This window comes from Triticum urartu, chromosome 3A, assembly GCF_056163025.1.
Source record: "Triticum urartu cultivar PI428250 chromosome 3A, HENAU_Tu73, whole genome shotgun sequence".
Lineage (NCBI taxonomy): Eukaryota > Viridiplantae > Streptophyta > Magnoliopsida > Poales > Poaceae > Triticum > Triticum urartu.
In genome coordinates this window covers 664639201-664711289 of record NC_141875.1, presented here as the reverse complement: position 1 = coordinate 664711289, position 72089 = coordinate 664639201, and the positions used below count along the sequence as shown (strand labels likewise).

Genomic DNA, 72089 nt, shown 5'->3' with positions numbered 1-72089 from the left:
AGGGGGTAGGGCGCACCCCCCACCCTCGTGGACGACTTAGAGACCACCCCTGATGTGAGACCGACGCCAAAAATTCCTATAAATACAGAAACCTCCAGAAAATAACCTATATCAGGAGTTCCGTCGCCGCAAGCCTCTGTAGCCACTGAAAACCAATCTAGACCCGTTCCGGCACCTTGCCGGAGGGGGAATCCCTCTCCGGTGGCCATCTTAATCATCCCGGCGCTCTCCATGACGAGGAGGGAGTAGTTCTCCCTCGGGGCTGAGGTTATGTACCCGTAGCTATGTGTTTGATCTCTCTCTCTCTCATGTTCTTGATTTGGCACGATCTTGATGTACCACGAGCTTTGCTATTATAGTTGGATCTTATGATGTTTCTCCCCCTCTACACTCTTGTAATGGGTTGAGTTTTCCCTTTGAAGTTATCTTATCGGGTTGAGTCTTTAAGGATTTGAGAACACTTGATGTATGTCTTGCATGTGCTTATCTGTGGTGACAATGGGATATTCACGTGATCCACTTGATGTATGTTTTGGTGATCAACTTGCGAGTTCCGTGACCTCGTGAACCTATGCATAGGGGTTGGCACACGTTTTCGCCTTGACTCTCCGGCAGAAACAGTGGGGCACTCTTTGAAGTTCTTTGTGTTGGTTGAATAGATGAATATGAGATTGTGTGATGCATATCATATAATCATACCCGCGGATACTTGAGGTGACATTGGAGTATCCAGGTGACATTAGGGTTTTGGTTGATTTATGTCTTAAGGTGTTATTTTACTACGAACTCTAGGGCTGTTTGTGACACTTATAGGAATAGCCCAATGGATTGATCGGAAAGAATAACTTTGAGGTGGTTTTGTACCTTACAATAATATCTTCGTTTGTTCTCCTCTATTAGTGACTTTGAGGTGACTCTTTGTTGCATTTTGAGGGATTGTTATATGATCCAATTATGTTATTATTGTTAAGAGAACTTGCACTAGTGAAAGTATGAACCCTAGGCCTTGTTTCCTAGCATTGCAATACCATTTTCGCTCACTTTTATCATTAGTTACCTTGCTTATATTTGCATATTACAAAAACCTATATATACCATCCATATTGCACTTGTATCACCATCTCTTCGCCGAACTAGTGCACCTATATAATTTACCATTGTATTGGGTGTGTTGGGGACACAAGAGACTCTTTGTTATTTCGTTGCAGGGTTGTTTGAGAGAGACCATCTTCATCCTACGCCTCCCACGGATTGATAAACCTTAGGTCATCCACTTGAGGGAAATTTGCTACTGTCCTACAAACCTCTGCACTTGGAGGTCGAACAATGTCTACAAGAAAAAGGTTGTGTAGTAGACATCAACTGCCGCCATCCATCAAGACTTTAGTCAATCGGGGGTGGCTACGTGCGGTGGGTGGTCGGACTGGTCGAATGTGATGTGAGTCTTTGACCATTTCAGATACGTCGGTGTTGCCAGAGCAACCATGTTTACTTCTCTATTGATGACTTTTAGTTGACTTTTACTTTCAATGTCAACAAAAATCACCAAAGTGGAATTGACATTGGGAAATCCTTCATCATCCTCTTCCTTGTCCTCATCGTTATCATATTCCTTCTCTTTCTCACTGGGTTGTTTTTCTCGGAACTGCTATATAAGGACTCAACACTGTCGAGTGGTATGTTTGGGATAAATCAGATTACCCTCTTCATCCTTCTTGATGTGAATGTGACATGGCAAATCGAACACGTCATTCCCTGCTGAATCTTTCACTTTCTTGGGGATCCAAGGCCCTTTAGGTTTCCTTTAGATTTACCTTGGGTTGCGACAGCAACCTCTCCAGGACCCGCAGGTTCAGCTTTGCGCTTCTGCTTCCGATTGGAATTACCTCCTCAAGTGTCTTGGCTGACTGGTTTGCCCTTGCGACTGCGGAGTCGGTCTTCTTCTTCTCCGGTTGCGTACTGAGTGGCTATCTCCATCATTTGGGTCAGGGTCATGTCTCTTGTCCGACCGAATTTCAGGATGAGCTCCCGATACCGAACACCCCAACACCCTTCTTAAAGGCGCAAACTGCTTGATGCCGAGACACATTCTCCATAGTGTGATGCAAAGTGGTCCACCTCTGGATGTAATCCCTCAAGGTTTGATTCAGTTTTTACACGCAATGTTGCAATTCTGTCTATACTGTTGGTCATTTGCACGTGCCCTCAAACGTTCTGACGAACACTCAGACCAACTCCTCCCAGCTGAATATACTTCCCGGAGCCAACTGATTCAACCAAGCTCTAGCTGACCCTTCAAGCATCAGGGGAAGGTGCTTCATGGCTACCTCATCGTTTCCTCCACCGATCTACACAGCCACTCGGTAGTCCTCAAGCCAGGTGTCAGGCTTCGATTCACCAGTGAACTTACTGACTCCAGTCGCCAACCTAAAGTTCAGAGGGATCTCTGCAGCCCTAATGGCTCTGCTAAAACACTCAGGACCAGAAACATGCACTCTGCTTCCAGTCGGGCGATCTCTATCTTGCCCTTCTCTATGTGCTCGATTCCTGTCCACCAAACCTTGCACCAAAATTGACCTTGCATCAAACCCTGGTTCTCTTGGGTCGACTGGACTCCTCCGCTCTTTGCTGTACGGGTGCCTATCATCATAATGTCGGGGCACATATGATTCGCCCCTCGGAGGGGGCGTAGGCACTCGACGGAGGTCATAACGATCGAGCCGATGATCGTGCTGCTCGTGGTTCCGAACCAAGTACTACCCTTGGCGATGCCCTCGTCCCTCACGCCGCGGAGGCGGTCTTGGGCCGTGAGCCGATTGAACTGTATCAGCCACCATAGATCTGCTATGAATTCTGTTACGTGACTGAGACACTGCAGTGTTCTGCTCTCCTGCTGCCCAGAGCAGCGCTCTGATCTCCATCAAACCTCTACCAGCTTCCGACTGGGACGACTGAATAGATTCTGCTATGCGGGCTGCGGCTCTAAGGTTCTGCATCGGAGTGCAGTATACCTGCGGTCCAGGCGGGAACAGCTGTCGCTGCCGTCGACTGGATTCAAGGATCTGCCACCGAGCGTGTTCGCCGAGTGCGCACTGAAGGTTCTCCAGTCGAGTGCACTCAGCAAGAGTGGCCAAACGCGCCACCTCCACGGCCCGAGACTCAGAGGTCTCTCCGACAACAGGTGTGTGGAGCGCCTCCATATTGTGGCGGTGAAGTTCCTCCCTCTACTGAGAAGAGAGGGTTTCGAGGTGATACTCCTCGTGAACGCGCGACGGATTGCCGCCGCCGTCGTCGCCACTATTGCGACGCATGCCAGGCGGGCTGCGTGGCGTGTCGACCATCAGGACCTCTGTCATGGGGTCGCTGCTGTCGCACTCGGATAGGGTCTCGACGGAGCCAGTCGACAGATCGAAAAGGCCGTAGAGAGATTCATCAGGCTCGATTGCCACGACTTGTCGGGTGGCCGACTGTCGTGCCACCGCACAAGCCGCGACCGACCGGATCAGCCGCGACCCACCGCTGAAGCCGCGACCCACCGGATCGCTTGCAACGGCGAACAGAGGGGAGCGAAGACAGCGCGGGAGCCGACCGATACTGGGTCGACGGCTGCCGCAGAAGGACGCCGCGAACGCATGCGCGAAAGTGCGTCGCCCCGCGGACGGGGAGTGCCTCGACGTCGAGGGGAGCTTCTTGAAGCCAAGCGGAGTCATCGGCGATGAAAACAAGCGCGCCGAGACGGATCTCGCGGCCCTCAGCCAAACCTTCGCCGGAAAACATAATGATAGGACTCGGAGACATAGCAACCTCTCCGAAAAGTCGCTAAGATACCTGCTGAAGGAAATATGCCCTAGAGGCAATAATAAAGTTATTATTTATTTCCTTCTTTCATGATAAATGTTTATTATTCATGCTAGAATTGTATTAACCGGAAACATAATACATGTGTGAATACATATACAAACATAGTGTCACTAGTATGCATATACTAGCTCGTTAATCAAAGATGGCTAAGTTTCCTAACCATAGACATGAGTTGTCATTTTATTAACGGGATCACATCATTAGGAGAATGCTGTGATTGACTTGACTCATTCCGTTAGCTTGGCACTTGATCGTTTAGTATGTTGCTATTGCTTTCTTCATGACTTATACATGTTCCTATGACTATGAGATTATGCAACTCCCGTTTACCGGAGGAACACTTTGTGTGCTACCAAACGTCACAACGTAACTGGGTGATTATAAAGGTGCTCTACAGGTGTCTCCGAAGGTAGTTGTTGAGCTGGCATATTTCGAGATTAGGATTTGTCATTCCGATCATCGGAGAGGTATCTTTGGGCCCACCCGGTAATACACATCACAATAAGCCTTGCAAGCATTGTAACTAATGAGTTAGTTGCGGGATGATGTATTACGGAACGAGTAAAGAGACTTGCCGGTAATAAGATTGAATTAGGTATTGAGATATTCACGATCGAATCTCGGGCAAGTAACATACCGATGACAAAGGGAACAACGTATGTTGTTATGCGGTTTGACCGATAAAGATCTTCGTAGAATATGTAGGAGCCAATATGAGCATCCAGGTTCCGCTATTGGTTATTGACCGGAGACATGTCTCGGTCATGTCTACATAGTTCTCGAACCCGTAGGGTCCGCACGCTTAATGTTCGGTGACGATTTGTATTATGAGTTTATGTGTTTTGATGTACCCAAGGTAGTTCGGAGTCCCGAATGAGATCGGGGACATGACGAGGAGTCTCGAAATGATCTAGATGTAAAGATCGATATATTGGACGACCATATTCGGACATCAGAAAGGTTCCGAGTGATTCGGGTAGTTTTCGGAGTACCGGAGAGTTACGGGAATTTGCCGAGGAGTATATGGGTCTTATTGGGCTTTAGGGGAAAGAGAGAGGAGAGGCTGCGCCCCCCCCCCCCAATGCTTAGTCCGAATTGGACTAGGGGGAGGGGCGGCGCCCCCTCCTTCGTTCTCTTCTTTTTTCCCTTTCCTTCTCTCCTACTCCTATTACTTGGAAGGGCTCCTAGTTCTACTAGGAAAGGGGGAATCCTACTCGCGATGGGAGTAGGACTCCCCTAGGGCGCGCCATAGAGAGGGCCGGCCCTCCCCTCCTCCACTCCTTTATATACGGGGAGGGGGGCACCCCTTGGAGACACAACAATTGATCATTGATCTTTTAGCCGTGTGCGGTGCCCCCCTCCACCATAACCCACCTCAGTCATATCGTAGCAGTGCTTAGGCGAAGCCCTGCGTCGGTAGCATCATCATCACCGTCATCACGCCGTCGTGCTGACGGAACTCTCCCTCGAAGCTCTGTTGGATCGGAGTTCGTGGGACGTCATCAAGCTGAACGTGTGCTGAACTCGGAGGTGCCGTGCGTTCGGTACTTGGATCGGTCGGATCATGAAGACGTATGACTACATCAACCGCGATGTGCTAACGCTTCCGCTTTCGGTCTACGAGGGTACGTGGACACACTCTCCCCTCTCGTTGCTATGCATCACCATGATCCTGTGTGTGCATAGGAATTTTTTTGAAATTACTACGTTCCCCAACAGTGGCATTCGAGCCAGGTTTTATGCGTAGATGTTATATGCACGAGTAGAACACAAGTGAGTTGTGGGCTATACAAGTCATACTGCTTACCAGCATGTCATACTTTGGTTCGGCGGTATTGTTGGCTGAAGCGGCCCGAACCGACATTACGCGTACGCTTACGCGAGACTGGTTCTACCAACGTGCTTTGCACACAGGTGGCTGGCGTGTGTCAGTTTCTCCAACTTTAGTTGAACCGAGTGTGGCTACACCCGGTCCTTGATAAGGTTAAAACATCACTAACTTGACCAACTATCGGTGTGGCTTTGATGCGTAGGTAACAACGGTTCTTGCTCAGCCCGTTGCCGCCACGTAAAACTTGCAACAACAAAGTAGAGGACGTCTAACTTGTTTTTGCAGGGCATGTCGTGATGAAATATAAATTGTTGTATGAGATGATCATGTTTTGTTGAAGTTATCGGCTACTGGCAGGAGCCTTATGGTTGTCTCTTTATTTGCATAAGATGCAAGTGCTATGTAATTGCTTTACTTTATCGCTATGCGATAGCAATAGTTGCAAAAGCAATAGCTCGTGAGACGACCATGTGATGACACGCTGATAAAAGATCAAGATGATGAAGATCATAGTGTCATGCCGGTAACAATGGAGATCATGACAGTACTTTGGAGATGGAGATCAAAAGCACAAGATGATGATGGCAATATCATGTCACATATTATGATTGCATGTGGTGCTTATCTTTTATACATCTTATTTTGCTTAGTTCGGCAATAGCTTTATAAGATGACCCCTTACTAAATTTCAAGGTAAAAGTGTTCTCCCTGAGTATGCACCGTTGCCAAAGTTCGTCGTGCCGAGACACCACGTGATGATCGGGTGTGATAAGCTCAACGTTCATCTACAATGGGTGTAACACAGTTTTACGCATGCAGAATACTCAGGTTAAACTTGACGAGCCTAGCATATGTAGATATGGCCTTGGAACACTGAGACCGAGAGGTCGAGCGTGAATCATATAGTAGATATGATTAACATAGTGATGTTCACCATTGAAAACTACTCCATCTCACATGATGATCGGACATGGTTTAGTTGATTTGGATCACGTGATCACTTAGATGATTAGAGGGATGTCTATCTAAGTGGGAGTTCTTAAGTAATATGATTAATTGAACTTTAATTTATCACAAACTTAGTCCTGGTAGTATTAGCATATCTATGTTGTAGACCAATAGCTCGCGTTTAGCTCCCCTGTTTTATTTTTGATATGTTCCTAGAGAAAAATAAGTTGAAAGATGTTAGTAGCAAAGATGCGGACTAGCTCCGTGATCTGAGGATTATCCTCATTGATGCACAGAAGTATTATGTCCTTGATGCACCGCTAGGTGACAGAACTATTGCAGGAGCAAATGCAGACGTTTTGAACGTTTTGACAAAAGCTCGTTATGATAACTACTTGATACTTTAGTGCACCATGCTTTACGGCTTAGAACCGGGACTTCAAAAATGTTTTGAACACCACGGAGCATATAAGATGTTCCAAGAGTTGAAATTGGTATTTCATACTCATGCCCGTGTCGAGAGGTATGAGACCTCTGACATTACTTTGCCTACAAGATGGAGGAGAATAGCTCAACCAGTAAGCATGTGCTCAGATTGTCTGAGTACTACAATCACTTGAATCAAGTGGGAGTTAATCTTCTAGATAAGATAGTGATTGACAGAGTTCTCTAGTCACTATCACCAAGTTGCTAGAACTTCGTGATGAACTATAATATGCAAGGGATAACGGAAACGATTCCTAAGCTCTTCGTGATGCTGAAATCGACGAAGGTAGAAATCAAGAAAAGCATCAAGTGTTGATGGTTAACAAGACCACTAGTTTCAAGAAAAGGGCAAAGGGAAGAAGGGAAACTTCAAGAAGAACGGCAAACACGTTGCTTCTCAAGTGAAGAATCCCAAGTCTGGACCTAAGCCTGAGACTAAGTGCTTTTACTGCAAAGGGACTAGTCACTGGAAGCGGTACTGCCCCAAGTATTTGGCGGATAAGAAGAATGGCAAAGTGAACAAAGGTATATTGGATATACATGTTATTGATGTGTACTTTACTAGTGTTTATAGCAACCCCTCGGTATTTGATACTAGTTCAGTTGCTAAGAGTAGTAACTTGAAACGGGAGTTGCAGAATGAATAGAGACTAGTTAAGGGTGAAGTAATGATGTGTGTTGGAAGTAGTTCCAAGAATGATATGATCATCATCGCACACTCCCTATACTTTGGGGACTAGTGTTGAACCTAAATAAGTGTTATTTGGTGTTTGTGTTGAGCATGAATATGATTTGATCATGTTTATTGCAATACGGTTATTCATTTAAGTTAGAGAATAATTGTTATTCTGTTTACATGAATAAAACCTTCTATGGTTATACACCCAATGAAAATGGTTTCTTGAATCTCAATCGTAGTGATACACATATTCATAATATTGAAGCCAAAAGATGCAAAATTAATAATGATAGTGCAACTTATTTGTGGCCCTGTCGTTTAAGTCATATTGGTGTAAAGCGCATGAAGAAAGTCCATATTAATGGGCTTTTGGAATCACTTGATTATGAATCAATTGATGTTTGCGAACCATGCCTCATGGGCAAAGATGACTAAGACTCCGTTCTTCAGAACAATGGAGCGAGCAACTGACTTATCGGATATAATACATACTGATGTATGAGGTCCGATGAGTGTTGAGGCTCGCGGCGGGTATCGTTATTTTCTAACCTTCACAGATGATTTGAGCAGATATGGGTATATCTACTTGAAGAAACATAAGTCTGAAACATTTGAAAAGTTCAAAGAATTTCAGAGTGAAGTGGAAAATCATCGTAACAAGAAAATAAAGTTTCTACGATCTGATCGCAGAGGCGAATATTTGAGTTACGAGTTTGGTCTTCAATTAAAACAATGTGGAATAGTTTCACAAACTCATGCCACCTGGAACACCATAGTGTAATGGTGTGTCCGAACGTCATAACCGTACTTTATTTGATATATTGCAATCTATGATGTCTCCTACCGATTTACCACTATCGTTTTGGGGTTATGCATTAGAGACAGCTGGATTCACATTAAAAGGGCACCATCTAAATCCGTTGAGACGACACCGTATGAACTGTGGTTTAGGAAGAAACCTAAGCTGTCATTTCTTAAAGTTTGGGGTTGCGATGCTTATGTGAAAAAGTTTCATATTGATAAGCTCAAACCCAAGTCGGAGAAGTGTGTCTTCATAGGATACCCAAAAGTAACTATTGGTTACACATTCTATCACAGATCCGAAGGCAAGATATTTGTTGCTAAGAATGGATCCTTTCTAGAGAAGGAATTTCTCTCGAAAGAAGTGAGTGGGAGGAAAGTAGAACTTGATGAGGTAACTGTACCTGCTCCCTTATTGGAAAGTAGTTCATCACAGAAATCTGTTTCTGTGACTCCTACACCAATTAGTGAGGAAGCTAATGATGATGATCATGTAACTTCAAATCAAGTTACTACTGAACCTCGTAGGTCAACCAGAGTGAGAGACGCACCAGACTGGTGCGGTAATCCTGTTCTGGAGGTCATGTTAATTGACCATGATGAACCTACGAACTATGAGGAAGCGATGATGAGCCCAGATTCCGCGAAATGGCTTGAGGCCATGAAATCTGAGATGGGATCCATGTATGAGAACAAAGTGTGGACTTTGGTTGACTTGCCCGATGATCGGAAAGCCATAGAAAATAAATGGATCTTCAAGAGGAAGACAGACGCTGATAGTAGTGTTACTATCTACAAAGCTAGACTTGTCAAAAAAAGGTTTTGACAAAGTTCAAGGTGTTGACTACGATGAGATTTTCTCACTCGTAGCGATGCTTAAGTCTGTCTGAATCATGTTAGCAAATTGCCACATTTTATTAAATCTGGCAAATGGATGTCAAAACTACATTCCTTAATGGATTTCTTAAAGAAGAGTTGTATATGATGCAACTAGAAGGTTTTGTCGATCCTAAAGGTGCTAACAAAATGTGCAAGCTCCAGTGATCCATCTATGGACTGGTGCAAGCATCTTAGAGTTGGAATATACGCTTTGATGAGTAGATCAAAGCATATTGTTTTATACAGACTTGTGGTGAAGCTTGTATTTACAAGAAAGTGAGTGGGAGCACTACAACATTTCTGATAAATATATGTGAATGACATATCGTTGATCGGAAATAATGTAGAATTTTCTGGAAAGCGTAAAGGAGTATTTGAAAGGAGTTTTTCAAAATAAAGACCTCGGTGAAGCTACTTACATATTGAGCATCAAGATCTATAGAGATAGATCAAGACGCTTGATAAGTTTTTTTCAATGAGTACATACCTTGACAAGATTTTGAAGTAGTTCAAAATGGAATAGACAAAGAAAGAGTTCTTACCTGTGTTACAAGGTGTGAAATTGAGTAAAACTCAAAGCCCGACCACGACAGAAGATAGAAAGAGAATGAAAGTCATTCCCTATGCCTCAGCCATAGTTTCTATAAAGTATGTCATGCTGTGTACCAGATCTATTGTATACCCTACACTAAGTTTAGCAAGAGAGTACAATAGTGATCTAGGAGTAGATCACTGGACAGTGGTAAAAAAACTTATCCTTAGTGGAATAAGGATATGTTTCTCGATTATGGAGGTGACAAAAGGTTAGTCGTAAAGGGTTACGTCGATGAAAATTTTGACACTGATCCAGATAACTCTAAGTCTCAATCTGGATACATTTTGAAAGTGGGAGGAATTAGCTAGAGTAGCTCCGTGCAGAGCATTGTTGACATAGAAGTTTGCAAAAATACATACGGATCTGAATGTGGCAGACCCGTAGACCAAACTTCTCTCACAAGAAAAACATGATCACACCTTGGTACTCTTTGGGTGTTGATCACATAGCGATGTGAACTAGATTATTGACTCTAGTAAACCTTTTGGGTGTTGGTCACATGACGATGTGAACTATGGGTGTTAATCACATGGTGATGTGAACTATTGGTGTTAAATGACATGGCGATGTGAACTAGATTATTGACTCTAGTGCAAGTGGGAGACTGAAGGAAATATGCCCTAGAGGCAATAATAAAGTTATTATTTATTTCCTTATTTCATGATAAATGTTTATTATTCATGCTAGAATTGTATTAACCGGAAACATAATACATGTGTGAATACATAGACAAACATAGTGTCACTAGTATGCCTCTACTTGACTAGCTCGTTAATCAAAGATGGTTAAGTTTCCTAACCATAGACATGAGTTGTCATTTGATTAACGGGATCACATCATTAGGAGAATGATGTGATTGACTTGACCCATTCCGTTAGCTTAGCACAATGATCATTTAGTTTGTTGCTACTTCTTTATTCATGACTTATACATGTTCCTATGACTATGAGATTATGCAACTCCCGTTTACCGAAGGAACACTTTGTGTGCTACCAAATGTCACAACGTAACTGGATGATTATAAAGGTGCTCTACAAGTGTCTCCGAAGGTACTTGTTGGGTTGGCGTATTTCGATATTAGGATTTGTCACTCCGATTGTCGGAGAGGTATCTCTGGGCCCACTCAGTAATACACATCACTTAAGCCTTGCAAGCATTGCAACTAATGAGTTAGTTGCGGGATGATGTATTACGGAACGAGTAAAGAGACTTGCCGGTAACGAGATTGAACTAGGTATTGAGATACCGATGATCGAATCTCGGGCAAGTAACATACCGATGACAAAGGGAACAACGTATGTTGTTATGCGGTTTGACCGATAAAGATCTTCGTAGAATATGTAGGAGCCAATATGAGCATCCAAGTTCCACTATTGGTTATTGACCGGAGACGTGTCTCGGTCATGTCTACATAGTTCTCGAACCCATAGGGTCCGCACGCTTAACGTTCGGTGACGATTTGTATTATGAGTTTATGTGTTTTGATGTACCAAAGGTAGTTCGGAGTCCCGGATGAGATCGGGGACATGACGAGGAGTCTCGAAATGCTCGAGATGTAAAGATCGATATATTGGACGACTATATTCGGACATCGGAAAGGTTCCGAGTTATTCGGGTATTTTTCGGAGTACCGGAGAGTTACGGGAATTCGCCGGGGAGTATATGGGCCTTATTGGGCTTTAGGGGAAAGAGAGAGGAGAGGCTGCCCCCCCCCCAATGCTTAGTCCGAATTGGACTCGGGGGAGGGGCAGCGCCCCCTCCTTCCTTCTCTTCTTTTTTCCCTTTCCTTCTCTCCTACTCCTATTACTTGGAAGGGCTCCTAGTTCTACTAGGAAAGGGGGAATCCTACTCCCGGTGGGAGTAGGACTCCCCTTGGGCACGCCATAGAGAGGGCCGGCCCTCCCCCTCCTCCACTCCTTTATATACGGGGAGGGGGCACCCCTTGGAGACACAACAATTGATCATTGATCTTTTAGCCGTGTGCGGTGCCCCCCTCCACCATAATCCACCTCGGTCATATCGTAGCAGTGCTTAGGCGAAGCCCTGTGTCGGTAGCATCATCATCACCATCATCATGCCGTCTTGCTGGCGGAACTCTCCCTCGAAGCTCTACTGGATCGGAGTTCGTGGGACGTCATCGAGCTGAACGTGTGCTGAACTCAGAGGTGTCGTGTGTTCGGTACTTGGATCGGTCGGATCGTGAAGACATACGACTACATCAACCGCGTTGTGCTAACGCTTTCGCTTTTGGTCTACGAGGGTACGTGGACACACTCTCCCCTCTCGTTGCTATGCATCACCATGATCCTGTGTGTGCGTAGGATTTTTTTTGAAATTACTATGTTCCCCAACACCTGCCCCAGTGTGGGCGCCAACTGTCGTGGTTCTATGTCTGACAGTAGAATGGGGGTAGGTATGAGGAGGCACGATCCTAGCTACGGTGAAGTTGTGCATGCCAGATTTACGAGTTCAGGCCCTTCACAGAGGAAGTAACAACCCTATGTCTCGGTGCCCGGAGGCTTGTCGATTGGATTATGCGTGAAGTTACAAGGGGTGTGAACCCTTGTCCCAGAGGAGGGGGTGGCTTATATAGAGTGCGCCAGGACCCCAGCCATCCCCCGTTACATAGGGTTCAATGTAAATTGATAGGAGACATTACTGGTAATGTCAGCATTAGAGTGATATAAATGACCCTTAAGACTACAGAGTGAATGCCTGACCGTTGCCATCCATTGTGACCTTAGATCTTCTGTACTCCGAGTGGTTTCTGATGTGGTCGGATGATTATATCCTGGTCGAATGGAATTGGGTTATCCGGGTGGAACTCATGGTCGAGTGGGTTGCATCTTGAGGTGATTCTAGTCGGTAGAATTTGTTGTCCTTTGAATGTCTTCGACTGTAGGGCAGTGTCCTTGGGAAGCATGCTTAGATCAAGTCTATTGCCCTACCCTAGGTACATGTCATCGTCAGTTCCCTCTCATTGTAGCCAGCCACCCATGCCGCCTAGCCACCACCTAGCCCACCGCCCCACCCTCACGGCCTCACCCAGGTTGTGCGTTGTCGCTGCCCTCTAGGGCAGGACCCAACTCCTCTTCCATCTGACGACAAGGGGAGTGGCGGCACCTACCTTGATAGGGGGGAGAGTGAGGAGGAGGTGAAGCTGGAGCCGCAGCAGGAGTTCCCAGAGGAGGAGCAGCAACAGCTGTAGCCGCAGCCGTTGTGGCATGATCATCTCGTGGCGTACAACTAGTTCGTCTCTTGGCGCAACGATGAGACGTACCACCGTGCGAGTGCTACCTCTTGAGCACTGCGCTGGTTTTCCCTTGAAGAGGAAAGGGTGGTACAGTATAGCAGCGTAAGTATTTCCCTCAGTTTTTGAGAACCAAGGTATCAATCCAGTAGGAGACCACGCGCAAGTCACCTCGTACCTACACACACAAATAAGAACCTCGCAACCAACGCGATAAAGGGGTTGTATATCCCTTCATGGCCACTTGCAAGAGTGAGATCTGATAGAGATGATAATAATAAGATAAATATTTTTGGTATTTTTATGATATAGATTGAAAGTAAAGATTTCAAAATAAAGTAGATTGGAAACTTGTATGATGGAGAATAGACCCGGGGGCCATAGGTTTCACTAGTGGCTTCTCTCAAGACAGCATGAGTATTACGATGGGTGAACAAATTACTGTCGAGCAATTGACAGAAAAGCGAATAATTATGAGAATATCTAGGCATGATCATGTATATAGGCATCACGTCCGTGACAAGTAGACCGAAACGATTCTGCATCTACTACAATTACTCCACACATCGACCGCTATCCAGCATGCATCTAGAGTATTAAGTTCATAAGAACAGAGTAACGCCTTAAGCAAGATGACATGATGTAGAGGGATAAACTCATGCAATATGATGTAAACCCCATCTTTTTATCCTCGATGGCAACAACACAATACATGTCGTTTCCCTTTATGTCACTTGGATCGAGCACCGCAAGATTGAACCCAAAGCTAAGCACTTCTCCCATTGCAAGAAAGATCAATCTAGTAGGCCAAACCAAACTGATAATTCGAAGAGACTTGCAAAGATAAACCAATCATACATAAAAGAATTCAGAGAAGATTCAAATATTGTTCATAGATAATCTGGATCATAAACCCACAACTCATCGGATCTCAACAAACACACCGCAAATAGAAGAGTTACATCGAATAGATCTCCAAGAGAATTGAGGAGAACTTTGTATTGAGATCCAAAGAGAGAGAAGAAGCCATCTAGCTACTAGCTATGGACCCGAAGGTCTGAAGTGAACTACTCACACATCATCGGAGAGGCCATGGAGTTGATGTAGAGGCCCTCCGTGATCGATGCCCCCTCCAGCGGAGCTCCGGAAAAGGCCCCAAAATGGGATCTCTTGGGTACAGAAGGTTGCGGTGGTGGAATTAGGTTTTCGTGGTGCTCCTGGATGTTTGCGAGGTATATGGATATATATAGGAGGAAGAAGTAGGTCGGTGGAGCAAGGAGGGGCCCATGAGGGTGGATGGCGCGCCCACCTGCCTCGTGGCCTCCGCGATTGTTTCTTGATGTCCACTCCAAGTCTCCTGGATCACGTTTGTTCCAAAAATAACGCTCCCGAAGGTTTCATTCTGTTTGGACTCCATTTGATATTCCTTTTCGGCGAAACTCTAAAATAGGCAAAAAAACAGCAATTTGGGTTGGGCCTCCGGTTAATAGGTTAGTCCCAAAAATAATATAAAAGTGGAAAAATAAGCCCATTAACATCCAAAATAGATAATATAATAGAATGGAACAATAAAAAATTATAGATACATTGAAGACGTATCAAGCATCCCCAAGCTTAATTCCTGCTCGTCCTCGAGCAGGTAAATGATAAAAACAGAATTTTTGATGTGGAATGCTTCCTAACATATTTCTCAATGTAATTTTTATTTATTGTGGCATGAATGTTCAGATCCGAAAGATTCAAGATAAAAGTTTAATATTGACATAGAAATAATAATACTTCAAGTATACTAACTAAGCAATCATGTCTTCTCAAAATAACATGGCCAAAGAAAGTTATCCCTACAAAATCATATAGTCTAGCTATGCTCTATCTTCATCACACAAAATATTAAATCATGCACAACCCCGATGACAAGCCAAGCAATTGTTTCATACTTTTGATGTTCTCAAACTTTTTCAATCTTCACGCAATATATGAGCGTGAGCCATGGATATTTACACTATCATGGAATAGAATGGTGGTTGTGAAGAAGATAATCTCACATCAACTAGGCGTATCAACGAGCTATGGAGATGCCCATTAATAGATATCAATGTGAGTGAGTAGGGATTTCCATGCAACAGATGCACTAGAACTAAAAGTGGATGAAAGCTCAGCAAAAGAAACTAAGTGGGTGTGCATCCAACCTGCTTGCTCATGAAGACCTAGGGCAATTTGAGGAAGCCCATCATTGGAATATACAAGCCAAGTTCTATGTAAAATTCCCACTAGTTTATGAAAGTGACAACATAAGAGACTCTCTATCATGAAGATCATGGTGCTACTTTGAAGCACAAGTGTGTAAAAAGGATAGTAACATTGCCCCTTCTCTCTTTTTCTCTCATTTTTTCTTTTTTTCTTTTTTTATTTGGGCCTTTTTTTTTCTTTTTCGCCTCTTGTTTTTTTGTCCGAAGTCTCATCCCGACTTGTGGGGGAATCATAGTCTCCATCATCATTTCCTCACTGGGACAATGCTCTAATAATGATGATCATCACACTTCTTTTTACTTACAACTCAATACTTAGAACAAAATATGACTCTATGTGAATGCCTCCGGCGGTGTACTGGAATATGCAATGAATCAAGAGTGACATGTATGAAAAAAAATTATGAACGGTGCCTTTGCCACAAATACGATGTCAACCACATGATCATGCAAAGCAATATGACAATGATGAAGCGTGTCATAGCAAACAGAACGGTGGAAAGTTGCATGGCAATATATCTCGGAATGGCTATGGAAATGCCATAATAGGTAGGTATGGTGGCTGTTTTGAGGAAGGTATATGGTGGGTTTATGGTACCGGTGAAAGTTGCGCGGTACTAGAGAGGCTAGCAATTGTGGAAGGGTGAGGGTGCGTATAATCCATGGACTCAACATTAGTCATAAAGAACTCACATACTTATTGCAAAAATCTATTAGTTATCGAAGCAAAGTACTATGTGCATGCTCCTAGGGGGATAGATTGGTAGGAAAAGACAATCGCTCGTCCCCAACCGCCACTCATAAGGAAGGCAATCAATAAATAAATCATGCTCCGACTTCACCACATAACGGTTCACCATACGTGCATGCTACGGGAATCACAAACTTCAACACAAGTATTTTTCAAATTCACAACTACTCAACTATCAAGACTCTAATATCACCATCTCCATATCTCAAAACAATCATCAAGTATCAAACTTCTCTTAGTATTCAATGCACTTATATGAAAGTTTTTATTACGCCTAAAAGCAAATTGCCATGTTGTTCTAAAGGACTCTCAAAATAATATAAGTGAAGCATGAGAATTCAATTATTTCTATAGAATAGAACCACCGCCGTGCTCTAAAAGATATAAGTGAAGCACTAGAGCAAAAACTATATAGCTCAAAAGATATAAGTGAAACACATAGAGTATTCTAATAAATTCTAATTCATGTGTGTCTCTCTCAGAAGGTGCGTACAGCAAGGATGATTGTGGTAAACTAAAAATCAAAGACTCAAATCATACAAGACGCTCCAAGCAAAACACATATCATGTGGCGAATAAAAATATAGCTCCAAGTAAAGTTACCGATGAACGAAGACAAAAGAGGGGATGCCTTCCAAGGCATCCCCAAGCTTAGGATTTTTGGTGTCCTTGTATTTTACCTTGGGGTGCCATGGTCATCCCCAAGCTTAGGCTCTTGCCACTCCTTGTTCCATAATCCATCAATTCTTTAAACAAACATGAAAACTTCACAACACAAAACTTAGCAAGAGAATCTCGTGAGCTCCGTTAGCGAAAGAAAACAAAACACCACTTCAAGGTACTGTAATGAACTAATTATTTATTTATATTGGTGTTAAACCTACTGTATTCCAACTTCTCTATGGTTTATAAACTCTTTTACTACCCATAGATTCATTAAAATAAGCAAACAACACACGGAAAACAGAATCTGTCTAAAACAGAACAGTCTGTAGTAATCCGTAACTAAAGCAAACTTATGGAACCCCAAAAATTCTAAAATAAATTGCTGGACGTGAGTAATGTATATATTAATCATCTGCAAAAAGAATTAACTAGATAGCACTCTCCAATAAAAAATGGCAGCAATTCTCGTGAGCGCTAAAGTTTCTGTTTTTTACAGCAAGATCAAAAAGACTTTCCCCAAGTCTTCCCAACGGTTCTACTTGGCACAAACACTAATTAAACACAAAAAACACAACCAAAACAGAGGCTAGATAAATTATTTATTACTAAACAGGAGCAAAAATCAAGGAATAAAAATAGAATTGGGTTTCCTCCCAACAAGCGCTATCGTTTAACGCACCTAGCTAGGCATAAAAGCAAAGATAGATCTAGGTATTGCCATCTTTGGTAGGCAATCCATAAGTGGATCTCATAATAGATTCATATGGTAATTTAACTTTCTTTCTAGGGAAGTGTTCCATGCCTTTCCTTAATGGAAATTGGAATTTAATATTCCCTTCCTTCATATCAATAATTGCACCAATCGTTCTAAGGAAAGGTCTACCAAGAATAATAGGACATGAAGGATTGCAATCTATATCAAGAACAATGAAATCTACGGGCACATAATTCCTATTTGCAACAATAAGAACATCATTAATCTTTCCCATAGGTTTCTTAATAGTGGAATCCGCAAGGTCCAAGTTAGGGAACAATCATCAAATTCACGGAAACCTAGCAAATCACACAAAGTTTTTGAAATCGTGGAAACACTAGCACCAAAATCACACAAAGCATAGCACTCATGATCTTTAAATTTAATTTTAATTGTAGATTCCCACTCATCATAAAGTTTTCTAGGGATAGAAACTTCCAACTCAAGTTTTCCTCATAAGATTGCATCAAAGCATGAACGATATGTTTAGTAAAAGCTTTATTTTGACTATAAGCATGAGGAGAATTTAGCACAGATTGCAACAAGGAAATAAAATCTATCAAAGAGAAATTATCATAATTAAATTCCTTGAAATCCAAGATAGTGGGTTCGTTGCTATTTAAAGTTTTAACCTCTTCAATCCCACTTTTGAAAAAATTTGCATCAAGATCTAAAAACTCCAAATTTTTGGGACGCCTTCTAACTAAAGTTGACTCATCTCCAGTACCATCATTATCAAGATTCATATTGCAAAACAAAGATTTAATAGGGGACACATCAATAACTTTTAGATCTTCATCTTTATTATCATGAAAACTAGAAGAACACGCTTTTACAAAATAATCTTTCTTAGCATGCATCCTAGCGGTTCTTTCTTTGCACTCATCAATGGAAATTCTCATGGCTTTGAGAGACTCATTGATATCATGCTTAGGTGGAATAGATCTAAGTTTCAAAGAATCAACATCAAGAGAAATTCTATCCATGTTCCTAGCCAACTCATCAATCTTAAGCAATTTTTCTTCAATCAAAGCATTGAAACTCTTTTGCGAAGTAATAAATTCTTTAATACTAGATTCAAAATCAGAGGGCATCTTATTATAATTTCCATAGGAATTGTTGTAGGAGTTACCATAATTATTAGAGGAATTACTAGGAAACGGCCTAGAATTAAAATTACCTCTATACGCGTTATTACCAAAATTGTTCCTACCAACAAAATTCACATACATATATTCATTATTATTCTCAGTCAAAGTAGACAAAGGCATATCATTAGGATCGGTAGGAGCACTCTTATTAGCAAACAATTTCATAAGTTCATCCATCTTTCCACTCAAAACATTAATCTCTTCAATTGCATGCACCTTTTTACTAGTAGATCTTTCAGTGTGCCATTGAGAATAATTAACCATAATATTATCTAGGAGTTTGGTAGCTTCTCCTAAAGTGATTTCCATAAAAGTGCCTTCCGCAGCTGAATCTAAAATATTTCTAGAAGCAAAATCCAATCCGGCATAATTTTTTTGTATAATCATCCATAAATTCAATCCATGTGTAGGGCAATTACGTATCATTAATTTCATCCTCTCCCAAGCTTGTGCAACATGTTCATGATCAAGTTGCTTAAAATTCATAATATCGTTTCTAAGAGAGATGATCTTAGCGGGAGGAAAATACTTAGAGATAAAAGCATCTTTGCATTTATTCCATGAATCAATACTATTTTTAGGCAAAGACGAAAACCAAGCTTTAGCATGATCTCTAAGCGAAAACAGAAATAGCTTAAGTTTAACAATATTGTTGTTCACATCTTTCTTCTTTTGCATATCACACAAATCAACAAAGTTGTTTAGATGGGTAGCGGCATCTTCACTAGGAAGGCTAGAAAACGGATCTTTCATGACAAGATTCAGCAAAGCAGTATTAATTTTACAAGATTCAGCATCGGTAAGAGGAGCAATCAGAGTGCTAATAAAATCATTATTCTTGGTATTGGCAAAGTCACACATTTAGTATTATCTTGAGCCATCGTGACAAGCAAGCAATCCAACACACAAGCAAACAAGAAGCAAGCGAAAAAGAGGCGAACGGAAAAAGAGGGCGAAAGGAAAAGAGGGCGAATAAAACGGCAAGGGTGAAGTGGGGGAGAGGAAAACGAGAGGCAAATGGCAAATAATGTAATGCGAAGGGTAAGAGTTGTGATGGGTACTTGGTATGTCTTGACTTAGCGTAGATCTCCCCGGCAACGGCGCCAGAAATGGCTTGTTGACGGGAGAAAAAATCTTGACTTGACTTTGCGTAAGCCTCCCCGGCAACGGCGCCAGAAATCCTTCTTGATACCTCTTGAGCATTGCGTTGGTTTTCCCTTGAAGAGAAAAGGGTGGTGCAGTAAAGCAGCGTAAGTATTTTCCTCAGTTTTTGAGAACCAAGGTATCAATCCAGTAGGAGACCACGCGCGAGTCACCTCGTACCTACACACACAAATAAGAACGTCGCAACCAACGCGATAAAGGGGTTGTCAATCCCTTCACGGCCACTTGCAAGAGTGAGATCTGATAGAGATGATGATAATAAGGTAAATATTTTTGGTATTTTTATGATATAGATTGAAATTAAAGATTGCAAAATAAAGTAGATTGGAAACTTGTATGATGGAGAATAGACCCGGGGGCCATAGGTTTCACTAGTGGCTTCTTTCAAGATAGCATAAGTATTATGGTGGGTGAACAAATTACTATCGAGCAACTGATAGAAAAGCGAATAATTATGAGAATATCTAGGCATGATCATGTATATAGGCATCACGTCCGTGACAAGTAGACCGAAACGATTATGCATCTACTACTATTACTCCACACATCGACCGCTATCCAGCATGTATCTAGAGTATTAAGTTCATAAGAACAGAGTAACACCTTAAGCAAGATGACATGATGTAGAGGGATAAACTCATGCAATATGATGTAAACCCCATCTTTTCATCCTCGATGGCAACAATACAATACGTGTCGTTTCCCTTTATGTCACTGGGATCGAGCACCGCAAGATTGAACCCAAAGCTAAGCACTTCTCCCATTGCAAGAAAGATCAATCTAGTAGGCCAAACCAAACTAATAATTCGAAGAGTGTTGCAAAGATAGACCAATCATACATAAAAGAATTCAGAGAAGATTCAAATATTGTTCATAGATAATCTGGATCATAAACCCACAATTCATCGGATCTCGACAAACACACCGCAAAAACAAGAGTTACATTGAATAGATCTCCAAGAGAATCGAGGAGAACTTTGTATTGAGATCCAAAGAGAGAGAAGAAGCCATCTGGCTACTAGCTATGGACCCGAAGGTCTGAAGTAAACTACTCACACATCATCGGAGAGGCCATGGAGTTGATGTAGAGGCCCTCCGTGATCGATGCCCCCTCCGGCGGAGCTCCAGAAAAGGCTCAAAGATGGGATCTCTTGGGTACAGAAGGTTGCGGTGGTGGAATTAGGTTTTCGTGGTGCTCCTGGATGTTTGCGGGGTATATGGATATATATAGGAGGAAGAAGTAGGTCGGTGGAGCAACGAGGGGACCACGAGGGTGGAGGGCGCACCCAGGGGGGTGGGCGCGCCCCCCTGCCTCGTGACCTCCTCGATTGTTTCTTGACGTCCACTCCAAGTCTCCTGGATCACGTTTGTTCCAAAAGTAACGCTCCCGAAGGTTTCATTCCGTTTGGACTCCGTTTGATATTCCTTTTTCGGCGAAACTCTAAAATAGGCAAAAAAACAACAATTTGGGTTGGGCCTTCGGTTAATAGGTTAGTCCCAAAAATAATATAGAAGTGTAAAAATAAGCCCATTAACATCCAAAATAGATAATATAATAGCATGGAACAATCAAAGATTATAGATACGTTGGAGGCGTATTAGCGAGGCCGACTTTCAAGGAGGTGAACGCGGACATGGAGGTTGCCGTCAGTGTGTGTTCGCTCGAGAGCGCAGAGAGGGATGAGCATGCCCGCTCCCTCATGGCCGCAGAGCGAGCGGTCTACAAGCAACTCAACGCCTAGACGGCGTCGGCCGAGCCGCAATAGATGATTTCCAAAGGGAGGAGGATGTCACCTCCTTCATGACCCAGATGATCGCCCATCGGGAGGAGGATAACGCCGCCTCCTTCATGGCTCTCTAGTGTGCGGCCCACGAGTAGCTGAACGCGGCAAGGTCTGCAGCCTCTGCTGGTCCTCGCGAGGATGCTGGAGCGACATGGCAAACGCTCACCGCATCCAGGTAGAGCAAGCCTTTAGCCGGGCTCGCGAAGCAGCGGAGCTGGAGGTGGAGACGCAATGACAGACGTATGCGCATGCGCTCACGCCTGGTGGTGGTGGAGCAAGAATGGGCAGTGAGGAGCTCGCTTGCCTAGGTGGAAGGGCCTAATGAGCCTCTCCCCCGTCGTACTTCGTCGAGATGGTGACAAACGGCGACGAGGCTGGCCCCTCTAACGTTGACATGGCGACGAACGACGACGAGATTGGCCCTAGTGGCGTCTAGATTAGTTTATTTAAGGTTAAGTTCTAGCCTTCCGTCATTTAGATTAAATTTTAGTGTAAATTTCGTAGTATTTTTTATCAAATTTCAATGAAAATCAAGTCTTATTTCAATATTTGGTCAAACTTAACATTTGATTTGAGGCCATTGCAAACATTGTATAGGCGGGCCGGCCTGTAAATGTGTTTCAAGGCGCAACAAATCTATCACCCCAGCCTATACTTTAACCGCGCGGAACCCTGGATACAGGTCACAACCCGTAACCTTCGTCGCTGCCCACCGCGAAATCCCCCACATATTGCTCGGCGCTGGCGACCAAATCTGTCGCCTCCCACCATAGATCATCCACCGCGGTACCACTATGAGGCACAGCAGAGGGCCAATCGGATGTGGCGGCGGCAGTAGCTCTGATGAGGAGCGCAAGCGCCGCGTCACCGCTGACGCTGCGAGGAAGCGAGCCGCGCACCGGTGGACGAACAGGGGCCTATCGCCGCCCCTGTCACTCCTCCGCCGTGAGGTCGACGAGTTTGACCGCCGCCACGCGCACCGCTACGAGGCGGGGATCTCCACCAGCGTGTGCACGCTGCTGCTGCCACCAAAGACGGAGGGCGAGGTCGAGGGGACGACCCGACGTGATTCGCCAATGCCATCGATACCGCCACCGCCATGCTCCTGGCGTGCTGCGAGCGGGAGGAAGAATAGGAGCGGAAGCACCGCCGGCTCGCCGAGGAGCTCGAAGACCTCCTATTAGAACAGGGGGAGGGGGTCGCCGACGAGCGCACATGGCGGGAGAAGGAGGAGGAATAGGTGCGCATGGCCGACGAGGAGACACGCGTCTTCGTCGACCTTTGCTCCGACGAGGAGACCCGCGTCTTCGTCAACCCTTGCTCCGGTGAGGAGTGAGCTGTGACGATGTCGCCGCCGCACCCTAGGGCTCCGGTGAGCCGATTTGGACTTAGTTAGGGCTAGGGCGGTGCCATGTTAGATTTTGCTAGTTAAATTATCGAAAAATGCCATTTATGGTTTGCTGATCCGAGATGAATTCGCAAAACTAGTGTGTAAGTTCATCTCTAGTGAATTCCCGCAAATGGAAAACTTAAATTTCAGTTCTATTTTTTGAGGGTTAAAGGCAGGCGCTCTGCCATTCAATTAGATAGAAAGAAAGGCCTCCTTTGGTTTGGAGGATTTTTATAGGAATTCCATAGGATAGGATTTTTGCAAGAAAAAATCCTTTAGAGCCCTTTGGTTTGTAGGAATGGAATCCTATTCCTGCGGAGGAATTCTTCCTATCCTCCACATTTCATAGGAAAATAAACATTAGCCTAGACTCAATGGAAAAATCCTATGAAGTGAATCAAAGGACATCTTCTTTTCTATTCCTACTCATAGGATTTGAGATGCATGTCATCTCATTTCCTATGATTTTTCTATTCCTATGATTTCCCTACCCTGTGAACCAAAGGAGGACAAAATCTTTTTGCAGGGGGCCCTCGGGAGAGGGAGTGAAAATGGCCAAAAAGGCCGAAAAAACAGGTGAAAGTAAAGAACTATGCGCCATGGTCTTTGGGGTCATCCGTGAAGGCATATGCCCGCGCCTCAATCTCGCCTCGCACAAGGCGCACCACATCGGCCACAGGCAATGCCGTGCTCGTGAAGACCCTGCTGTCGCGCTCCTTGCACAACCCCCAAATGATGGAATTTTTTTTGAAACTATGACGATTTTTATAGCAAATTCGGAAACTATACACCCTAATGCAGAAAAATCAAAATTATCACCCTGTCGGCCTCCTGTTGGCCGAAGAGGGACTTTTCGGCCTACCATTGGCCGAAGAGGGACATTTTGGCCAACTGCTGGCCAAAAAGGACTTTTCGGCCAACAGTTGGCCAAAGAGTCCCTCTTCGGCCAACACCGGCTCTACTGTTTTAGAAAATTTATATCAATTCGGATTTTTAGTATTTTAATTTGATTCTTTTTGCATTATATTAGAAATTTTACGAAGTTTCTGTAGATATCAAGTTTGTCTAGATTTGAAAGTTTGAATTTGAATTTTTATGAATTTGCTCAAATCACTAGATTGCCTATAATTTGAGCTAGGAGTATTCTTTTTAGATGGTTCTTTTTGCTACTGGTTCTTTGTGACGTTGTTTATCAGTAGTAATTAATTGGTGAATTTTAGGATTATTTAAAATTAGATTTTCATGAAAACAGTTCTGTTTTAGTGTTTTATAGGTTTTGTGCTATTTCTTTTAATTTTAATTGCTTTAAATTGTTTTCTTTACTACCGCTGGAGGAGCGGTACTACCGCTTAGCATGGTTAAAACACCCCAACGAGAGAGAAAACATGAGCTAAAAACTGCCAGAGAGGTAGAGCAGTATGAGCGGCACTACCGCTGTAGCCAGCGGTACTACCGTTGGCCACAGCGGTACTGCCGCTTGGCCCAGTGGTACTACCACACAAGAGTGGTACTACCGCTCCTACTGCCGCTCCTACTACCGCTGAATCCGACACGAGAAGAGCAGGACCCAAAATCAAGGCGGTAGAAGAGCGGCACTGCAGCGGTACTATGGCTGAGAGCTCCAAGTGGTACTACCGCTTGGGCTCGCGGTACTATCGCTGGGACCAGACAAAAGCCACTCTCAAGAAAACAAGAACTGCCATAACTTCTGCATATGAGCTCCGAATTGAGCAAACTCAAGCTTGTTGGAAACAAGACGACGAGTAGCATCAAAACAGCGACTGGTTATAGTAAGAAGAGGCAGGGGAGGAATGCCTAACAAAAAGAGGAGTGAAACCTCCAACCGAGAAGAACCGGCAAAACCTCCAACATCGAAAACATCATAGAAGATGCATGTGAACTTCGTTTTCGATGAACTCAAGCTTGTCATCAAGATGACCATAAGCTCTAAGACTCACAAAGAGAACCAAACAAGAACCAAGAAAGATGATGCAAGGATGCAATGGTTTGAGCTCTCTACGAATGATACGGTCAAGCTACTCATCGAGAGCCCCCCTTGATAGTATGACAACCGATCCTATAACCCGGTCTCCCAACTACCATCATGAGACCGGTAAAATAGAAAACCTATCAAGGGAAAACCTTTGGCTTGCACATGGTCCACTTGAGCTAGATGATGACAATCTTGACTCCCTCAAGTTGGACCACCTTTCTTGATTGCGTTGGCTTGATGAAGACTAGTTGATTGCTCCCCCATACTCCACTATGGGTGAGCCACTCTTCCGCACATCTTCACAAGTCTATTGTCACCAGAATGGACGGCAAGCTACAAGCATTTGATCTCTTCGCGATGCTTCACTTGAATTTGCACACCGCAACCTAACCCCACAAAGAACTCTCACAAAGATCATGGGTTAGTACACAAAGCGTAATTGACAATGCTTACCATACCATGGGATCGCTTGATCCCTCTCGGTACATCTTCTACGCTTTGTGGGTTGATCAACTTGATTCACTCTTTGACTTAGTCTTGATCAACCTCTCACAAGACCAATCTTTAGGTAATTCCTTGAATAGCACCTTGGTCAACACAAACTCTCCTTGAAACCAATACATGTACTCCAAGAAAAGCCTATGGACAAAATCTTCAAATATAACTCAAGGCAACCATTAGTCCATAGAGATTGTCATCAATTACCAAAACCAAACATGGGGGCACCGCATGTTCTTACACTCGGGAATTGTCTTCCCCATCCCTTGCATATTATAGTTCATCACGAAGCCTTTGTGGCTTGGTGGCAGTGATTGGAGAACTGTGTCAATAACACTATCATGTGAAATATTAAGTCCCAACTGAGTCAAGTGATTATGATACCCATACATTTTGAGTATGTGTTCACTGACAGAACTGTTCTCCTTCATTTTTGCAGTTATAAAACATGTTGGAGACTTCATATCTCTCAACCCAGGCATTTGCTTGAAATATTAACTTCAACTCCTGGAACATCTCATATGCTCCATGACGTTCAAAACGTCTTTGAAGACCCGATTCTAAGCCGTAAAGCATGGCACACTGAACTATCGAGTAGTCACTAGATCGAGCTTGCCAGACGTTCAAAACATCAGCATCTGCTCCTGCAGCAGGCCTTTCACCTAGCAGTCCATCAAGGACATAGTTCTTCTATGCAGCAATGAGGAAAATCCTCAAGCTACGGACCCAGTCCGTGTAGTTGCTAACATCATCTTTCAACTTAGCTTTCTCTAGGAACGCATTAAAATTTAGGGGAACGGTGGCACGGGCCATTGATCTACAACATAGATATGCAAATACTATCGGGACTAAGTTCATGATAAATTAAGTTCAATTAATCAAATTACTTAAGAACTCTCACTTAAATAGACATCCCTCGAGTCATCTAAGTGATACGTGATCCAAATCAACTAATCCATGTTTGATCATCATGTGAGATGGAGTAGTCATCAATGGTGAACATCTCTATGTTGATCATATATACTATATGATTCACGTTCTACCTTTCGGTCTCTAGTGTTCCGAGGCCATGTCTGTACAAACTAGGCTCATCAAGTTTAACCCAAGTATTCCGCATGTGCAAAACTGTCTTGCACCCGTTGTATGTGAACGTAGAGTCTACCACACCCGATCATCATGTGTTGTCTCAACACGACGAACTGTAGCAACGGTGCATACTCAGGGAGAACACTTTTACCTTGAAATTTAGTGAAGGGGTCATCGTATAATGCTACTGCCGTACTAAGAAAAATAAGATGCATAAAAGATAAACATCACATGCAACCAAAATATGTGACATGATATGGCCATCATCATCTTGTGCTTTTGATCTCCATCTCCAAAGCATCGTCATGATCTCCATCGTCACCGGCTTGACACCTGGATCTCCATCATTGCGTCATGGTCGTCTCGCCAACTATTGCTTCTACAACTATCGCTAACGCATAGTGATAAAGTATAGCAATTACATGGCGTTTGCATTTCATACAATAAAGAGACAACCATAAGGCTCCTGCCGGTTGTCGATAACTTACAAAACATGATCATCTCATACAATAACGTATATCACATCATGTCTTGACCATATCACGTCACAACATGCCTTGCAAAAACAAGTTAGGTGTCCTCTAGTTTGTTGTTGTAAGTTTTACGTGGCTGCTACGGGCTTCTAGCAAGAACCGTTCTTACCTACGCATAAAACCACAACAGTGTTTCGTCAAGTTTGTTGTTTTAACATTCTTCAAGGACCGGACGTAGTCAAATTCGATTCAACTAAAACAGGAGAAACAGACACCCGACAGACACCTTTATGCAAAACTAGTTGCATGTCCGTCGGTGGAACCGGTCTCATCATGTGCATGGACATCTAAGGTTGGCTGGGCCGCTCCATCCCACAATACCGTCGAATCAAAATAAGACGTTCGTGGTAAGCAATATGACTATCACTGCCCACAACTCTTTGTGTTTTACTCCTGCATATCATCTACGCATAGACCAGACTCATGATGCCACTGTTGGAAATCGTTGCATGGAAAACAAAAAAATTCTATGCACGCGCAATAATCTATCCATGGAGATGCATAGCAACGAGGGGGAGAGTGTGTCTATGTACCCTCATAGACCGTAAGCGGAAGCATTTCTCAACGCGGTCGATGTAGTCGAACTTCTTCGCGCTTCAACCGGTAAAGTACCGAACGCACGGCACCTCCGCATTTTGCGTAGGTTCAGCTCGGTGACGTCCCTCACCTTGTTGATCCAGCAAGATTTCGAGGTAATAGATGAGTTCTGTTAGTATGACAGCGTGGTGATGGTGATGGTGACATAAGCACTACGAAAATATGACCGGGGGTGTAAACGATGGAGGGAGCGCCGCACACGGCTAGGCAATTGTCTGTCGTGTGCTAGACCCCCCCCCATATATAGGTGCGAGGGGGGAGGGAGCAGCCAGGAGGGCGCCCCAAGTAGGTCGAATCCTACTTGGGGTCCTCCCCAAGTGGCGCCCCCTTTCCTTAATTGTCGGAGAAGAAAGGAAAGGGGGAAGAGAGAAGGAAGGGGAGCACAATCCTTTCCTTAATTATGGCAGTTCCGAATCCTCCCGCCTTTCCTTCCCCACTTGGTCGGCTGCCATGGGGGGCGCGCCAGCCCCTTTTGGGCTGGTGTGCTCCCCTCTTGTGGCCCAATAGGCCCAATACTCTCCTGGGGTTGACCGGTACCCCCTCCGGTACTCCGATGACTATCTGGTTTTTCTCGGAAACACTTCCGGTGTTCGAATACCATCGTACTATATATCAATCTTTACCTCTCGACCATTTCGAGACACCTCATCATGTCCGTGATCTCATCCGGGACTCCGAACAAGATTCGGTCACCAAATCACATAACTCATATAATACTATATCGTCAATGAGCGTTAATCATGCGGACCCTACGGGTTCGAGAACTATGTAGACATGACCGAGACACATCTCCGGTTAATAACCAATAATGGAACCTGGATGCCCATATTGGCTCCTACATATTCTACGAAGATCTTCATCGGTCGAACCCCGATACCCGAGATTCAATCGTCGGTATCTTCATACCTAGTTCAATCTCGTTACCGGCAAGTCTCTTTACTCGTTTCGTAATACATCACCTCGCGACTAACTCCTTAGTCGTTTTGCTTGCAAGCTTATGATGTGTATTACTGAGAGGGCCTACAGATACCTCTCCGATACTCGAAGTGACAAATCCTAATCTCGATCTATGCCAACTCAACAAACACCTTCGGAGATACCTGTAGAGCATCTTTATATCACTCAGTTACGTTGTGACCTTTGATAGCACACAAGGCATTCCTCCGATATCCGGGAGTTGCATAATCTCATAGTCGAAGGATGTATTTGACATGAAGAAAGCAATAGCAATAAAACTGAACGATCATAATGCTAAGCTAACGGATGGGTCTTGTCCATGACATCATTCTCCTAATGATGTAATCTTGTTATCAAATGACAACTCATGTCCATGGTTAAGAAACCTTAACAATCTTTGGTCAACAAGCTAGTAAAGTAGAGGCTCACTAGGGACACGGTGTTTATTTATGTATTCACACATGTATTTAGGTTTTGATCAATAATTCTAGCATGAATAATAAACCTTTAACATGAATAAAGAAATATAAAATAACAACTTTATTATTGTCTCTAGGGCATATTTCCTTCAATTCACCGGCCGAAAAAGCCAACAAGTCCATGGTTGTGGTCTTTATTCCAAGAAGGATTCTTCCAGACCTTCCACAATCAAGTAGACTATGCCATGTGTAGTCGAAACCATCTTATAGGTGATCAAGGACATGCGAGCGGAAGTCACATTTACCAACCTAAGAAATTGCCACAAAATCCAAACCATGTTCACGCACATAATCACCGACGTGTTTATGTTTACCAAGTCTGAGAGACCTCTTCTATTCCAAGACATGCCTCTCATGTGGAAACTCGGGTCGGTGTGGAACATTTCGCCTTCTTGGGCGGTTTTTGTTTCTTCTTAGAGGAATGCGATCTGGATTTCCATGACGACACTGTGAAATCACAGAACATGAACCCAGGTTTTCGTTCATCCAAACCAACCTCGTAACCTCACCAGCCAAGTGGGAGACAAGCGGACTATCATAGGCACTGGCGAGCCACTGGATGACGGTGGCCCCGGGCGTCAAACTGTGGTCCACCCATCATGGACCTCCTAGCATGGTCGCCCGAGTTCGAGACGAGTGCCCCCCAGAGGCCCCCGCGGCACACCACCATGAGACTTTCGACTCTGAGGCTGCCACATGCGGCTAGCGCCGCCGACCACCCCGATGTTGGTGGCCCCGTGCGCCCAACCGCGGTCCACCCGTCGTGGACCTTCGAGGTTGGTCGCCCAGGTCTGAGCCGTCCGGCGATCAGACGGCTCGGGGCACCCCTTAGAGGCTCCCATGGCACGCCACCGCGAGATGTTTGACTCGAAGGCCGCCAGATGATGCCGGTTAGGCTCTCGCGCGTGGGTGCGACCTCGCCGGATTTCATCCAATGACGATGGTGCCGGGCGTGCGAGGTGGTCCACCCGTCATGGACCTTCCAGCCAACTCACCTGGGCGCGAGCCATCCAGGCAGATTAGACGGCTCGCCTCGGTCCCGAAAGGCTTCGGCAGCAAGCCAACCCAAAACAGAAGGCCATGAAGAGCTCTCGCCCTCGATGAGCCCAGGAAAGCGGGTACTCCAACATGCTTTATATGAGTAATACGGGGCAGAGGCACTACTACCCTCTGACATTGGGTATGACTACCCGCGGGTGCGTGATTATGAAGAGGAGGCCGCAAAGACGACATAGTTGCTAAGGAAGAAGCTCGCCTTCTCGCCCTGGTACACACCACCATCTATCAGCATAAACTTTGCCAGTACCATGGAAGGCACGTCTGGTCTCACGAGTCCAATATCGGCGACCTCGCCCTCCACCTCCAGCAAAAGCAAAAGAAGAACAAACTCTCTTCACCTTGGGAGGGACCTTATTTGATCCACGAGATCCTCGACGACGGGGCATACTACCTCTACAACACAAAAACAAGACGGATCACGAACCCACCACAAAATGCAACTCAACTATGTATTTTTCGCGCATAAATTCATGCTCTTTCTTAGCATAAACTACTTCAAATTTTTAGCATTTTTTTCTTAGCTCAATCCAGAACAAATTGGGTAATAAGGATATTCTTTCCAATTTGCGATTTGCTATATCCTCAAATGCAAAATTTTAACTTCTCTAAAAAAATGCAAAATTTTAAATGAACACCCTATGATAGACAAGGAAGTGAAACAAACAAACCTCTTTGCTTGACCGACTCAAGGGGCTGCATCGCACATAGTGGACCACCTCCCCGCTTACTCCACACAAAGGGTGCATCGTGCATTTCTTCGATTGATTTCGACCTAGGGGCCGCTTCATCCTTACCGACCTCTCAAGGCCATGAAGCAGGGGCTGCATCGACATAAGCAAAACTTAAGCTGTGGCCCTTGCAACAAAGGAATAGCCAAACGAGAAGTCAGAGGCTGAACAATTTCTGGTTGCCGCTGTGCCCCGCCATAATAAGAACCAACTTGACGCGACCTTAGACCTCCCACGTGCGTGGCGACTATTTATCGCCTTCAGCAAGGTGGAAGAGATCCTGCGCTCCAATAACCACTCTGCCCAAGGACCCTTCGCTGTTAGAACAATGGGACGCATCCTACTTGAGCAATTGAAGCTAGTTTTCACTAGTTTTTATTAGTTTCTTTTCTTTTTCCTTCTTCATTTTTTCTTTTTTTCTTATCTTTGTTTTTGTTTTCACTCTACATTTTCATATATATCACAAACATTTTTAATAAGTAATCAACAATTTTTTTATACACGTTTAACATTGTCCAAACTATTATTTAATATTTTTCAAATACTTGTTCAACATTTTAATACTTACCCACACAAAAAAACATTTTAATACTTATTCAACAATTTTCAAATACATGTTTTGCATTTTTCAAATACTCGTTCAATATATTTAATATTTATTCAACATTTTCAAATACTTTTTCAACATTTTTAGTATTTATTCAAAATTTTAAATACTTTTGCAACACTTTTTTCAAATACTCAATAAACAATTTTTAATACTTATTCAACATTTCAAATACTTGCTCAACACTTTTAACACTTATTCAACATTTTCAAATATTTGTTCAATATCTTTTAAATTCTTGTTCAACATTTTTAAATACTTATTCTACATTTTTCATATACTTTTTCAACATTTTTCAAATGTGTTTTTGAAGAGTGTTTATATATATATAAAGATAAAGATAAAGCAAAATACAAGGACAGAAGAAAAAAAAACATGCCGTAGCCTCCCGCGCGGCTGGGCTGGCCCATCTGGGGCTCCTCCACACGTGAGGCTTCGCCTGTGCTCACTTAAAGCGAGAAATAGGGATGCCCTCATGCGCTTGGTCAGTCAAAACTTTGCCCAAAGGAATCAAACAAGAATTCAAACTACAAAAGTTGAAACATAAAAATTGTAACAAAGTTGACATTGCCTAACGCCACACAGGCCAACAAATGTTCCTACTCTTTCAGGCTCACATCAAGCTCACATCCAGTCGCCACCACCATCAAGAAATTCGTCAGGAATGGAGGTCGCAACAACACGAGTGGAGACCTCAGGATAGCGCGACCTCAAGCGTGCAAGCACGGGTCATGCTCCTTCCTTGGCGGCAGCTTCTTGGAGGTCGGCCAAGCGATCCAGCACGTTCGATCAATGGACCCAGGTGGACATCAGCATCCTGCGAGATCCACATCAAACCTGCCACACGGGTCAGCGCCTAGGACATCTGTTGAAGAACAATAGTGACAACACCAAGGCTGTCTTGATCCGGCACAATATACATTTACGAAAGAATACCTGCAACAATTAACCACAATTAGCAAACATGGCGAGACGCCAGACAAAAAGCACGTCACAAAGGGACAAAGAAAGGGCATCCACCTCGGGCGGCCTCCTGGAGCTTGGCTATTTGGCCGTATTGATCTGACAGTTCCACCGACATGCGTTGATCGACCTCTCAGCAGGGCGGTCTCCTCGGCAATCGAAGTGCCCTCACCCTTCCCTGAAGCTTCAATCTCATCCCGGACGGACTGGATTTGTTGCCCCAGGTCAATCTCTCTCTCTCTCTGATTTTGCACCATTGCCCAGAAACCGGAGGTAATGTTTTGGTTTGAATCCCCAGCGTCTCGCGTTTTCAACAATAATTCCTGGCAGGAACGGGCCTCCAAAGCACCCAACTCGGCGATGCTCCGATAATTGCTGGCCTCCTTCCAAACCAAGCTAAGACGACGACACATCTCGTAATATTGCTCCTCGGCTGCTTCACGGCAATAACAGGCTATATCAGCAAAAAAACAAGTCTAAACCAATTAAATGCAAGTAAGCAGAAGGTACTCACAGATGCAATCGGATACGGAGGCCGGCCTCCAACGCAGCAGTTCGGGCCTTCTCGCTCTCTAGCAATTGCCCCCCCCCCCCCCCCTCTCAATCTTCTTGGTCAGCAAAGCACCGCACTCCTGCAGATCAAAAATCAATACATTTACAGGCCGGGGTCTACAACACAAGCAATTACGAAAACAAGTGCACGTATCCTGTCCACAGGCAATTACGAAATATAAGCAGCACGACGCGAAATATAACACGACACGTCGGCCTAATCCAGAATGTAAAATCATCACTTAACTAACAAGCATCACAAGAGTATAATGAAAACAAAGCTAATGCATTAAAAGAAGGGAGCAAACCTTGATGAACCGAACAAAGAAAAAGCAGACTGGATAGATGGATTCCAGGCGAAACATTACGAAACTATACCCCAAATATCGTTCTTCTATTACAGAAGATGCATAAACAATGGGGTTCCCTTGCCCGAAATCATAGTAAGCTTGGTGCAGATTATTGTATCATGAATAGGATATTTAAGACCAGAACACAAAAGAGTTGCTGTTACATGCATATGCAAAAAACTAAGCTCTAAAATTTATACAGAGATGCTATTCTGTTACTAAGCTCTTAAATTTCTTCTCCCGGAACAGAGATGCTATTCTCTTGCTAAGCTCTTAAATTTATACACAATTTTGATAGAAACATGTGAGGTGTCCCTTGCTTATTGCTGATACTGCAACTGTAGTTTATATGAGTCTACTTTTGTGCTTCCATACACCTGTTGTGAAGCATTCATCCTGACAAAAAAAACAAAGGATGACATAGGACTCTACTACCAATTCTAGAACTTGTTCCTTTCTGAACCAAGCATCAACCAAAAAGTCATGTCAAATTTGAACCAAAACACATATCAAACATCATACAGAGAGAGAGGTCAGAGGGGAGGGGAAGAAGGATTGGGAGCAGGTCACCTAAGCAAAGTAGATCACGAGCACAAAAATCCTACATGAGGCAGCATGGTGCAGAACAAATTATCGGGATGGATGCCATACAACTTAGAAATTATGCCTGAAATGGAAAGGTTGCACAAGGCACTCAAGAATCATCTAAAGCACTTATAAATCTAAAATAATGGAATATAGACAGAAGGGAGATGAGAATGTATTCTTAAATTCATAAACCAGGAACACTAACTGGGCTTTCACATGATGCCTACACTTGAAAACCCGATGATTATTTTCTGCAGAAAAATCACAATGGAATGGTATCAATGCATCATAAGGGGAAATTGCAAATCATGGTGTGGAAGTGGAGAAACCATCATATACTTTGGCATTGACAAACTCGGTTATCCCAAAAGTTTGTAAGCATGGAGCTCTTCTATCTGAACCCAAACCTGCAAAGCAATCAACAACACGAGTCAATTCATAAGCAAATCCAGAGAGAGAGAGAGAGAGAGAACTGGAACAGGGGCTCCAAGAGGAGGAAGCAAGCGAGGGGGGGAGGTGGCTGCGCCAGTTGCTCTGCTCGCTTCTCTGCACTTACGCAGCTGCCTGGCTTCTGGTCCAAGCCAGAGAGGAGCAGCCGCCATTTGAGAAGCCCTGGCTTCCCTTCATCTTCTTCAGTGGCCCGTGCTGGACAATGGGAGATATAGCCCTACCATTCCCCACCTGCTGCTCCTCGCGCCCCACGCCAGCCTCTCCTCCACCCCGCGATGTGTGCAACGCCTAGAGCTCGGGCCTCGCTGCTTCATCCCCTGCCGCTAGCTTAATGACCACCCCTGCTCCTCCACCCCCACAGTGAAGACCCTGTCGCCCTGGTCTTCCACGATGACAACCTGCGCCCGATCCAGGCAAAGGGCAAGCAATGGGGAGGCAAGGATGAGGAAAACAGGAGGTACAAGAGGAGGCCGGATAGGAGATGGAGATGGACATCGATAGACGAGGGATGGAGGAGGGACATATACATGATTGGTAGGGTTCATATGGGGTTGCACGCAAAAGCGGAGACGCCAAATACGGGCGGCACAACATGCAGCGTGTGAGGATAGGGTCGCTCCCACCCACGAAGGGCTCACCCGACCATTAGGGAGGAAGAACGAACCCATCGGTCAGGGATATTGAAAATTAACCGCGTGGTGAAAACTAGCATAACAAATCTCCGAGACGAACCAGTTGGCCAAAAGCAACTCAATCGAACGGCCAACGAAGCTTCAATCTGGGGAGCCCTGGGAGGCTGAGTTGGCCAGCCTCATTATAGGTTAGAATGTTGATGGCATGATCATGAATGGCGACGACCCTGAGTATATTGCCTTTGTGAAGGCACGTCTTAGTGAGCAGTTTCTTATATCTAATCTTGGCCCCCTTCGCTACTTTCTTCAGATAAAGGTCTCTTCTACTTCTGGTGGATATATTTTTCTCATCGTTGTCTATACCTGGCCATCTGTCGGGCCGGGCCTACCAAAGCCCGATGCAAAAAACCTAGGCCCAAGCCCGGCCCGGCTATCAGGCCTAAAAATCGAGCCCGAGCCCGGCCCATGACGCTAAAAGCCCACCGGGCCTCAAGCCAGGCCTCTTCGTTAATGCGCGAATATGAAGGGCCCGGGCCTGGCCCGGCCGTCGGGCTTGAAATCTAGGCCCGAGCACGCCCGTGGACAAGGTCGGGCCGGGTCGGGCCGACCGGGCTGCCCATGGCCAGGTCTATCGTTGCCAGCCTCTTCTTTTGGATATATTTTTCTAATCGTGGTCAAACTCTTCTTCTTTTCTATATGTTGATGACATGATCATCAATTGGGACGACCCTGAGTATATTGCCTTTGAGAAGGCACTTCTTGGTGAGCAGTTTCTTTTTCGATGTCGTATTGGGACGCCCGGGCCTGGCCCGGCCGTCGGGCTTGAAATCTAGGCCCGAGCACGCCCGTGGACAAGGTCGGGCCGGGTCAGGCCGACCGGGCTGCCCATGGCCAGGTCTATCGTTGCCAGCCTCTTCTTTTGGATATATTTTTCTAATCGTGGTCAAACTCTTCTTCTTTTCTATATGTTGATGACATGATCATCAATTGGGACGACCCTGAGTATATTGCCTTTGAGAAGGCACTTCTTAGTGAGCAGTTTCTTTTTCGTATGTCTGATCTTGGCCATCTTCCATACTTTCTTGGGATAGAGGTCTGTTCTACCGCTAATGGCTTTACTCCCTCCGTCGGGAAATACTTGTTGGAGAAAATTTAGGGAGTATTTCCCAAGACAAATATATCCAGAATATTCTTGCTCGTGCTACTCTTACTGATGAGTGCACTATTGAGACTCCCATGGTGCTCAATGTTCACCTTTGTGCTACTGATGGTGACCATGTCTGATCTGACACATTATCGTCATCTTGATGGGAGTCTTGTCTATCAAGATGTCACTCGTCCAGGTATCTCCAATCATGTCCATATTTTCAGCCAGTTTGTCTCTGCGGCCACATTGGTTCACTATAGTCACCTCCTTCGTGATCTTCGTGGCATGATCTCTCACTATCTATTCTTTCACTGCTCCAGTTCATTACAACTTCAAGCCTATTCAAATGCTACGTGGGCTAGTGATCCCTGGGATTGTTCACTTTCTGTTTACTGTGTTTTTTTGGTGGTTCTCTCATTGCCTCTAAGACAAAGAAACATACTGTTATTTCACGTTCGAGTGTAGAGGCTGAGTCGCGAGCTATGGCTCCTTTGACGGCGGAGGTGACTTGGTTAAGGTGCTTACTTCAGATGTTTGGTGTTTCTGTCACTACACTCTGCTCTTGTCTGACATTACATGTGCTCTTAGTATTGTGAGCGACTCTATGAAGAATGAGCTCACCAAGCATATTGATGCTTCCTTTGTGTATGTTGTTGTGCAAGATTCAGGTTATTGCTCCTCAATATGTGCCTTCCGAGTTATAGTTGGCGGATTTCTTTAGATAGGCCCAGACTAGAGCACAACACGACTTCTATCTCTCCAAACTTGGTGTTGATCCATTATGAGTTTGGGGGGAGGGGGGGCTTAAGAGTTATATATTTAGCCGTATACCCTTTGTATTTTGCCCGTTCTATCATGTTTTTTTTTGCATATTGTAACACACTTGCACATTTGTGTGTAACGGCATATGGCCACCTAGAAATACAAGTTGCATATTTCCTAACAGGTAATCCCTCTAGGTTAATGACCAAGGACTTCTTAGCATTTCGTCTTTTCATGTCCCTCGATTTACCATGCAACTCATTTCTGGTGGTCAAATTGTTGACTCTGGTTGTCGAGTAATTCTCGACTTTGACTCATGCTTTGTTCCAGAACGTCACACTAGTGCTCTCCTAGGTGTTGGCCCCCGGTGCCTTGACTCTTAGGGCCTCTAGGAGCTTGACTAGCTTCACCTTCCCTCCATTGCCACCATCACAAGTCTCTCCACCTTTGTTTCCTTGTCTACCAACTCTTTTCAGCATTGCGAATCGCCTTGGTCACTTGTGTGACTCTCGTCTCTTGTCCTTCGTTCGGCGTGGTCTTCTTGAAATGTGCGGGGCCTTAATGTACTGACGCGAACCGTTGCCCTCTGTGTTCGTCTCAGGCACCCCTTGGTGATTGTCAACCGTATATGGTCCTTTTGCTGATGCAGATCACTTCGCTTTGCTCCAAGAGCTATGAGTTCCGCTCCTTGCACCATGGTCCTTGGGTCGTTACCGGTGACTACTTTATCTAGTAGGCAAGGGATAAGATTAACGCTAACCTAAAAAAAGATAGATGGTCAAATTTCACCGTTTCCTTGATGACCTTGAGGTTCGCGAGATCAACCTCGTTGGTCGGAACTACAATTGGAGCAACGAGCTCCTTCATGCTCACCGACAAGGGCTTGCACGCCAGATCGCAACCCTCATGCTCAAGGTTGACACTGCGAAGGCATTCGGTTCAGTCTCATGGCCCTTCCACCTATGATCGCGTGGCACGCTAACATTGGCGGCAGATTCACCAAGCGGGTCTGAATGATTCTACCATGGACATCCTCAAAAGTCATCATCAACAAGGTGCACGGAAGGCATATTCTTCACTATCGCGGCATGTGGCAACATGACCACCTTTTGTCGTTGTTGTTTCTTCTTTTGTGCTGGTGATGCTCGACGCCTTGTTGGTCCATGTAAAGAGCGTTGTCATGTCGGAGCCATCGTGCTGGCATCACGTGAAGCACCTCATGTCATTGTACGATGCCGACATGGTCGTCCTCCTGTCTTCGACGTGCAGCAACCTGATCTTGGTGGCATGTCAAACTTATGAACCAACTTTGACAAGTGCTCCTTTGCGCCAAACTGCTACAACATCGTCCAGATTTAGGTGATCAAGTTAAGCTTCGTATGTGCTTTCTCATTGCTCCTGTGCACCTACCTCAGCCTCCCCTTGTCGTGCAAGAAGATTCAAACGGTCCACCTGCAGCCTCTTCCAGACAAAGTTCTCAACTTCCTCCCCACTTGGATTGAGAATCTACTCAACATGAGAGGCTTCTCAAATTAGTGCTCTCCATCCCAGATTATCAAGCCATCGCCATAAAACTACCTCTATGGTTACTTGCGAAGATTGAGAAGTGCATTCGCGCTTTCCTTGAGAGCAGGACCGACATAGCCAACGATGGGCAATGCATGGTTGCTGGAGCAAGGTGTGCTCCATGTGGAACTCAGCGGCTTCGAAATCCTTGTGTATCTCTCATTTGCTGGGCAGATTCCTTGTTGAGCAGGGCACACTTCCTCAGTTCTCTTGTCCTGGTGCTCATGCTCAGAATGGTGTTGCTGAGCGCAAGCATCGTCACCTTGAGGTGGCTCGTGCGTTGATGATTGTCACCTCTCTTCTACCTCACTTTTGGGTTGAGGTAGTTTCTACTTCCACCTATGTCATCAACATTCATCCTTCCTCTGCTCTACAAGGTGACATTCCTCTAGAGCTTTTTTTTGTCGTTCTCCTAACAACTCAATGATTCCTTTGTTTGCTTACATTTGCTACATTCTTCTTGCCCACCCCACCCCCACCCCCGCCGCCGAATGCAGCAAACTAACTGCTCAGTCTGTTGAATGCGTCTTCTTAGGTTACAGTGATTAGCAAGGGTATTGGGTTGGGATTCTGTCAGCGTCAGATGCACATTTCTTAGGGTGTGACTTTTGATGAGTCTCACCCTTTATATGCCAGTGCTACATATCGACGTGCCATGACTAAGATCTTTGATGAGATAACACATAAGATTGTCGAGTGTTATGTAGATGATCTCATTGTAAAGGTGGTATCCTATGAAGAAAATCTTCAACATCTCAAAATCGTACTCGACCGCCTAAGGCAACATGTGTTAAACCTATTGAAGTGTGCCTTCATGGTCTCGTAAGGCATTCCTAGGGTTTGTCATTCGACATCGGGCAATAGAAATGCCTCGTCCTCAAAACCTTAAGGACCTACGTTCACTCGTCCATCCTCTCCTTTGGCCTCTCCCATTGAGGATATTTGTTTCCTCACTTTTTCCAATACACCTATCACTAAAGTATTTTCCCTCGTCCACCAATCCCACCCCGTTCATTACCTGAGGCTACCTCCCGTAGCTCATCCCCTAAGGCCTCCCTATTGATTCCCCCTCATCTTCTTTACTTCATTGGTCGTCCGCGTGTTCTGGGTTCTTCTGATGAGCCATCTCCATAGACTACTATCTTCTCCTGTTGGCAACGCACCGCATCTAGCTCAGCCTACTTATGGCTTCCAAGCTCACCCACTTCCTCTTATTGACACTTATGGTTAGGCTGGGGCCGCACTTCTTGAGAAGCTCGCCCACTTCCTCTTATTGACGCTTATGGTTAGGCTGGGGCCACACTTCTTGAGACGACTTCTTATCTTGACATCGTTGTTCGTGCCGAATGGCAGCATGCGACGACAGCGAAGATTGATGCTCCTGCGCGCATCGGCACGAGGGATCTCATTTCCCTTCGTCCCCATGCTCATCTCATCACTTATAAGTGGGTCTACAAGATTAAGCCTCTTATGGTTCTCTTCAGCATTACAAAGCTCGTCTGGTGGTGAGAACACGGTCATTCTTCGCACACTTTTTGATGTGGCTTCTGTTCGCCACTAGTCTCTCGCTCCCTCCCTCCCTCTCTCTCTCAGCTTCATGTCAAGAATGCCTACATGTAGCCACCACCCGGGTATTCTCTTCGTAATGGCATGGTCTGTCGTCTTCGTCACTGTATATGGCCTTAAGCAAACCCCTCGTGCCTGGTTTGAGCGCTTTGTCTCAGTAGTGACTATGCCTGGTTTTTCGGCCAGCGCTCATGATCCTTCAAGTTCTGTCCACCATTCAACTCGTGGTCGAACACTTGTTCTATATGCCAATCATCATTGGCGACAACTCTAACTACATTGCATTTGTGAAGGCTCATCATAGTGAGTTTCTTATGTCTGATATTGGTCTTCTTCACTACTTCCTTGAGACTGAGATTTGTTCTACCTCTAATGGCTTCTTTGTTTCCTAAGAGGATCTTCTTGCTCATGTTGCTCTTACTGATGAGCGCACTATTGAGACTCCTATGGTTCTCTTGGAAACATTGTTCTCTTAAAGTTTGGGGACCATCTCCCTTTGCGTCGAAAGGAGGTCATCACTACTATACTATCTTCATAGACGACTTCTCTCAACACACCTGGATATACTTTATTTCTTCTCGTAGTGATGTCTTATCCATATAAGTGTTTTGATGCCATGGTTCACACTAAGTTCTCTATGCCTAGTCTTGTATTCTGTGATGACTCTGGTGGAGAATATATCTCCAAGCTGTTGCGTGGAATCCTTGCTGAGTAGGGCTGCTCGGTTCTCTTATCCTGGTGCTCATGCTCAGAATGGCGTGGTTGAGCGCAAGCATCATCACCTTCTTGAGAAGGCTCATCAGTTGATGGTCACTGCCTCTCTCCCGACACACTTTTGGGCCAAGTCTGTCTCCACTTCATCTATCTCATCGACCTTCGGCAATCCAATCCACTGCTCTGTAGAGTGGGGGTCTCCTTTTGAGCGTCTATTTGATCGTTTCCTGATTGTTCGACGCTTCAATTGTTTGGTTGTGTTTGTTGTGTCCTTGCCCCTCGTGAACGCACCAAACTTACAACAATGAGCATAAGGGATATCGTTGTTAGGATCATGTTGGTCATCGAATGACTATTTCTCGGGATATGGCTTTTGATGAGTCTCATCCCTTCTACCGCGTCCATCTTCCCCAGCCTTTTCAGTTGACGATGTTCGTTTCCTCACTTTTCCCGACACTCCTATCACTCTCGTTGAGCCCTAATCCATTCCTCATACTACTCCAGCTTCTATAATTATTCCAGATTCAGCAGCATCATCACCTATGATTTCCTCACATCGCTTGTCACAGGATTCTACACCTTCATCACCGGTGGCTTGCTTGTCTTCATCAGTAGAGTTTATCTCGATGATTCTTGCTCGTATTCTTCCATATTTGCCTCGCTTTTATACACGTCATTGGCGTGTTGTGGATGCGTCTACTGATTGCCATCTTCCCCGTCTCATCCTACTTATGGCATGCGTCCTCGTCCGCTTTTGCCTGTTGACCGCCTTAGTCTTTCAAGCGTTGGCGCTGTTGTTCTTGGGACGACTTCTTATCTTGATGTTGTTCATACCAAATGGCACCCTATCATGGTAGAGGATATTGCTACTATTGAGCGCATCGGCACGTGGGATATTGTTTCTCTTCCTCCTGGTCTGTCTCTCAGCTTGATGTCAAGAATGGCTACATGTAGCCACCACCTGGGTCTCTTCCTAAGGGCATTGTTTTGTCATCTTCGTCTCTCTCTCTATATATATGGACCTAAGCAAACCCCTCATGCCTAATTTGAGCGATTCGCCTTAGTGGTGAATGTGGCTAGTTTTTCGATGAGAGCTCATGATCCTGCAGATTCTATCCACCATTCAACTCATGGCCAAAAACTTATGTCGATCATCACTGGTGACGACTAAGTACATTGCCTATGTGAAGGCTCGTCATAGTGAGTTTCTTATGTATGATCTTAGTCCTCTTCGCTACTTAAGATTGAGGTTTCTTCTACCTCTAATGGCTTCTTTATTTCCTATATGAGAAGTATATCCAGGATCTTGCTCGTGTTGCTCTTACTGATGGCGCACTGTTGAGACTCCAATGGAGTCAACGTCCATCATTGTGTCCACATCCGCTCCCTGTCAATCTGGATGGGCATCCTTTGCTTTGCTGTGGAGTAGCACCAATGGCGAGAAGGGGCTCGGACAGTCGGAGCAGAGGACACAACGCAACCAAAAGTTAGGGCCAATGGCGCATAGTAGTAGATGTGTGGTGCTTAATTAAGTGTGTGGCACAAAACTCGCAAACAAGAGAAGAATACCAAGCCGGATCAACGGTGAACAGAGAGTGCACAGGCACATGGGATGCTGGATCAAGTTCCACTTCCACCGCCACCAGTCTCTCCGCCTTTGTTGTATTACCTACGAGTTATTTTCAGTAGTGACATCATCACCTTGGGTCACTTGTGTGGCTCTCATCTCTCATCATTAGTTCGACTGGTCTTCTTGGATACGTCTCCAACAACGTATTTAAACCATCGAGTTGTCTCCTTGATACACAGATCTAGTTTCCTTATACTCATATTGAGACAGTGTTTCAGCGTCCTTTTGACCTTGTTCACTCTGATGTGTGGGGTCCATCTCCCTTTGCCTGAATATTATCTTTATAGATGACTTCTCTCGACAAACCTGGATATACTTTATTTATTCTCGTAGTGAGGTCTTATCTATATATGTGCGTTTTGCTGCCATAGTTCACACTCACTTCTCTACGCCTATTCGTGTGTTCTATGACGACTCTAGTCGAGAGTATATCTGCCATAGTTCACACTCACTTCTCTATGTGCGTTTTGCATGGAGTCCTTGTTGAGAGGTACTCATGCTCAGTTATCTTGTCCTGGTGCTCATGCTCAGATGGCGTGGCTAAGCGCAAAGCATCATAAGCTTCTTGAAGACGGCTCGTGCTTTGATGGTCACTACCGCTCATCCACCGCACTTTTGGGTCGAGTCTGTCTCCACTGCCATCTATCTCATCAAACTCCATCCACTACTTTGTCAGGTGGCGCTGCTTTCGAGCGTCTCTTCGATCGTTTCCTGATTATTCAACACTTCAATTGTTTGATTGTGTTACTATGTCCTTCTTGCCCCTCGTGAACACACCAAACTGACTGCGAAGTCCCTTAAGTGTGTCTTCTCAGGATACAACGATAAGCATAAGGGATATCATTGTTGGGATCATGTTGGTCGTCAGATGCCTATTTCTCAGGATATGGCTTTTGATGAGTCTCGTCCCTTCTAGCCGCGTCCACTTCGACCTTTTTTTAGTGGAGGATATATCTTTCCACAATTTTCCCAACACTCCTATCACTCCAGTTGAGCTCTTATCCACTCGCCGTACTGCTCCCGCTTCTCCGATTATTGCAGATACAACGGCATCATCCCCGATGATTTCCTCACCTCGTTTATCATAGGATTCTACACATTCATCGCCGGTGACTTCCTAGTTCCATCACCTGAGTTTATTCCAACGATTCCTACTCATATTCTTCCATCTTTTCCTCACTTCGATACACGCCATCTATGAGTTGTGCCATCTTCCCCATCTCAGCCTACTTATGGCTTGCATATTCCTACGCTTCCGCGTGTTGACTGCCTTGGTCGTGGGCGCTACTTTTCTTGAGTCAGCTTCTCATTGTCATGTTGCTCATACCAAATGGAACCTTGCGATGGTAGAGGAGATTGCTGCTCTTGAGCGCATCGACACGTTGGATATTATTTATGTTCCTCCTTGTGTTCGTCCCGTCACCTGGTGGGTCTACAAGATTAAGACTCGCTATGATGGTTCTCTTGAGGGTTACAAAGCTCGTACTGTGGCTCGTGGCTTTCAGCAAAAGCATGGTGCTGATTACGATGAGACTTTTTGCTCCTGCAAACCATATGATCTCTGTTCGCCACTAGTTTGTGTCCCGACTTGATGTTATGAATGCCTTCCTTAATGGTGAGCTCCGTAAGGAGGTTTACATGCACCCACGACCTGGTTATTCTGCTCCTGGTGACTTGCTTTGTCGTCTTCATCGCTCTCTCTATGGCTTTAAGCAAGCCCCTCATGCCCGATTTGAGTGTTCTGCCTCTGCGGTGGCTGCCGCTGAGTGAGTGCTCATGATCCTACGCTGTTTGTCCACCTTTTTGCTCTTGGTAGGAATCTTCTGCCATATGTCGATGACATGATCATCACTGGCAACCCTGAGTATATTGCCTTTGTGAAGGCACGTCTTAGTAAGAAGTTTCTTATGTCTGATCTTTGCCCTCTTTCAAGAAATATAATCCACGATCTTCTTGGTTGTGCCGCTCTTACTGATGAGCGCACTGTTGAGACTCCCATGGAGCTCAATGTTCGCCTCTGTGCTACTGAGGATGAATCTTTGTCGGGCGTCATCTTGTTGGGAGTCTTGTCAATCTGGCTGCCACTTGCCAAGAAGAAGAAATAGACTTCATTGCCCTTGTTCGAGTGCAACTCCTCCCAAAGCGTCGTTGCTCCACCATCCTACACCCTCTACTATATGCTCTGCGGCATTGCCGTCGTGTCCAGGATGGTGGCAAACTTGCTAGCGGCGATGCCTCTCGCACGATGTCGCAAGAGCCTTCATCCTCTCAAGTGCCATGAACGGACGGAGGGGATAATGCCGCCATGGCTCTCTCGGATCGTGAAGTGTTTTTTTTTTGAATTGCTTACCACATGTGGCACATGGTGATCATGAAGTGTTTTGGAGTGAGACTAAGAGAAATATGGGAAATGAGATAATGGCTAGCGTATTAAGGGAATGAGGCCTAAACATAATTGTTGAGATGAGTCATAGCTACCAAAATGAGTGGTGCATTCTTCTCCAAAGTAGGCCAGGCTTTTGATGCAAACAGGATAGCGTGGGATTTAGTCATACCCTATCCAGTCCGAATGATAATCTTCTTTTATTTGGCAAACTTTAACCCTTGCTTTCAAAAAATAATTTGACCCAGACACTAAATATATCATTGACCATAATTCTTTATACATCACACCATATCCTTAGTGTTAAGCTTCATGAACCAGCCAATGCAAACCAAAAGTCCAAAATAATGGAAAAGGCTAGACAATTCACTCAACCAAAAGTCCAAACTAATGAAAAGGGCTAGGCAATCCACATATACATTTCAACACTTAGAATATAATAACATATAAGGCGAATTTGACAAAAGAGTTAGAAATGCAATAAATGTTCACAAATTCAAAATATATGTTTGCGAATACATAAAACGTTCACCAATTCCAAAAAAGATTGTGGATGCAAAGAATGTTCACTAATTCAAAAATATTCACGAATTCCAAAAAACTTGTGAATTCCAAAATTGTTCACATATTCAAAAAATTCACGCATTCAAAACAAGTTCGTGAATTCAAAAAATGCACTACACAAAACCATTCACATATACAAGAATACGTGAACTCATCAAATGTTCGCGTCAAATTCAAAATATGTTCGCGGATTCTAGAACAATGTTCACAAATTTCAAAAATGTTGTCATTCTTCGCATGGGCCATCTCCCTTGACTACTACATCTTCTTTTGTTGGCAACGCACCACCTCTAACTCAGCCTACTTATGGCTTCCGAGCTCGCCCGCTTCTACCTATTGACCGCTATGGTTATTGCACCGCTCTTTCCGAGATGACTTATCCCGTATGGCAATATGTGATGGCATCGAGGAATGATGCTCTTGCCCGCATCGGCACGTGGAATCTCATTTCCCTTCCTCATCGTGCTCGTCTCATCACTTGTAAGTGGGTCTACAACGGTAAGACTAATGGTTCTCTTGAGCATTACAAAGCAACTGGAGAACATGGTCATGACTAGGATGAGACATTTGCTCCTATATGGCCCAGATGACCACTCTTCACACACTTTTCGATGTGGCTTATGTTTGCCACTAGTCTCTCACCTTGATGTCAAGAATGCCCACATGTAGCCACCGCCTAGGTATTCTCTTTTTGATGGCATGGTCTATCGTCTTTGTCGCTCTCTATATGGTCTTAAGCAAACCCCTCATGTCTGGTTTGAGCGCTTCGTCTCGATGGTGACTATGGCTGGTTTTTTGGATGCTCATGACCCTTCACATTTTGTCCACCATTCAACTCATGGTCGAACATTTGTTCTATATGTCGATCATCAATGGCAACAACTGTACATTGCCTTTGTAAAGGCTCGTCATATTGAGCTTCTTATGTCTGATCTTGGTCCTCGTCGCTACTTCCTTGAGACTGAGGTTTCGTCTACCTCTATTGGCTTCTTTATTTCCTAAGAGAAGTATATCCAGGATCTTCTTGTGCGTGCTGCTCTTATTGACGAGCGCATTGCCGAGACTCCTATGGTGTCAACATCCACCTTTGTGTCCACCTTCGCTCCCTACCAGTCTACATGGGCATCCTTCGCCTTGCTGCTGGTTGCTATGTGAACTGTCTCAATCCCAAATCTCGTGTTCCCTTGTTGGGCGACACCAAGACCGGACACTCGAGCAACACTAATGGCGAGCACGAGCACGGACAGTCGGTGCATACCTGGATTATACACGGTAAGCCGAGGACACAGCGCTACCTAAAGTCGGGGCCGAGGGCGCACAATAGGAAAACGTGGGGTGCTTAATCAAGTGTGTGCCACACAACCTGCAAACAGGAGAAGTACACCAAGCTAGACCAGCGGGAACAAAGAGTGCACAGGCAGATGGGATGCTATCAAGTCCCTCTGCTGCCTTCGCAGCCAGTCTCTTCGCCTCTGTTGCCTTGTCTACCAGTTATTTTCAGAATTGGCCTCATTGCCTTAGGACACTTCTGTGGGTCTCATCTCTCATCATTAGTTCAATGTGGTCTTCTTGGGTCCATCTCCGACGATGTCTCTAAACCACGAGGGTTGTCGGCTTGGTGAGCAGGTAGAGTTACCTCATACTCATAGCAAAACAATGTCTCAGCGTCCTTTAGACCTTGTTCTCATTGATGTATGGGGTCCATCTGCCTTTGCCTCAAAAGGTCATTGCTAGTATACTATCTTTATAGATGACTTCTCTAGACAGCTGGATATCTTTTATTTCTTCTAGTAGTGATAGTGAGGTCTTATCTATAGAAGTGTTTTGTCGCCTTGGTTCCACTCAGTTCTCTACGCCAATTCATGTGTTTTGTGTTGACTCCGATGGAGTGTATATCTCTAAGTTGTTGCATGGAGTCCTTACTGAGCAGGGTGCTCTTACTCAGTTCTCTTATCCTGGTGCTCATGCTCAGAATGGCGTGGCTAAGCGCAAGCATCATCACTTTCTTAAGGCTCATCTATTGATGGACACTACCTCTCTTCTGCCACACTTTTAGGCCGAGTCTATCTCCACTTCCATCTAACTCATCAACCTTCGACAATCCAATCCACTGCTCTGTAGGGTGGTCTCCTTTCGAGCGTCTATTTGATCTTTTCCTGATTGTTCAGCGCTTCAATTGTTTGGTTGTGTTTGTTGTGTCCTTCATGCCCCTCATGAACGCACCAAACTTATTGCTCGGTCCGTTGAGTGTGTATTAGGATACAACAATGGGCATAAGGGATATCATTGCTAGGATCATGTTGGCCGCCGGATGACTATTTCTCGGGATATCACCTTTTATGAGTCTCGGCCCTTCTACCCACGTCCATCTTCTCCGACCTTTTCAGTGGAGGACATCTGTTTCGACACTTTTCCCGACACTCCTATCACTTTTGTTGAGCCCTAATCCATTCCTTGTACTGCTCTTGCTTCTCCGATTATTCAAGATTCAACACCATCATCTCCTATGATTTCCTCACCTGCTTATCACACGATTCAACACATTTATCACCGGTGGCTTCCTTGTCTTCTTCACCTAAGTTTATCTCGATGATTCTTGCTCGTATTTTTTCATATTTGCCTCTTGCCTCAGTTTTATACACATCATTCGTGTGTTGTGGATGCGTCTACTGATGCGCTATCTTCCCTGTCTCAGCCAACTTATGGCATGCGTCCTCGTCCTCTTTCGCATGCTGATCGCCTTAGTCTTTCAAACACTGGCGCTGTTGTCTTGAGCAGACTTCTTATCTTGATGTTGTTCATACCAAATGGCACCTTGCCATGATAGATAGAGGATATTGCTATCGTTGAGCGCATCAACACGTGGGATATTGTTTCTCTTCCTCGTGTTCTTCCCATTACTTGGTGGGTCTACAAGGTTAAGACTCGCTCTAATGGTTCTCTTGAGCATTACAAAGCTCATCTTGTGACTCGTGGCTTTCAGCGATAGCATGGCCTTGATTACAATGAGACTTTTTGCTCCTATGGGCCATATGACCATTGTTCACGCACTTCTTATTGTGGCCTCTATTCGTCACGGGTCTGTGTCTCGGCTTGATGTTACGAATGTCTTTCTTAATGGTGAGTTGTGTGAGGAGGTTTACGTCCAGCCGCCACTTGGGTATTCCACATCTAGATTTCCCTACTCATGTTTTTACTGTCAAATGGAACTACCTACCAGTTGTTAGTCGAGTCACTCTTGGCACTTCGTCTTTTCATCTTCCTTCTTTTGCTCATCTTCCTTGACTTCACTACAATAATTGTCCGCGTGTTCTTCTGTTGGCAACACATCGCCTCCAGATCAACCTACAGCCTACTAATGGCTGGCTTCTGAGCTCGTTAACTTCTTCCTATTAACTGCTATGCTTATTGCGCTACTCTTCCTAAGAAGACTTCTTATCGTGACATTTTTGTTCATCCAGAATGGCAGCATATAATGGCATTGAATGCTCTTCCCCACGTCGGCTAGTGAAATCTCATTTCCCTTCCTCTTGCTCGTCACATCACTTGTAAGTGGACCTACAAGGGTAAGACTGATGTTTCTCTTGAGCTTTACGAAGCTCTTCTAGTGGTGAGAACAAAGTCATGACTACAATTAGAAACTTGCTCCTGTATGGCTCAGATGACCACTCTTCGCACACTTTCCGTTGTGGCTTCCGTTCGCCACTAGGCTATCTCTCAACTTGATGTCAATAATGCTTACATGTAGCCACCACCTGGGTATTCTCTTCCGGATGGCATGGTTTCTCGTCTTCGTCGCTCCCTATATGGTCTTAAGCAAACCCCTCGCGTGCCTGGTTTGAGCGCTTCATCTCAGCAATGAATGCGGCTGGTTTTTAGTGATTGCTCATGATCCTGCATATTCTGTCCACCAACCAACTTGTGTCTGACACTTGCTCCATATGTCGATCATCACTAGGACAACTCTTACATTGCCTTCGTGAAGGCTCGTCATAGTGACTTTCTCATGTATGATCTTGGTCCTCTTCGCTACTTCCTTGAGAATGAGGTTTCTTCTCTGATGGCTTCTTTGTTTTCTAAGAGAAGTATATCCAGGATCTTCTTGCTCGTGCTGCTCTTACTGACGAGCGCATTGTTGAGACTCAACGTCCACCTTTATGTCCACCTCCGCTCCCTGCCAGTCTGGATGGGCATCCTTTGCCTTGCTGTGGGTTGCTATGTGAACTGTCTCAATCCCACATCCCATGCTCCCTTGCTGGGCGACACCATAACCGCACGCTCAAGCAACACCAATGGTGAGCAAGAGCTTGGACAGTCGACGCGTACCTGGATTATGCACGGCAGGCCGAGAACAGGCGCTACCTAAAGCCAGGGCCAAGGACGCACAGTAGGAGAACGTGGGGTGCTTAATCAAGTGCGTGCCACACAACCCGCAAATAGGAGAAGCACACCAAGCCGGATTGGCAGGTAACGAAGAGTGCACAGGCACGTGGGATGCTGCACCAAGTAACTCTGCTGCCACTGCCGCCAGTCTCTCCACCTCTGTTGCCTTGTCTAACATCTATTTTCAGCGGTTGCATCATCGCTAGGAGTCACTTGTGTGGCTCTCATCTCTCATCCTTAGTTTGACGTGGTCTTCTTCGATCCGTCTCCAACGGTGTCTCTAAACCACCAGAGTTGTCAGCTTGGTAAAGAGGTACAGTTACCTTATGCTCATAGCGAGACAGTGTCTCAGCATCCTTTCGACATTGTTCTCTTTTATGTCTGGGGTCCATCTCCCTTTGCCTCGAAAGGAGGTCATCGCTAGTATACGATCTTTATAGATGACTTCTCTCAACACACCTGGATATACTTTATTTCTTCTCGTAGTGATGTCTTATATTCTGTGATGACTCTGGTGGAGAATACATCTCCAAGTTGTTGCTTTGAGTCCTTGCTGAGCAGGGTACTCTTGCTCAATTCTCTTATCCTAGTGCTCATGCTCAGAATGGAGTGGTTGAGCAGAATGGCGTGGTTGAGCGCAAGCATCGTCGCCTTCTTGAGACGGCACGTTAGTTGATGGTCACTGCTCTATCTTCCGCCGCACTTCTCAGTCAAGTCTGTCCCCACTTCCATCTATGTCATCAACCTTCAACAATCCATATTCCCTATAGGGTGGCGCTTCTTTGGAGCGCCACTTTGAGTGTTTTCCAATTATTTAGCGCTTCAATTGTTTGGTTGTGTATGCTATGTTCTTCTTTCCCCTCATGAACGCACCAAACTAACTGCTCGGTTTTTTAAGGGTCTTCTTAGGATATTGCAATGAGCATAAGGGATATCGTTGTTGAGATCACGCCAATCGACGAATGCCTATTTCTCGGTATACGACTTTCGACTAGTCTCGTCCCTTCTACACGCATTCATCTTCCTCGACCTTTTCAGTGAAGGATATCTCTTTCTACAATTTTCTCAACCCTCCTATCATTCCTATTGATCCCTTATCCATTCACTTCTCTGATTATAACAGATCCAACATCATTACCTCCTATGATTTCCTGACCTCGCTTATCACAGGATTCTACACCATCACCGTCTCCAGCACCTGAGTTTACCCCGATGATTCCTCCTCATGGTCATCCATCTTTTCCTCACTTTTATACTCGTTGACCGCGTGTTGTGCATGTGTCAACTGATGTGCCATCTTCCCTGTCTCACCCTACTTACGGCTTGCTTTCTCATCGGTTTCTGCCAATTGACCGCCCTGATTTTTCAAGCACTCACACTGTTGTTCTTGAGCCGATTTCTTGTCGTAATGTTGCTGCTTATACGAAATGGCAATTTGCGATGGCAAAGGAGATTGTTGCTCTTGAGCGCAGCGACACGTGGGATCTTGTTTCTCTTCCTCTTCTTGTTCGTCCTGTCACTTGTAAGGGGTCTACAAGGTTAAGTAAGACTCGCTCTGATGGCTCGATGGTTCCGTTGAGCATTACAAAACTCGTCTTGTGGCTTTTAGGAGGACCGTGGTCTTGATTACAAAAAGACTTTTTGCTCATGTGAACCATATGACCACTATTCGCACATTCGCCACTTATCTGTATCTCAACTTGATGTCAAGAATGTATTTCTTAATGATGAGCTACGCGAGGAGGTTTACATGCAGCCACCACCACTAGTTTGTTCCTTACGACATGCTTTGTCGTCTTCGTCGCTCTCCATGGCCTGAACCAAGCCCACGTCGCTCTCCATGGCTTGAACCAAGCCCACGAGACTGGTTTGAGTGTTTTGCCTCTACGATGGCTGCAACCAGCGAGTGCTCATGATCCTGCGTTGTTTGTCCACCTTTCTGCTCTTGGCGGGACTCTTCTTCTATAAGTTGATGACATGTTCACCACTAGCAAAGACGCAGAGTATATTGCCTTTGTGAAGGCACGTCTTAATGAGCACATTCTTATGTCTGATTTTGGCCCACTTTGCTACTTTCTTAGGAGTAAGGTCTTTTCTTGGTCAAGAAAAGTAATCCAGGATCTTGCTCATGTTGCTCTTACTGATGAGCACACCGTTGACTCCCATGTAGCTCAATGTTCACCTCCGTGCTATTGATGGTGACCCTTTGTCAGCTTCGACACTTTATCGTCATCTTGTTGGGAGTCTTCTAACTATCACTCGCCCGGATATCTCCTATCATGTCCATATTTTGAGTCAGTTCGTCTCTGCCCCCACCTTGGTTCACTATAGTTATCTTCTTCGTGTTTTTTGATTATTCATGGCACGATCCCTCATTGTATAGTCTTTCCCCGTTCCTCTTCATTACAGCTCCCAGGCATATTGAGATGCTATGTGGGCTAGTGATCCCTTGGACCGTTGTTCATTTTCTGCTTACTGTGCATTTCTAGTGGTTCTCTGATTGCTTGGAAGAAGAACCAGACTGCAGTGCCCGTACGAGTGCACCTCCTCCTGCAACGTCGGCACGCCACCATCCAGCTCTACCCTCCACTATATGCCCTATGGCGTTGCTGCCACGGCTCAGATGGTGGCAAACTAGCTAGCGCTAATGCCTCTCGGACAATGCCGCAAGAGCCTTCATCCTCTCAAGTGGCATGAATGGCCGGGGGTACAATGGTGCCATGGCCGCTGGCATTCCCTCTCTCGAATCGTGAAGTGAATAAGTGAAATAGTCTAGCGTATTAGGGGAATGAGGCCAAAATAGTTGAGATGAGTTAGGCTCACTACCAAAATGGTTGGTGTATTCTTCTCCAAAGTGGGCCATGTTGAGATGAGTTAGGCTCACTACCAAAATGGTTGGTGTATTCTTCTCCAAAGTGGGCCACGACAACCAAGTGGGATATAGTCATATACTCTATCAAACCCAAACGATAATCTTCTTTTCTCAATAAACTTTAACCCGACTTTCAGATAATAATTTGACCCAAACACTAGACATGCATTGACCATATTTTTTTATACATCACACCATATTTTTATAATCTACTAACATGTAAGTCGTATAAAAACGGAATAAATCTAGGCATGTAATTACATGTAACCATTATATTATATTGTTTTAGAAATCCTAGGTAGGTCTCACTAGATTCTAGACCCATGTCTATACTCTACAACCCTGTACATTTGTAAACAGAAGGGTGTGGTTTAATTTATCACCATCGTCTAGACGGTAATCTCTATTTGTGCATTACATGATGGAAAATACAATAATCTCTGAACTTTGTCAAAAACTTACGGAAGTAAATGTAACTCAATAAACAATTGTGTTTGAGATTTCAAAAGATATAATGATAAGGTGTTTAACAAATATGCATGCATGATGTATCATGCTTATCGAGTGAACAAAACAAATATTAGGATAGATACTACGAAATAGAATGCATACCAATACGAATACAACCACCACTTGCTCCATCATGGAATGTTGCGTGATAAAAGCCCGCCATGCTAAGTCAGTAGCTTCCTCAACTAACACGTTGAATTTGTAACTGAAATGTAAAACACAAACATAAGGGATGCAACTTCAAGATAATATGAACAGTGAGAAAGCAACATATAGAGGTATAAAAGAACATACCCCTCGTCCAAGATACCATAAGCATACAGAGAGTTAGAGAACTGGCTTCCCTTGAGCCTTGCACCCTCGCTTATCAACATAGTATCAAGTCTGGACCCTAGAAAAAGGGCAGAATTGTTAAGCATATACCAAGTACAATCTTAACGACACTAAAATATGTCAAAGGGCCACTCACGGTTCCATCAAATCCAACAATCATTGTACCAATTGGAAGTACCATCCCACCATATATAAAAATAAAGGATATTAGCCAACGTCTTCAAAGAACCAGCAATAGAGATTCTTCGCTTGTTCACGAGCTCATGGAGCTCATGAACCTCTGAAGGAAGAAACTACTGTTATGCTTACTATCTTTTACTATCAAAGGGGAGTACGGTTGTGATGGTAGGTCATGGTACGTCTATTCGCATGTTCATGTGTCGCTTCCTCCTCTCTCAACCAAATTCTCGCCGACAAGTGGACCTGCCCACTCTCTTCCCAGCCTCATCGACTCGCTCGACCCAATCTGATTTATTCTTCCTCTCGTGAAGAGCGAGCGCGACCAGCTAGGGTTACTATCTCGTTCAGTCATCGCCGCCTCGCATCACTGCCCTGGTCGCTATCGGACACACCAACCAAGAACTGCATTGTCGAACACAAGCCTAGGTCGCCCTCGTTTGTACATGCAAGATGTAGCTCGCCATCTTCTATGTCATGTACGACCTTCATTTATACCTGCTTCCTAGCGCATCGAACAGTGGCACCGCAGCAGGACTCCGAGTGCAGCAGCTACTCCAGTTGTACATGGGCCATGGGGTCAAGATTCTTGGAGTTCTCATGGTCTGTGCTTGGGCGGCCGCCGAAAGGGTGGAAGAGTAGATCTGTTAAGGCTTCCATGGTGTTTGTCTTCAATACCAACGTATTCTTTCTCATCACTAAGCTTTTCTCTCGCTCACTAATTGTTTCTTGCACTATATGGCCAGATCTAACTTCTTCATTTATCCATGATTTTTCTTTAAAGTCCGTCGACTAAATGTACAAGAGCTTGGCGGCTCTTTTCTAGCTGCAGCTAAAACTTTATTAAAGTAAGCTTTAGTTTTGTTGGTTTCTTGTTCATAGAAACCAGCGGCAAGAAATAAGGCTAGAGCCACGGCAACATCAACCAAGTTTATGAGCATGTACCTGTACCCTCCTGTATGGCAGTTGATCCACCTTACATGAAGATTAAAGTCATCTACATCAATATATTAAATTTGCTCCTTGTATGCATTTCTTGGAGAAATCTTAGGGCAAATATTTTCTTATTTTTGCTGTCTTCAGAAACCTTGGAGAAACTTGGTGTAGGCACCTTCAGTTCTATTACGTCCATCCCAAAAAGTATGTCTTAGATTTATGTAGATACGGATGAATCTAATCTAACACTAAAACATGTCTAGATACATTTGTATTTAAACAAATCTAAGACAAGCTTTTTGGGACGGGGGGAGTATAACATAGTTGAATCTAAAATTTACGACAATTAGCATTGTAATCACAGCGGTGGGCTAATTCTGTAAAGAAATGCAATGATGTAATGTTCTTGGTTAAACTTCAGTTCTGTATATACTCCCTCCGTCCCAAAGTAAGTGCCACTGATTTAGTACAAAGTTAATGACAATTATTTTGGGATGGAGGGAGTACTTAGTAATGCAAATTCAAGAATGTTGCAGGCATGTCGTCATTGAAGTTTTGATAGATATTTTGCTTATGCGTATTTAACATTAACAGAGTTACTAACATTGTTTCGGTATTTCATCAGTAGAAGACTGGATTATGTCTACAACCATTGCGCATCAATGCGATCCAAAAATAGGTAATTCGAGGTGGATTTCACTTGTGGTAGCACACAGTTCAGATAGCAACACGGGACTTATAGTCACAGATAGATTGTCGTGGAAAACTCAATTGATGGGATATAGGATTCACATCGGTGCAGATTGCCGAGTACCACGCAAATGAAATGTTGGTTGCAAAATTAATGATCTGCCTCTTTGTCAAGGTAAAACTGATAAGAGTTCAACTCGAGAAATATTTTTTCCATCGATCTTTTAGTCTAGCAAGTAAAAAAAAAGTCATTCTTTTAGCTTGATGTAAACAATATAATTGTTTGTGCAGCCACAAGTATGCTACCTTCCCTTTCGTAAACAGATGTCCAACTACCAAACATGCAGTAAAAAAGATGTAAGTTTGACTATTACAATATAAAAGATGTTCACATTTGTAAGATAAATGTTATTTTAGATTTATCATGTCCTGTAAATTATTCCTTCAGTCCCATAATATAAGATCATTTTGCAAGCTAAAACACCTTGCAAAATGATCTTTTATATTATGGGCCGGAGGGAGTACAAAACTATTTCTAACCAAGAGAGAGATATGTGAAACTCATGATTTAGCTCACTTAATATCACAAAATTATTTTAGGAGAGACCATCTAGCGTACTTCTCAATTGTGGTATTGTTCGTGCTATTATTTCGTGAGTTTATTTTGATGTCTAATTATTTCTTTTAAAATTAAAATCAATATTATGGGTAGCAGCACATTCACTGATGATGCAAGAACATTCCAGCTTGCCTGAAGAACAAAAAGTTCCATTATTTTGTGAGTCTATACAACTTTTACTTGCATTATATTAAACTTCATGTGAATTTGCATCATTTGCAACCCAATCCTTACAGAATATATACCTATACTAACTGCCCACCCCAAGAAAATTCACACGCTAATTATAAAATAAAAATATCTGAATAATGTTTTTTTCCCATACAAGATAGTTCAAGTGTAATCAACTATACATAGACCGTACATTATCAATCTATGCAGATGAAGAAGACAAGGCATGCACTCAGTCCTGCTTGGTCCCTTTTGTTTGTGCCACATCTGTTGGGGATATACCCCGCGGTATGACCCGGCCAGAGTTATAACCCGGCTGGGACTTGGTAAACCGGCAGAGAGTTAAGGCAGATGGTTAAGGCAGATAGTTAAGACAGATGGTTAACCGGCAGGTGGTAAACCGCAGGAAGTCATAACCCGGCAGACAATCATAACCCGGCAGACAGTCATAACCCGGCAGACAGAGTTGACTGGGGTTAATAAGCCCGAGACGTTATGAAGCCCGAGACGTTATAAAGCCCAAGACGTTAAGAAGCCCATGAAGAGAAATCAGAATAGTTGAAGTCTTAATCCGAGTTGAACTCTACATGTAACCGCCCCTTCAACTTATATAAGGAGGGGCAAGGCACCCCAGGAGGGAGGAAGAAAAAAGAATCCTAGGACTAGACATAACTAGGAGATCCGGTTTACGGCGACTCCCTCGTGATGATAATGGGACCACAAACAGCATGTAGGGTTATTACCGGATAATGTTTCCCGAGGCCCGAAGCTGTCTAAACCCTTGTCTTGTGTTGCGTTTCTCGATTCCGCTCAACCCCTCTCAAGCTACCACATATATGTGTTGGCCTCACGACCAAGTCCTCACACTAGGACATCTGTCGTGACAATTCCACGACAACATCCATTGGAAGTGAGTTTTTAGCTGTCTTTCTTTGTGATAAAATGTGAAAGATTCAAATCCGATGTTGATATCTTTTCTTTCCGGAATGATACTTTACTTTGCTGGTCTTTTTCACCTATTGTCTCACATGATGAATATCTAGAGCATACTTAGATTTGCTAATTGTGTATTTTGCTTTTGTAGACTTAGTAAGAGCACAGAGAAATAATACTTAAATAGTGTAGGTTGAAATATAATTGACAAAAGGTCTTATATTAGTAGTTAAAATCATTTTGTGGTAGTTGCAACTTGGTAATTATGATATTCAATAAACTTTCACTACAAGAAGTTTATGGTTACAGTTAAAATTTTGCAACAAAGTGAGTGATGGCAGAGGCGGGTAATGGAGAAGGAAAATGGTGTTTTGTATAGTTACAATCCTGAGAACTTATTTTCTATATACATAAATTTCTTGTTCCGTATCAAGTGACAACACCCATGAGCAATGGTGAGCAAAGTGGAAACACATAAAAGATGGAGCTGTGATAAAATTCATGGACATGCAAGAGTAAAAAAAGGAGGGAGAATGAAGCTTGTATTCCTATGGGACGTGGATAGACAGACGGATAACATAGTAGACGCTGAAGAAGATAAATATAATATGCCGTTGCAACACACGGCACTCAACTAGTACTATGCAAAATATGAGATGCAAGTACACAAGCAGGTGATATTTTACCTTAACCCAAGTTTCTATGCCAAAATTGGGAATCAGCAGCCCCACAAGCCATGGTTCCGCATGTAGGGATTAAAGCTGCAGAACAGAAAACACAGAATCATGCAAGGACAGAAATACATTCTGATGAATGTTTAAGTGATGATCCTTTGCATCAAGCAAGAGCCTTCTACAACGACTAACAAACATGCAAGGGCAATTTTACAGAAGGATCAGCACTTGTGGAAAAATAGACATTATACAATAACGGCAGCTTTCTATTGGATTCTCCGAACCACACAGACACAAATCAATATGCATAAATGTTGGACCTTCAGATAAGCAGACTTGAATTCAATAGTAAGTATTAGCAAAACTATCTTTTTTGTGTGTGTGATATCAGTATCACATCAATTCACAACTCTCTATCATTACCAATCCCACTACAGATTACCTCCCTTCTCAGTTCCTACAGATAATTAGCATCCAAACTCAATCAGTGTCTTTGTATTCACCACGTAATCCAAATGAACCGCCACATCCAAGCACGGTCACCACAACTGGTGTGAGATAATGGCACTGCAATTGGTGGCTCAGCTATTGTGAGGTTGTGGTATGTTTTTCTCTGTTGTACACTAGAACCTAAGCACAAGTTCTTCACACCCAAATCAAGTTGCTTTGAGATTTCATAGAAGTATGAATCACTGCCCTGAATTACTATATATGAAAATGTACATGCCCTGGTACGCAAGAGTAAAGAAACACACCCCTGACCACCAAATTGCCCTCCCAGAGATAATCAACGGACAAAGGAGCCAGATTTCGCTAGGAGATATAAACATCCCGACCCTAAATCACGCATCAAAGCCAGCAAATCGAATCCCCGCGGCACCAAACCCTAGCACTGGAATGCGAGGCCAAGTGACAGGGGACTCACATCCATGCTGGCCCGGGAGTCGGCGGAGACGATGACGCCTTGTCGGAGATGAAGGAGAAGCGTGGTCGTCCCCTTCTTGTTCTTCACCATCTCCTTGGTCGCCTTCTGGAACCCATGGAACTGCCACCGGGAAACGAAAAAGGGGCGCAAACGGATCAGAGGCCGGCGGAGAGAAAAGGGGATTGAGGGAGGGGAAGGCTCACGCACGTGGTTGCAGGTGGGGAACTCGAGGGCGAGCTGGTCGGCGGAGAAGAGGCCGCCGAAGTCGTCGCTGCCGGCCGCGGCGGCGCCGAAGTGGTTCTTTAGGGCAGAGAGGTTGGGAATTCGAGGTCGAGCTGGTCGGCGGTGTCGGCGGAGAAGAGGCCGCCGAAGTCTTCGCTGACGACCGCGGCGGTGCCGAAGTGGTTCTCGACGGCGTGGATGTGTAGCGGCGGCGGAGGCGATAGATTTCTTCTCTTTTCCTCCTCGCGTCGGTCTCCCCCTTCCTTCCTTTCTTGCGGCAGGCCTTGTCTCGCACGAGAGGCCCTGCTTATGGAGAGATTGGGCCGGGCTGTGCGCCCCGACTTTGGATACCGTCTCAACCATAGGCCGCGGCCCATAAGCGGGAGGGGGTGGTTAGCTCCCAGCAGAGCATTAAAATTCTCAAAAAAAAAATTCTTCTAAAAAAAGCAGATCATTAAAAAAAGGGGAAACAATTACAATCAGCTGGCCAATCAGGCGTTAAGTTCCGCCACACGGGCAGCCGTCAGATCCGAGTTTGATCAGCAACACACAACCTCTAATCATCTGGCAGGACGTTCACCACTTGACGCGTGCCTCTGCCACCTTGACACTTTTTCTGCTTGAAAAAGTCAACTTTTTTTAAAAGATTACTGGTAAATGTGACGTTGTCTCAAAAAATACTAATAAGCGTGATGTGCAACATATTAAAAAATTATCCTCAGAAGGCCAATCGAGTCACACATGAAATTGCCAAGCATAGCTATGAGAACAATTATTTACGAGATCAATCGAAGATTTCTGGAGCTGGCACTTCGATACGCATAGAGTTTTCTTAGTGAAATCAAGTAAGTACAAATGTTTTTATGAAGGCTCTCTAAACATTCGTTACCTACAGACGATGTGAGAGCTCATAGGCACATGTCTGATTCTTCTTCTTGTGGATTGTGTGGCTCACTGGATTCCTGGAGACACTTCTTGATCAATTGCACAACGGCGAGATGCATCTGGGCTATAGTTGACGAGGAAATGGCTCGGGCCTTGGTTTCTACAGCTGAACCAAGTGCCAAACTATGCCTTTTTATTGTGCTGGAATCATTATCGCGTGAGAAATTTGTACTTCTTATAGTAACTCTTTGGGCAATTTGGTCAGCTCGGTGCAGGGCCATCCATGAGGGGATTTTTCAGTCTTCCCAGGCGACATCATCCTTCATCACGGGATTCATAGGAAGAGCATGATGTCCTTAAGGTAACACCCTCACCTGGCATATAGAGAACAACACCGAATATCCAGCAACAATGACCGAAGGCTCCACCGGCGGGTTCCGCAACAATTCACGTAGGCGCAGGCGTTCGCTAGGGAAGAGGGGGATCGGCTGCAGCGGTGTGCCAAAATAGTAATGGACGGTACCTGGGCACTTCGGCTCTTGTCATTGATGGGTTAGAGGATCCATCGGCCCTTGAAGCTATAGCACGTAGAGAAGGACTTGCACTGGCTGAAGATCTAAACATCAAGAACTGCGCTATTGCATGTGACCCGAAGCAAGTGGTTTCAGAGATTGGCAGGGGAAGTAGAGGTAGTTATGCTGCTATAGTTAGTGAGATTAATCTTGAGGTAGCTCAATTTCAATGTAATTTTACTTTTGAGAGTCGTGTGGCCAATGTGGAAGCACATAGTCTAGCCAAGTTTGTTCTTTCGAGGGTCCGAGACACCACGTCTGGTTTGGCCAACCCCACGACCTAAGACGTATCTCACAATTTGTGGACTTTGATGAATAAACTTGGCTTTTACCCCTAAAAAAATCTAAGAGAATCATTTATCTTGTAGTTGAGTAGATGATCCTCTGTCTTTTATTAATGTGTCTCTTGTGAACGATGTAAGTGTTATTATTTGATCAATAAAGTAAACCATGTGGCATTCCCTTAAAAACATATTAAAAATCGCTAATATTTGTATTCAACATATTCAAAAATCACTAATAATGGTATGGGGCGAATCGATGTCAATCGTATTTGGGGTGAGATTTGAAAATCATCTTGTTCAGCGAAGCTAATTTTTTTTATTTGGCGAATGTTACATGGAACACTCCAGTGTTGTGTTACTTTTGCTAATAGACACATGAAAGTTTCGTCCACTTGCCCATCGTGTTCAAATGGCCCAGAAGATAAAGAGCATGTATTTTTTTGTCAGAAAACAAAGGAGGTTTGGAACAAGTTAGGTTTGCATGAGGTGATTAACAAAGCTTCTGTCGTTGATCATGCGCGCGAGGTAGTCCTCGAATTCTTACTCATTATGCGAGATACCTCGAATTCTTACTCATTATGCCAGATCAAGATTTGCCTAGTTTGGGTATCCAGAATGTTCGTGAATTGATTGCCATAACCACTTGGTATTTGTGGTGGGATAGACGTAAGTTGGTTCATGAAGGAAAGTCCTAAGATACAATCCAGACGTCTATGGGGGTTTGTGCTATAACAACAAATTTTGTCAACGCTCAGTCCCCTAATGTTATCAATAAAAATTAGGGTGGAGCAGACCTCCTATGGGTTTTGTAAGTTAAATGTAAACACTTCTCTCGATCATGATCTGCTTAGGGTAACAACGTGTGTTGTACTTAGAGATGACAAAGGAAAACTCATCGCTGGTGGAAATTGGAAGATTAATTGGTGTGCTGACGTTCTGACAACTGAAGCGTTGGCTCTAAGATTTGGCTTATCTCTTGCATAAAAAACTGGTTGCAATCGACTTGTTATTAATCGGATACTATGGAAGTCATTGATACAATGAAGAATGGAGGACGCCCTATGAAAGCAGTGGCGGCAGTTTTCGACGACTGCTACTTTTTGACTTGTGTTTTTTCTCTTAATAGTTTCGAACATTGTAATAGGGAAGCGGATAAGGTCGCCCATGAAATTGCTAGGTCGGCAAAATTTTCATCGACAAGGGGACTGGTTTGAGGAGCCCCTGGATCAGATTGTACCTCTCTTTATGGAAGATTTAACCGTTATTTGCAATTAATAAAATTTTGTTATTGTTAAAAAATAAATATAAACACCTATCTTTATCTTTACCTAATATTAAAGGGAGGAGTGTTTCTTCACTTTTTTTCGTCTAATAACTGTTTCATATGTGTCATCTTACAAATTTTGTATATCGTCTGTCTTAGAAAAAGACTGTCTGTCTTAAAAAAAGTCAAAAAAATTCATGCAAAGACAGACTTGAAACCGTGATCTACTAGAGACAACCAAACCTGCACAACCATCAGGCCAAGCTAATGTCTTTGCTGAGAAAGCAGAAGTTTCCCTATTATTGAGGCCGGCGGTAGCTTGCCTCGCTGCAGCCAGCAGTTTCATGGGCCGGCCCATTCGAAAGGATGGCGTCTCACATATTTTTATTCTTTTGTTTGTAATTTCTATTTCTATTTTTTTATCTTATGTTTTTTCTCATCTTCCTTTTTCCTATTTAGGTTTGTAAAGTATTCATCGAACTTTAAAAAAATTAAATCGTGTATTGAAAAAATGTTAAACATGTATAAAAAATATTTTTGATGTACAAGAAAATGTACAGTGTGTATGAAAAAATAGTGATCAAAACATGTATTTGAAGAAAATGTTAATCATGTATTTAAATATTGTTAAACATACATAAAAATGTTTCGGATGTATATGAAAATTGTACAATATGTATGGAAAAAGGGGGACATCAAAATATATATTTCATGACACCTTAACCATGTATTTTTTTAGAAAAATAACATGTATAATCAATATTTCATATGTACGCAAAAGATGTACAATATGTAGAAAAAACTAGACATTAAAACGCATATATGAAATGATGTTAATCATATATTATGAAAATGTTAAACATGTATAAAAGTATGTACAATGTGTATTACAAAATGTAGACATGTGTTGTAAAAAGTAGACATCAAACATTTATTTCAAAAAAATATAATTAATTATTAAAAAAATATTAAACATGCATAAAGAAATATTCCTTATATATACAAACAAATGTATAATGTGTAAGTAAAAACATAGACTGTAAAACCTATATTAAAATAATGTTAACCATGTATTTAAAAAATGTTAAACGTATGGAATAAAAAATATAAATTATGCGTGCAAAAAGTAGACAAGTGTTGAAAAAATAAACATGAAAAAAATGATGAAACCAACTCTACGCCTAAGAGTTCATGGAGCACATGTCGGAACCCCATCATCCATATCTAATTTCTCCTTGCCTCCATGAATCGCAGCGTCGCGGACATCTCATATACGTGTGATATAATTAGACACCAGTCATATCGGATTGATTGCTAATTAGTATTGCGTTCGAAGACATCTTCTAATGTAGGCCTTTGGCTCAAGCTTCAGTGGAGACAATCGCAACATCTCGGCCTGCCGTCAATATTGATGCTAGCGTGTACCTCCCACTAGATGTCAAAATACACACAGATGCGCTAATTATTGTGACAATTTTCATTTTTTGATGAAAGTTCTCAATTGATAACCTAGACATATGAAATCATCTATGAACCGTGTTCAAGATGGTAGCATTAGATAGGTAGGTGTGGACATGTACAAGGTGTGTACATGCTCACGACATAGCATCACATCTTCACCAACTACCACGTCAACTAGCCGACTCCCGCACCGATGCGCTTCTGTCTTGGGCGCCATCGGGCAGGAGCCCACCTCATTTGCCCCACTACCATCGCTGGGTGGTATCGTCCAGAGGCTGGTGTGTCGCGTTGGTGAATGTTCTGAATTCTCTCCCGTTGCAACGTACGGGTGTATGTGCTAGTGATGATTTAAGATATTGACCGGGAGCAGGTTTTTTCTTTGGTTATAAATCGACCGGCTGACTAGTTGACCAAACCCCCAAATCCCCTCTCTAGTCGCCACCACGAGCACGACTCGCCGGCGGCGTCTTCCCTACCGACCAAATCACCGACCTGCACTGCTAAGCCCTCCAATGAGCACGGGAGGGGAGATGGCTCCGCCGCCTGCCTCTCTGCCAGACGCCGACGATCTGCTCCGGGAGATTCTCCTCCGCCTGCCCCGCGGCCTTCCTCCCTCCCCCGGGCCTCTCTCGTCTGCAAGCGTTGGCGCAGCCTCGTCGCCGACCCCCAATTCCAACGCCGCCTCCGCGACCACCACGGCAAGCCTCCTCTCCTTGGCTTCTTCATCGACAACTGTGGCTCCTGTCCGTTTTTTTCAATGCTGGATCGACCAGATCGCATCCCCCGCGCTCGCTTCACCATGCCTCTCGAGGACGGCCGCATCGTCGACTGCCGCCACGGACTTGCCCTTTTCGTCAGCCGAAGGTCGCCGTGCCGCCTATTTGTGTGGGACCCCGTCGCCCGCGAGCAGCGCCGCCTCGTCTCCCCACCAGAGCTGGACTGCGACCAGTTGTTCATCTTCAACGGGGCGGTGCTTCGCCCTGCCCTCGGCCAAGGATGTCGTTCGAGCTATTTCCAGGTGGCCCTGCTAGCCCTTGACAGATGGAGCACTCGTACCAGAGTTTTCGCATGCCTCTACTCATCGGACACCGGCGCATGGAGCAACATCAACTCACTGCAACTGCAATCGTTTGTCTCTACTCTCTACGGTAGAACCCAGTACTTTGATTGGGAATTCCTTTTGCTGGTTACTTACCAGTCATCATCGCTATGCCATACTTGAGTTTGATCTAGATAGTCAGAGCCTAGGTGTGAGAGAGCTGCCACCACACGTAGAAGCCGGTCATCACAACTTAAGGATTATGCCCGCCGAAGATGGTGGGCTTGGCTTCATCCATATCTCACAATTCAACGCCCAGTTATGGAAGAGAGAGCCTGGTTCTGATGGTTTGGCTGTATGGTTGCTCAACAGAGCTGTTGAATTCGAGCAACTTCGATCAACTTGCAACGGAGACTCCCTCACTTTAGTAGGGGTTGCCGAGGAGAGTAATGCAGTCCTTGTACGAACAGCTTCTAGAGTCTACATGGTCTATCTCCAGTCAATGGAGTTTAAGAAAGTTTTCAATATGAGATTCTTCTATCACCACTATCCATTTGCATGTTGCTATGCTGCAGGTAATAGCAAGCCTTTATATAATTTACTTTGCAGTATTATACAATAAATTTAACTTTTTAGTAGCTGAAATGCCTAAACATATCCTTGAGTGTTACGCTGATCATTGAAGTTCAAATCACATCAAATTTTCATTTTGTTGCTTGATGTATTCTTTTTAAAGAAAATACTAGTACTTAAGGCCACTGTTCTTTTCTGCAGGTCATATATGCATCATATGTAGTCTCATGTCCCTATCCGCAGTATATATCTTTTTAGCACTCGATACATAACAGTTAGGGATCAATGCAATAGTTTTTCTCACGTATGGAAGGAGCCCTGCTGTGATTAGTTAGTTCAGTTGTACAACTGGAAAAAAAATAGACAGAGCCTAGTCAGGTATTTAGTTTCGGCATGTCTTACTTTTTTCCGCTTGGTCTGAAAAGGATTTGAGTTTGCTGAAGATGATTTCTAGAAAATATATTTTTCTAGCGTGAATTCTGTAGAATTGTGTTATGGTAATATTCAGTATTGGACTGAGGTTCTCTTGACATTGTGATTCATACAGTTAAAAATGAAAGAGAACTAAAGGGAAGCTGAGACTGAACCAACTGAATCTGCAACTCCATTGGCACTTTTCGAAGCTTAAATCTAGTTACGCCATCATTTGGAAGCTGAAACTGGTTTAATATATAAAATTCTATTTTATGTTTTATTGAATATCTTCCTGATGTGAGGAGTCCATTTGCACTAGATAGTAGATAATTTTGTTCATGTCTCATGTTTTTTTTCTCAGATTATATATACGCATCTGTGAGTTCACCTAGATTTCCCATTATGATTCTCTCTTTTATCGATGGTTTTCCTTCAGTATTGTTATTGGCTCCTGACTTGTTATCTTTGTAGGTCCTGGCATTGTTGATGGACATGGTGGAGATAAAGTGTTGCTCAATATTATGTGAAATTGTTGTCTGGTGGGACTTGCTAGTGTGATGTGATGACTGAAAAGGTGGCATAACTTAATCTCTTAAAGTATCCATGGGGATATCTATGCTATTTTACATTTTATTGCTGCATGGGCTTGGCTGGTGATCTCTTAGAACTATATTAGCACAACTCCGGTGTGTTGCAACGACTCCAAAATAGACTAATACATGTTCACAAACTATCACTAAAAATATGTTAGGTTTCACTTAAAAAATATTCCTCTTATTTGTTTGGATGAGGCAGGGGAGGGATGGGGCTGGTCTGGAGAGACTAGGAGGCTTTCTATAAATTTTCTACAAATGTGGAACAGAGTGGCAAGGTCTTTTTGCAAAAATATCACAGCTTACCTAGCATGCGTGAGATGCAGATCAGATGGTCAGGAATGACGTAGTTAAAGTAAATTTATGTTATTGCATTTCCAGCCGACTCTGAACATCTGAAGCAATAATATACGATCGCATACCAAATCTTGAAGCATAACAGGCTGCGAGTATGGTCAGCCAAGTGCAAGTATACAAAGTATACACCTGAACCTGAAACGGATGTCTGACCATCTTAATAACCAAGAGTTGTACTGCCTCTAGAGAAAAATATTGTACATTTGTTTTGGTGCAAGGCATAAGTTTAAGTATTTGGCCCAATACTTAGCTAAATATGCAGAAAAAAAAATGGACCACATGAAGAACCATTTTACACAGGCGATGAAGTGCACAATATAATCATTGGTCATTCCCCTAGCTTACTTTGAGCTTGCTCAGACCTGCATAACCATTTTACGTAAAAAAGCCTTATGTTTTAAAAAAAGCTAAATATGCACAAAAATATGGACTGCCATGAAGAATCACCATTTTACATAGGTGATGAAGTGCACAATATAGTCATTGTTCAACCTCCCCTACCTACAAAAAAAGGTTAATATGTTTTCAAAAGAAAAAGGTTATATGTTCACTAATCATTCTACGAACTCTAGATATAAACAAACTCGGTCAATGAAGCAATTAGATGTAGAGGAATTAGCTTTGTCAATATTTTCGCTCCGTACAACATCCCTAATTTGGTTTCGGCGCCTCTAGCACCGAAACCTCTAATATTCCAGAATAGGGTTTTCATTTGAAAGAAAGGTTCTTGATACGGAGACTCGACCTGCAGGGGGCAACGCAGGATTTAGCACGTTTAGACGGCCCCCTTTTGGCTGGGAGGGGGTGTGACTGGCCACAACCATCATCCCCACCCCCAGCACTTGCTTGCCCAGGAGCGGCACAGGTCGCAGACGTCGCGACCTCTTTTGCCTTGGCAATGGTCGCTTGGGCCACCTCGTTGGCCCTAATAGTGGAAAGGATAAGCGGAGGTGACCCACCCCCAAGATCGATAGAAACCCCCACATCCGATAAAAAATGCAAAAGGTGATCATCCAAAAGAGAAGGCAAAACAAGTCGAATCGGGGAAGAAGGAGGGGGGGGGGGAGATACCGTACCTAGGGGAGGAAGATCCTTAGCGGCCGCACGACGCTCTGCTCGCATGGACAGATTTGATTGGCATTTTCTTCCTTCTCCGGGTCATTCTGGGGGCATTCTCATTGGCTCCAAACGGGGTATGTTTGAGTTTGTCACTTTTGATCATGGAATCTTCTGGGCGAGCATTATGGTGCATCATCGCCGTCTGAATACCTTGTGGGAATTTATGGTTGTGTACGACCCAGCAGACCACTCTCTTACTTCCATTTTCCTTGATGAACTATCTACTAAAATTGGATATTGCACGATTCCTATTGTGATAGGAGGCGATTTTAATCTCTTGCGTTTCCCTTCGGATAAGAATAACCATAATTTCTCCTGGCCTCTGGCTAATGCGTTTAATGATTTCATCAGCTCTTGTGCCATTCGCGAACTCCCTCTGGTGGGGGCTTGTTTCACCTGGTCTAACCCTCAACCCAACCCGGTCCGGTCGGTGCTGGATCGGGTCTTCATTTGTTCTAGCAGGGACTCCTTATTCCCTCGTGCGTCTCTGAAAGCTAAACCTGCGGTGGGCTCGGATCATGCCCCCCTTATCTTGGATGTTGACCTCTCTCAATCCTTGACTGTTTCGCGCTTTCAATTCGATGCCTCTTGCTTCTAGTGGAGGGATTTATAAACATGCTTGCTACCAAGATCTCTCACCTTCTCTCCTCGTCCCCTCGCTCCTTTGGTCCCATGGATGACGGGCACAAATGCTCTTATGAGCTTCGTAAATTCCTCAGGGGCTGGTCACGTAAGAGAGCTGCAGAGATACGCAGGGAGAAAAACTCCTTAGAGTCCCAAATCTCGGGCCTGGACCTCACTGCTGATTCGATTGGCCTCTCAGATCTTGAATGGTCAGTTAGATATAACCTAGAAGCTACTCTGATGCAGTTGCATCGGCAGACAGAGATTTATTGGCGTCAGCGTGGTACCCTTAACTGGACCCTTAAGGGTGACTCTCCTACGGCCTGTTTCTTCGCCATTGCCAATGGTAGGAGGAGAAGATGCTCTATTGATAGCCTCATCATTAACGGTGTTAGGACCTCGGACCAATCCCTCATTATTGCCCATGTTGTGGATTTCTTTTCCTCTCTTCTGGGGGCTAAGCAGGAGAGTGGTCTATCGATTTCCCCCTCCCTATGGGACAATGGTAACATGATCTCTCCTGTCGAGAATGAAGCTTTAATGGTTCCTTTGTCTGACGAGGAGATTTGGGAGGTCATTAATTCAGCTAATCCGAATGCGGCATCTGGTCCTGATGGGTATTCTATTCCTTTCTTTAAGAAGTTCTGGCCTCAGCTTCGGCGGCTGGTGTGTCAAATCATTCAAGGTTTCTGTCTAGGGACCGTGGATATCTCTCGCCTTAATTACGATGTCATCTCTCTTATCCCTAAAGTGAAGGGTGCCAAGCTGATTTCCCAGTTTAGACCTATCGCACTCATTAATAACTTTGCTAAATTTCCTGCAAAGGGCTTTGCTACTCGTCTTACTCCTATAGCCCACAGAACTATTAGTCCGTTTTATTCTGCCTGCATCAAGGGCCGTTTTATCCTCGATGGGATCCTTTGCCTTCATGAGATCGTGCATGAACTTAAGATTCGTAAATCTGAAGTTGTGATTCTTAAGTTGGATTTCGAGAAGGCTTATGACTCGGTCAGTTGGCCTTTTCTGCGAAAGGTGCTCTTGGCCAAAGGTTTTGACGGGGCCTATGTCCATAGGGTAATGCAGTTGGTCTCGGGGGGTCATACTGCGGTCTCTGTTAATGTTCAGATCAGTAATTACTTTGCCAATGATAGGGGCCTACGGCAAGGTGACCCTGCCTCTCCTATCCTGTTCAACTTCGTCGCGGATGCCCTATCTCGTATTCTCTCCAGAGCGGCTTCACATGGTAACATCTCTCCTGTCATCTCACACCTCATTCCGGAAGGGGTCACCCACCTCCAATATGCGTATGACACTATTATCATGGTAGACCTAAATGATTCATGTCTCGCTCACCTCAAGTTTATTCTTCTCTGTTTCGAAGCCTTGTCGGGCCTCAAGATTAACTTTTCTAAAAGTGAAGTCATAGTTACTGGTGTGGACGACACCGAGGCCTTAAGAGTAGCTCATCTCCTCAATTGTAAGCTGGGCTCTTTCCCTTTCAAATATTGATACGTCTCCGTCGTATCTACTTTTCCAAACACTTTTGCCCTTGTTTTGGACTCTAACTTGTATGATTTGAATGGAACTAACCCGGACTGACGCTGTTTTCAGCAGAATTGCCATGGTGTTGTTTTATGTGCAGAAAACAAATATTCTCGGAATGACCTGAAACTCCACGGAACATCTTAGAAAAAACAATAAAAAATCCTCGCCAAAGATGAAGACCAGGGGGCCCACACCGTTCTCACGAGGGTGGGGGACGCCCCCCTAGGGCGCGCCCCCCCTACCTCGTGGACCCCCTGGAAACCCTCCGACGCCAACTCCAACTCTATATATTTGCTTTCGGAGAGAAAAAAAGGGGAGCGAAGAAATCATCGTGTTTACGATATGGAGCCGCCACCAAGCCCTAAAACCTCTCGGGAGGGCTGATTTGGAGTCCGTTCGAGGCTCTGGAGAGGGGGATTCGTCGCCGTCGTCATCATCAACCATCCTCCATCACCAATTTCATGATGCTCACCGCCGTGCGTGAGTAATTCCATCGTAGGCTTGCTGGACGGTGATGGGTTGGATGAGATTTATCATGTAATCGAGTTAGTTTTGTTAGGGTTTGATCCCTAGTATCCACTATGTTCTGAGATTGATGTTGCTATGACTTTGCTATGTTTAATGCTTGTCACTAGGGCCCGAGTGCCATGATTTCAGATCTGAACCGATTATGTTTTCATGAATATATGTGAGTTCTTGATCCTATCTTGCAAGTCTATAGTCACCTACTATGTGTTATGATCCGGCAACCCCGAAGTGACAATAATCGGGACCACTCCCGGTGATGACCGTGGTTTGAGGAGTTCATGTATTCACTATGTGCTAATGCTTTGTTCCGGTTCTCTATTAAAAGGAGGCCTTAATATCCCTAAGTTTCCAATAGGACCCCGCTGCCACGGGAGGGTAGGAGAAAAGATGTCATGCAAGTTCTTTTCCATAAGCACGTATGACTATATACGGAATACATGCCTATATTACATTGATGAATTGGAGCTAGTTCTGTGTCACCCTATGTTATGACTGATACATGATGAACCGCATCCGGCATAATTATCCATCACTGATCCGGTGCCTATGAGTTTTCCATATACTGGTTTACGCTTATTTACTTTCCCGCTGCTACTGTTACAATCACTATAAAATACCAAAAACATTACTTTTGTTGTCTTTACTTTTGTTACCGTTACCACCACTATCATATTACTTTGCTACTAAACACTTTGCTGCAGATACTAACTTTCCAGGTGTGGTTGAATTGACAACTCAGCTGCTAATACTTGAGAATATTCTTTGGCTCCCCTTGTGTCGAATCAATAAATTTGGGTTGAGTACTCTACCCTCGAAAGCTGTTGCGATCCCCTATACTTGTGGGTTATCAAGACTAATTTTTGGCGCCGTTGCCGGGGAGCATAGCTCTATTCTTTGAGTCACTTGGGATTTATATCTACTTATCATTATGAAGAACTTGAGAGATCCAAAAACCAAGATCTATCCCTCAACTACGAGGGGAGGTAAGGAACTGCCATCTAGCTCCGCACTTGATTCACCTTCTGTTATGAGTAAGTTTGCGACACCTACATCTGCTTCTGTTGTTCGTTCTGATATGTCGCATGTTATTGATGATGCCACTTCTGCTATGTATGATAGTTATGATGAAACTGCTTCTATGTCTGATACTACTGTGCCCCTTAGTGAATTTCTTGATGACCAAATTGCTAGGGCTAGAGAAAAAAGAAACTATTGAATCTGAATACAATGATGATAGTGATGATGAAAATATGCCTGTTATTCCCGAGGGCTATCTTATGGAATCTTCTGCCGCTATTTTTGCTTGCAAAGATAGATATGAGCTTAAGAGGTTATTAATTAAATGGAACAAAGAATCACTTAGAGATAAAATGAGACCCGACCCTGCTTTTGCTACTTCACCTATTTGTGTTCCTGATAAGGATTATGAATTCTCTGTTGATCCTGATATAATTACTTTGGTTGAATCTGATCCGTTTTATGGCTATGAATCTGAAACTGTTGTGGCACATCTTACTAAGTTAGATAATATAGCTGCCCTGTTTACTAATGATGAGAGATCGTGTCACTTCTATATACTCAAAATATTTCTGTTCTCATTAAAGGGTGATGCTAAGATATGGTTTAATTCTCTTGATTCTGGTTGTGTGCGTATTCCCCAGGATATGATTTATTACTTCTCTGCTAAATATTTCCCTGCTCATAAGAAACAAGCTGCTTTGAGGGAAATATACAACTTCGTGC

At 44.1% G+C, this 72089-nt stretch overlaps 1 protein-coding gene and 1 pseudogene across 2 annotated transcripts; one reads left to right on the top strand and one right to left on the bottom strand.

The window, feature by feature from the left end:
* Window positions 1–34568: 34568 nt before the first annotated feature.
* LOC125547140 (uncharacterized) lies at window positions 34569–59451 on the bottom strand. Its single transcript, XM_048711135.2, has 6 exons — window positions 59074–59451; window positions 58867–58986; window positions 57954–58028; window positions 53703–53799; window positions 53511–53613; window positions 34569–34636 (listed from the first exon to the last, which is right to left on the bottom strand). Exons 1-3 carry the CDS (start codon window positions 59449–59451, stop codon window positions 58023–58025), a joined length of 504 nt encoding a protein of 167 aa, XP_048567092.1. The 3' UTR covers window positions 34569–34636; window positions 53511–53613; window positions 53703–53799; window positions 57954–58022.
* Window positions 59452–63958: 4507 nt separating this feature from the next.
* On the top strand, window positions 63959–66361 carry LOC147981216 (uncharacterized; annotated as a pseudogene). Its single transcript, XR_015599882.1, has 2 exons — window positions 63959–65168; window positions 66052–66361. The product of XR_015599882.1 is annotated as an uncharacterized LOC147981216 (transcript).
* The last annotated feature ends 5728 nt before the right edge of the window (window positions 66362–72089 follow it).

Excerpts from the sequence above, each read along its gene's own strand:
- LOC125547140 (XM_048711135.2), bottom strand. The coding sequence starts at position 59,451 with ATGGTTGAGACGGTATCCAAAGTCGGGGCGCACAGCCCGGCCCAATCT. Across the intron at positions 58,987-59,073 it reads AGTTCCCCACCTGCAACCAC|TTCCATGGGTTCCAGAAGGC; the intron begins GTGCGTGAGCCT and ends TCCCGGTGGCAG.